General features: G+C 37.9%; 2 protein-coding genes across 2 annotated transcripts; both read left to right on the top strand.

Annotated features, from left to right (window-relative positions):
- The first annotated feature begins 36490 nt into the window (after positions 1–36490).
- LOC139042606 (rRNA 2'-O-methyltransferase fibrillarin-like) lies at positions 36491–39025 on the top strand. Its single transcript, XM_070501760.1, has 3 exons — positions 36491–36504; positions 38435–38752; positions 38845–39025. The coding sequence occupies exons 1-3, from the start codon at positions 36491–36493 to the stop codon at positions 39023–39025; spliced, it is 513 nt and encodes a 170-aa protein (XP_070357861.1).
- A 302-nt stretch (positions 39026–39327) lies between these two features.
- Positions 39328–43950, top strand: PABPC1L2A (poly(A) binding protein cytoplasmic 1 like 2A). The gene has a single exon (XM_014850083.3). The coding sequence runs from the start codon at positions 39342–39344 to the stop codon at positions 39942–39944; it is 603 nt and encodes a 200-aa protein (XP_014705569.3). The 5' UTR covers positions 39328–39341; the 3' UTR covers positions 39945–43950.
- Positions 43951–72089: the final 28139 nt, after the last annotated feature.

Genomic DNA, 72089 nt, shown 5'->3' with positions numbered 1-72089 from the left:
TCCCTCATTCTCTCCCTTACTGCTTTACTTTGTTTTTAATTGTATAAGTCCTTATGTATTTTGGTTATTAACCCCTTCTCAGATGTATGGTTTGCAAATATTTTCTTCCATTAAGTAGGTTGCATTTTCACTCTCTTGATTGTTTCCTTTGCAGTGCAGAAGTTTGTTTGTTTGATGTAATCCCTTGTTGATTTTTGCTTTTGCCTGTGCTTATGGTGTCATATCTTGTGGCCAAAAAATCACTGCTAAGACCAATATCAAAAGCTTTTCTCTTATGTTTTCTTCTAGGAGTTTGACAGTTTCAGGTCTTATGTTTTAGTCCTTAATCCCTTTTGAGTTGTATTTTGTGTATCATGTAAGGAAGGGTTCAATATCATTTTTCTCCACGTGGATATCAGTTTTCCCAACACTGTTGAATAGACAATCCTTTCCCCATTGTGTATTCTTGGCTCTTTTGTCAAGGATCAGTTGACTATATATGAGTGGGTTTATTTCTGGGCTTTCTATTCTGTTGCATTGGTCTATATGTCTGTTTTTATTCCAGTAATACTGTTTTGATTACTGTAGTTTTGTAATATAGTTTGAAATCAGGAAGTGTGATGCCTCCAGCTTTGTTCTTCTTCCTCAAGATTGCCTTGGCTGTTTGGGATCTTTTGTGGTTCCATGTGAATCATAAACGAAAAACCTGGCAACAAAGAAAAGCTCAGAACCAGATGGCTTCACTTACACACCATGATCAAGTGGGATTTATCCCTGGGATGCAAGGAGGATTCAACATTTGTAAATCGATTAACATGGTACACCACATTAACAGAATGAAGGATAAAAATCACATGATCATCTCAATGGATGCAGAAAATGCACTTGACAAATTCAACATCCATTCATGATAAAAAAAAAAACTCTTAATAAAGTGGGTATAGGGGGAATGTACTTCGACATGATGAAGGCCACATATGACAAGGCCCACAGCTAACATAACACAGGTTTTCAACAGGGAAAAACTTTCAGTTTTTCCTCTGAGATCTGGTACAAGGAAAGGCTGCCCCTTCTCACCACTCCTATTTAACGTAGTGCGAGAAATTCTAGCCGTAGCATTTAGACAAGAGTAAGAAAGAAAAGGTATCCAAATTGGAAAGGAAGAAGTAAAATGATATATGTTTCAAATATGATCTTATGTAGAAAACTCTAAAGACCACAAAAAACCTGTTAAAACTAATAAATTCAGCAAAGTTACAGGATACAAAATCAACATACAAAAATCAGTTGTGTTACTATACACTAACAATAAACTTTCCGAAAAGGAAATTAAATAAATAATTTAATTTACAATAACATCAAAAGGAATAGCATACTTAGAAATAAACTTAACCAAGGAGGAGAAAGATTTGTACACTGAAAAGTATAAAACATTGCTGAAATAAATTAAAGAAGGCACAAATAAATGGAAAGACATCCTGTATTCATGAATTAGAAGACAATATTATTAAAATGTCCATACTACCCAAAAGAATTTACAGATTCATTATAATCCCCACTAAAATTTTAATGGCATTTTTTACAGAACTTTCTACCTGTAGCTTTATTTTAAAGTTGGGCAATATCAATTATCCAACTTTTCTTTTTCACCATTGTATTAGCTGTTTTGTCATTCCATATCAACATTAGAATAAGTTTATCAATATCCACAAAATAACTTGCTGGAATTTTCATTGGGATTGCAGAGCTCTCATGCATGGAATTAGTGCCCTTATGAAAGTGCCTGAGAAAACTCCCTTGCCCCTTCCACAAAGTGAGTTTACAGTGAAAAGACGTCTACCTATGAATCAGGAAGCAGGTTCTCACCAGACACCAAATCTGCTGGTGCCATGATCTTGGACTTCCAGCCTCCAGAACTGTGAGAAATAAATGTATGGTGTTTATAAGCCACCCAGTTTATGGTACTTTTGTTGTAGCAGCCCCAAAAGACTAAGACAGTGTATTTATACAATTCATATTTAAAGTGATAATTGATATGGTTGGAATAATATGTACTGTATGTGTAACTGCTTTCTGTTCACTCTCCTTGTTCTTTTGTCTTCCACTCATCTTTCACCTTCTCTTGTCTTTTTTTTTTTTTTAATTTTATTTTTTCCTTTTTCTCCCCAAAGCCCCCCGGTCCACAGTTGTATATTCTTCGTTGTGGGTCTTTCCAGTTGTGGGATGCTGCCTCAGCGTGGTTTGATGAGCAGTGCCATGTCCGCACCCAGGATTCGAACCAACGAAACACTGGGCCACCTGCAGCGGAGCGCGCGAACTTAACCACTCGGCCACAGGGCCAGCCCCTCGCCTTCTCTTGTCTTAATTGAGCATTTTATGATTCTATATTGTCTTCTTTCAACATATCTATTATAATTCTTTTTTAAAAATCTTTAGTGATTGCTCTAGTGTTTACAATACACATTTACAACTAATTTAAATCCACTTTCAAATAACACTCCTGTTTCATAGATAGTTCAGGTACTGTATAAAAGAGTGTTCCAATTTCTCCCTCCCATCCTTCATTACATTGCTCTGATTTATTTCACTTATCCATAAGCTATAATTACCCAATACATTTTGCTATTATTATTTTAAACAAACTGTTATTTGTTAAATCAACAAATGGTTCTCTTTCAGCTTCATTTATTCCTTCTCTAATATGTTTTCTTTCGTTTTGTAAGACAAGTTACTGACCTGTATCATTTTCATTCTCTCAGGAGAACATCTTCTGGGTTTTATTGCAAGGCAGGTTTAATGGTGACAAATTCCCTCAGTTTTTGTTTTTCTGATAAAGTCTTTATTTCTCCTTCATTTGTGAATGATAATTTTACTAGACACAAAGTTCTAGGTTTGTGGGTTTTTGGTGTTTTTTCCTTTCAACAATTTAAATATTTCACTCCACTCTCTTCTTGTTTTAATGGTTTTTGAAGAGAAGTTCCAGTGTAATTCTTATCCTTTTTCAACTATATGTAAAGTGTTTTATCCTCTGGCTTCTTTCAAGATTTTTTCATTGTCTTTAATTTCCTTCAGTTTGAATATAATATGTCCTGCTGTGGATTTTTTTGATGTTTATTCTGCTTGGGGTTCTCTGGGCTTCCTAGATCTGTGTTTTGCTGTCTGACATTAAATTTGGAAAATTCTCTGACATTATTCAAATATTTCGTCTCTTCGTTTTTCTCTTTCTTCTTCTTCTGGTTTCTCTACTGTAAAGTTATTCACCCCTCCCTTTTTGAATCTGTATTCTTAGGAAGAAAGTCCCTATGAGCAGTCCACACATAAGAGATGGGGAATTATAGTCCACTTGCTGGAGGAGGGAATAGCTACATACATTATTTGGAATTTTTCTGTGTGGTAGATTTGTCTGTTTTCCCTATTTATTTATTTATGTAAGTATAGACTCATGGATGATTTTACTTTAGGCTATAATCCAAAACTATGTTGTTTGTTTTCTGCCTCACGTTGTTCCAGCTTTGGCCATCAGAACTCATTCAGTTGGCTCCTGTCTCCCACTGATGTGACATCATTATTTTGTTTTTGAGCACTTCCTTTCTTTCTGGCACTACTAAATGCTCCATGGTTAATCTTGTATATTCTCTGCCCCTTCCCTAGAATCAGCCGATTTTCCAGAAATCTTGTTTCCTTTTATTGGAAAATGATATTAGAAACCAAGATCTGAGTTCTAGGTTTGCTTGTTCCAACTGTGGTAATTTTTATTCTAGGTCCTCTCAGTAGACAAAGGTAGGAAATGTATGTGTGTAAACTACACTGTGTATGCACACGTCTATCCATCTATCTGTCTGTCTATCTATCTCTTTTTTCAGATCTTTTGCCTATTTTTAAATTGGGTTACTTTTTTTCTTATTGTGAATTTTAAGAGTCTTTTGTACATTCTGGTTACATGACTTTTATTAGATGCACAATTTGCAAATATTTTCTCCAGTATGTGGCTCGTCTTTTAACTCTCTAAATGGTATCTTTCATATAGCAAAAATTTTTAATTTTAATAAAGTTCACTTTATCAACTTTTTCTTTCATGGATCTTGCTACTGGTGTTGTATCTAAAACCTCATCATCAAACCCAAAGTCATGTAGATTTTCTTCTATGTTTTCTTCCTGTGAGTCTTATAGTTTTGCTTTTTACATTTAAGTCTATAATCCATTTTGAGTTATTATTTCGTGTAAGGTGTCAGGTCTATTTCTAGGCAACATCCCTTAACTACAATAAAACCAAAGTCTCACCTGTCCCTTTACTAAAACCATTCTATATCAGCTATATGTTGACCCTCCTCTCCCCAGAAAGTCCCAATATATTAGTAATAAATGTCCTCATACCCTCTTGGTACATGTGTGCCTTTATCAGTCTCAACATGTAAACTAATTTTAGATGACTACGGGTTGGTTCCACCCTCTGTGCAGCAACCACAACAAAATTGGCGCTATGAGTAGCATTGTCTAGGTGATGACTACCACCACTTTCTTACTTTGGCTTGCTAACTGACTGTCTTGTCTGCTAGTGAGCAAGCACTTTGAGTTATGCTGCACAGTGTTTCACTTGCTAAATCCCAACATGACTCGATTAGTGATTTAACCTGTCTAAGTCAGAAGTTTTGATAATTCATGTTTGGGGCAAGAGTATGGGATTTAGGTCCTCCTTAAAGTGGTTCTGATTGTGTGGCTTAGAACAGATATATCTATGTGTCTTAGATGGAATTATGTCTCAAATCCATCATAAATCATGACTGACATAGGTTTCAGGGGAACAACTCTTATCCTGTGACTATTGGCTGTGTTTCTCAACCAGGTATTGATCCTCATTTATAGAACACTCAGTACAAAGGCTAATTCCTGTGAAAAATACTGACCCATTGGGTGATTGCACATATGAGGAAGAGTAGTCATCATGTGGGGGTGCTGAAGCCCACACTCTTAAAAGCAAACAGCTAAGACCCTACAATCCCTTAAATGCTGCTATCACTGATATCCACGCCCTTTCACAGCAAAAATTCTGATCCTCAGGATTACAGGGCAGAAACACCCATAGCACCCTGTGACCAGACCCTATGAAAGTAGGTGTAAATGTTTTATCCCTGCCCCTCTTAAAGGGCAAAGGGACACCACCATCCTGTTGGACAGTAAAGTGAACCAACAGAGATACTTGTTTATATTGTGTACTGTGACTTATCATCATATTAAAAGGTTAATTCAAGCCCAACTTAATCTTGAGGTTTTAAGACCCAATAAAACAACATTTTCCATGAGGAGGCCCCTGACCCTGATGATACTGAATTGAGAATCTCTGGAGAAAGAAGTGTATAAATATGGTCAAGGAAGAGATGACCCTCCTTAAAGTATATCCAGTAAATATTTAAAAAAAAATCTTTGTTTAAGGGGGAAGAAACAAAAACTAAAACAAAGATCCATGATTTGACCCAATTGGTTATCCAAAATTTACTAAAAGAGTGTATGCAATATATAGATAAAAAGGATGCTGATTGCCTTTTTGTGCCTCTAGAATATAGGTTTTAAATTAACTTTAACATATAATGAGATGAACTGATGAGCAAATTTTCACGACCTTATGGATACTGGAGTTTAAGTTACAGCTATACATGAGAAACCCACTAAATTTAAACAAGGTCCCACCTATACTCTTGAGATTCCAAATATAAATACAAGACAAACAGGTATGCCTCATCTTAACAACTGAAACTATTGCCTTGCTTAAATTTTCTATAGTCATAGTACCCATTGACTTAAGACATCCCATAGTGGGCACGGATTCTCTGACTCAAGGAATAATAAAATTAAGTCTTTGCCACTTAGAATAAGCTTGAGCATATGGGGGTCCCGTGTCCCTTCCCCCCGGGTTAAAATAGTTAATATGTCCCAACGTAGATTAAGACAAGGCATATAGCAATTAAGAACCACTAAATAAGACTTACTTTTTTAAAAGTTATTTTATTGAGGTCACATTGGTTTATAACATAGTGTAAATTTCAGGGGTACATCATTATATTTTAGCTTCTGTATAGACTGAATTGTGTTCACCACCAGAAGTCTAAAAAAAAGAAAAAGACATGTAAAGAAGAGGACATTATTGCTACTCTCTTCCTCCTTAATATCCCAATTTGGCCAACTCCCAAAATGGGTGAAAAAAAAATAAAGAATGTCACTGAACAGTAGATTACCACAACCTTAACGCTATGGTACTCCTGATTAAAGGTGCCCTTATCCAATAGTATTATTAAAATTACTGACTTTTTCAAATCAAAAACTGGAAAACATCTTGCTTTTGTACATTTTATTAATATGTTCTGTTCAGTGCTTATTTCAATAGCCTCTTAGTCACAGTTTCCCGACCTTTTCAAAGATACAATACATATTTGCTCAAGTATCCATGAGGAAACCCAAGAGCCCTGCCATCCCACACAATATTTTCAGGCAAGATATTAACCTTATCCAGATTTCTCCAGGAGCACAGATATGATAGATTTTTTTTTTTAAAGATTGGCACCTGGGCTAACAACTGTTACCAATCTTTTTTTTTTCTGCTTTATCTCCCCAACTCCCCTCCCCGCCGCACACAGTTGTATATCTTAGTTGCAGGGCCTTCTAGTTGTGGGATGTGGGACACCACCTCAACATGGCCTGATGAGCGGTGCCATGTCCATGCCCAGGATCCGAACCCTGGGCCGCCGCAGCGGAGCACGCAAACTTAACCACTTGGCCACAGAACCGGCCCCAATATGATAGATTATTGATGTCACCTTTCTCTGAGGAAATTCATTTGATACACATATTCAAAATGTACCAACATTCATAAAGAAGCCCACAGAAAAGGGTGGGCCTCTGCCCCACATAAAATATAAGGCCCTACCACTTCAGTAAAATGTCTTTACAATGTTTAGATAGTTGGGGGCTACTCTAACCCTGAAACTATCAAGAAAACAACTACTGACACACAGTGTTAAAACAAGTCCGAAATCTTTTAGGCCTTCTTGGTTTCTGGAGGCAGCATATTCCTCATGTACAAATTTTACTTAAGCCCATTTCTGCTGTTAATCACAAGTAAACCCACCTTGATGAATGGGGCACCCTATGATAAAAGGCCCTAGACTGTATCCAAATTGTAATACAACAAGAACTCTCATTAGTGCCCACAGAGACTCTCACTGTAGAGGCTTTAGCAATCTCCTGTCATGCCTCTTGGAGTCTCTGGACCACCTTTGATGGTCCTAAGTTGCCCATGGGCTTCTGATGCAAAACACCCCTGATATCTTTGTCCCTATACTACACACCATTACAGTAATAACTGCTGGCTTCATATAGAGCCCTTCCAGAAAATGTGGCTCTCACAGGCCTGCACCTGTGACTCTCTGGACTTAGCTGCCCATTATACCTTGATTCATGGAGACAAGACTTGTGGCTTGGCACAACCACAGAGTCACCTTTGTTGAAGTGATACTTAGATGAAAGAGCCAAACCTGGACCCTCTAACATATCATACCTACAGGAGGAGGTACTTTCTGCTATCCTCAGTACTTTGCCAGAGGCAATGGTGTTTGAGGAGGTCATTCCTCTCTCAGACCCATTAGCTACCTGGGACACCTTTGGGAAAAATTTAGTGATTAGAAAAGGAGGTCTATATGCTTTACAGATGGCATCACTACCATCACATGTGATGGTGCTTGCTGGATAGCTGCTATTGTTCATCCCATTAGTGGGACATCACTGATCAAGAACAGGAACCAAGGGTCAGCACAACGGGCCTAACTTCAGGCAATCATCTTAGCACTAGAAGATGCCTTGGCCAACAATAGACCACACCTGCTCTTTATTAGGTGACTCTTCAGCCATTGCCAATTATTGGGCTATCTGGTTTGAGCAATGACAACAACAAAAATTTCTTGTCCAAAGTTTCCCACTTTGGGGTAAAGAACTCTGAAAATTTCTTGTGTCACAGATAACAAAAACATAATTCGGGGTCACATATTTTTCTGCATATATGTATTAGTCTTCCCAGATTTCTGTAGCAAAATATAACAGACTGGATGGGTTAAACAACAGAAAATTATTTTTACAGTTCTGGAGGCTTCAAATCCAAGATCAAGATGCCATTAATGTTGGTTTCTGAGGAAGATTCTCTCTTTGGTTTGCAAACGTTCTTTTCACTGTGTCACCACATGGTCTTTTTTTGTTTATTAACATATCTATTACCTCCTGTAGTTACCTGTTTTGTGTGTGTGGTGAGTGAGAACAGTAATCAAGAGATAGAAACAAGCCAAGTGTCTGTTGACACATGAATGGATAAACAAAATGTCATATATCTATATTTTTATATATATATACACACACACACACACATAATTGAACATTATTCAGCCTTAAAGAAAAGATCACATGACCTTTCCTCTGTGTGTGCATTCTTATGGTGTGTTTTCCTCTTCTTATAAGGACACAAGACCTATGAGATTAGGGCCCCACCTGTATGACCGCTTTTAACTTTAAATACCGTATCCTTAAAGGCCCTATCTCCAAATACAGTCACATTGCTGATTAGGCTTCAACATAAGAATTTTAGAGGGACGTAATTAAGTCCCTAACAATATACTAAGGCCATTATACAAGGTTACACCAAAATCTCATCCCCTTTGAAGTTCCAGACATCATCGCTAAAGACCAAGATACGCAATTCACTTCTCAAAATACAAATGCCAGGTTCTTAAACAAGGCATCAAAAAACACTTTCATCTTTCTTATTGGCTTCAGGCCATAACTCACGTAGAATGCCATAAACAAACTCAAATTCAATTAAATAGCACATGACACATTTCAGTCAGCAGTAAAATATCAAAGATGAATTGTAATAAGAAATATGACTACATTTTTGATTTTTGACTGCTGAGAACTTTCAGGTGCAAACCTCCCCATTCACCTCTTGCCTCACATCTAGACAAGTAGATAGGAAAGCACGATTGCTCTGTGCCTTGGTGCCTATGGGGAAGTTCAAACCATGCAAACTCTTGGCCCCTGTGTGGAAACCCTCATTTGACCCCACTCCCTGAATATAATAAAAGCAATAATTGCTTCTCCCTTTACTGAAGCCATTCTGGACCAAATTGGGTATCTGCCCTGCTCTCCTCAGAAAGGCCCATTGTATGAGTAATAAACCTATTTAGACCTGCATAGCGTGTTGATTATGTAATCAATGTTGACATTCAAACCAATTTTAGGCGACAAGAGGTTGATCCTGCTCTCTAGGGACAACCTCAAAACACTCAGTAAGTTAGATCTACATAAATAAAAAATGAACACCAGTGAAGGAAAAAATGAAGGAAGAGTAAAATCTTTAATTTTTCTCATTTCTAATCTTAAAGAAAACTTTTCTTAAAAATAGTTATAATAGAAACAATGTATTGGGTCAAAGTATGCGGATAAATACAATGAATGACAACAATATCACAATGTTTATTATACTTATTTATTTATATATTTATTAAAAACCCTAATGCAACCACTAAACTTTTTTTAAGAAGTATAAATGAGACACCAAGAGGAGATAAAATGGAATCATATAAAATAGTTAATTAAAAGTACATAAGGAAGAGAAAAAATAAAGAACAAATGCAACGAATAAAAAACAGATACAACATGGTTGATTTTATCCCAACAAAGTCAATAATCACTTTAAATTTGAATGGTCTAAACAAACTATTTAAAAGACAGAGATTATTAACTTGAACACAAAAGAATAAGACTCAACTACATCCTGTTTCAAAGAAATCCATTTTCCATACAAGGACAAAGATAGGTTAAAAGTAAAGAGATGGAATAAAAGGCATCCAAATTGGGAAGGAGGGAGTAAAATTATTTCTGTCTGCAGATGATATGATTTTATATGTAGAAAACCCTAAAGATTCCAACAAAGAAACCTGTTACAACTAATAAACGAAATCAGCAAAGTAGTAGACTACAAAGTTGACACACAAAAAATCAGTTACATTTCTATAACAATGAACAGTCTGAAAACGAAAGTATGAAAACAATTCCATTTACAATAATATCCAAAAGAAAAAATACTTTGGAATTAACCAAGGGAATGAAAGACTTGTACAATGATGAATACAAAACATTCCTGAAAGAAATTAAAGACATAAATAAATGAAAGGATGTTCTATGTTCATGGATTAGAAGACAATGTTGTTAAGATGTCAGTACTACCCAAAGGGATATACAGATTAAATAGCAATCCTTAACAAAATCTCAATGATGTTTTTTGCAGAAATAGAAAAATCCATCCTAAAATTCATATGGAATCTTGCGGGACCCTGAATAGCCAAAAGAAAAAAAAAAAGAAAATCTTGAAAAAGAAGAACAAAGCTTCCAAGTCTTGGCTCTTGTGAATAATGCTGCAATGAACATAGGGGTACATATATATCTGTTCTGATTAGTGTTTTCATGTACTTTGGATAGATACTCAGAAGTGGAATAGCTGGATAGTATGGTGGTTCTAGATTTAATTTTTTGAGAAATCTCCATATTGTTTCCATAGTGGCTGCAGCAGTTTGCATTCCCACCAGCAGTGTGTGAGGGTTCCCTTTTCTCCACATCCTCTCCAACACTTGTGATTTCTTATCTTGTTAATTATAGCCATTCTGACAGATGTGAAGTGACATCTCATTGGAGTTTTGATTTGCACTTCTCTAATAATTAGTGATGTTGAAAATCTTTTCATGTGCCTGTTGGCCATTGTACATCTTCTTTGGAAAAATGTCCATGTCCTCTGCCCATTTTGTGATCAGGCTGTCCATTTTGTTGTTGTTGAGTTGTATGAGTTTTTGGATATTTTGGAAATTAGCCTCTTATCACATACATGATTTGCAAATATTTTCTCCCATCTGGTGAGTTGTCTTTTTGTTTTGCAAGTGCCCATCAATGGATGAATGGACAAAGAAGATGTAGTATATATATACACAATAGAATACTACTCAGCCATTGAAAAAGACAAAATCATGCCATTTGTGACAACATGGATGGGCCTTGAAGGTATTATGCTAAGCAAAATAAGCCAAATGAAGAAAGACAAATACTGTATGATTTCATTCATATGTGGAAGATAAACAAACAAACACATAGATACAGCAAATAGATTGGTGGTTACAGAGGGGGAGGGCAAAAGGGATAAGGAGCACATGTGTACGGTGAGGGATGGCAACTAGACTTTTGGCAGTAGATACAATGTAGTGTATACAAAAGTTGAAATATAATGATGTACACCTGAAATTTATACAATGTTATAAACTAATTTTACTTCAATAAAAAGAACAGGAAAAATAGAACAAATCTAGAGGACTCACACTTCCTGATTCCGAAACTTACTACAAAGCTACAGTAATCAAAACAGCATGTGATACTGGTTTAAAGACAAATATATAGACCAATGGAATAGAATAAAGAGCGCAGAAACACACCCTTACATATATGACCAGATGATTTTTGACAAGGGTATGAAGAGTATTCAATGAGGCAAAGGACAATCTTCAGCAAATGATGCTAGGAAAACTGGCTATCCACATGCAAAAGAATTCAACTGGACCTTTACCTAACACCATATACAAAAATTAACTCAAACTGGATAAAAGATTTAAAGGTAAGACCTAAAATTATAAAACTCTTAGAAGAAAACATAGAGCAAAGCTTTACAACATTGGATTTGGCAATGATTTCTTGGATATAAGACCAAAGGAACAAGAAACAAAACAAAAAATCGACAAATTGGATTTCATGAAATTTTTTTGAAAAATTGTGCATCAAAGGAAAAGATCAACAGAGTAAAAAGGCAACCTACAGAATGGTAGAATGTGTTTGCAAATCATATATCTTATAAGGGAATAATATCCAGAATATATGGAGAATTCCTAAAACTAAACAACAACAAAAAAAACCTGATTCAAAATTGGGCAAAAGACTTGAGTAGACATTTTTTCCAAAGAAGATATATGAATAGCCAATATGCACATGAAAAGATAGTTAACGTCACTAATCAAAAGGGAAGTGGAAATCAAAACTACAATGAGAAACCGCCACACACCCATTAGGATGGCTACTATAAAAAACAAAACAAAATAGAAAACAAGTGTTGGTGAAGATATAGAAAAATTGGAACCCTTGTACACTGTTGGTGGGAATGTAAAATGGTACAAACGCTATGAAAAATAGTGTGGCAGTTCCTCAAAAAATTAAAAATAGAATTACCATATGATCCAGCAATTCCACTTCTGGGTATATATCCCCAAAGAATTGAAAGCAGGCTCTTGAAGAGATGTTTGTACATCTATGTTCACAGCAGTATTATTCACAATATCTAAAAAGTGGAAGCAATCTAAATGTCTATTGATGGATGAATGGATAAGCAAAATGTGGTATACACATACATTGAAATATTATTTAGTAGCCTTAAAAAGGAGGAGATTCTGACATATGCTACAACATGTATGAACCTTGAAAACATTATGCTGTCACAAAAACACAATAATTGTATGATTCCACTTATATTAAGTACCTAGAGTAGTCAATATTATAGAGATAAAAGTAAGAAGTAGAATGATAGTTTCTAGGGGCTAGGGGAAGGGGAGAATGGGGAATTATTGTTTAACGGATATAGAGTTTCAGTTTTATAAGATGAAAACAGTTGTGGAGGTGAATAGTGGTGACGATTGCACAACATTATGAATGTATTTAATACCACTAAACTGTACACTTAAAAATAATTAAGATGGTAAGTTATATGTTATGTGTATTTCACCGCAATTTAAAAAATGGGAAAAAAATAAAACATGACAAAAGATACTTCATGCTATTACTACTCCAAAGGAAGCAGTAATAGTTATATTAATTTCAAACAAAACAAAGTTCAGAACCAGGAAGATTACCAGGGAGAAAGAGGAACATTGCATAATGATAAAGGAGTAATTCTCCAAGAAGACATGAAAATCCTAAATGTGTATTCATCTAACAAGAGAGTATCAAAAAACATGAGGCAAAATTTCATAGGACCAAAAAAAGAACTAGAGAAACATACTATTATAGCCAGAGACCTCAGCATCCCTCTGCTAGTAACTGATAAATCAAGGAAGTAGGAAAATCAAGAATATTAGAGATACGAAGAGCAATATCAATCAACTTGATCTATTTAACATCTATGGAGTACTTCATCCAGCAACAGCAGAATACATAACCTTTTTCCATGTACATGGAACACTCAGCAAGATAGATCACATTCTTGACCACCAAACACACTTCCAGAAATTTTAAAGGATAGAAATCATACAATGCATATTCTCGAGCTGCAACAGAATTAAACTAGAAATCAAAAACAGAAAGATAGTGGGAAAACCCCTAATATCATAAATTAAATAAGACACTTCTAAATAACTCATAAATCCAAGAAGAATCCCAGGAGAAATTTTTTAACAGTTTGAACTAAAAGAAAATGAAAACGCATCTGATCAAAATTTGCATAGTGCATCAAAACCGGTTAGAGGGGAATTTATAACATTAAATATATTAGAAAAGAAGAAAGATCTAAAATGAATAACCTAAGCTTCCCTGTTAATAAACTAGAAAAATAAGAGCTAATTAAACCTAAAACAAACAGAAGAAACTAAATAATTTAAAAATGATACAGAAATCAATGAAATTAAATACAGGATATAATAGAGACAATCCACAAAACCAAAAGCTGGTTCTTTGAAACAATCAATGAAACTGACAAATTTCTAGCCAGACTAACCATGAAAAAAAGAGAGAGCACAAACTACCAATGTCAGGAATAAGAGGGGTCATTACTATTGATTCTATAGACATTAAAATGATAACAAGGATGCTATGAACAACTCTAAACTGACAAATTTGATATTTTAGATGAAATAGACCAATTCCTTGAAAGGTACTACTATGAAAATTCATTCAAGGAGATATAGATAACCTGATTAGTCCTATATCTATGAAATAAATTGAATAAATAATTTAGAACTTTTTTTAAAAAAGAAAGAAAATATCTGGCCTAGATGATTCTATTAATTATAACAAATATTTAAGGATGAAATAACACTAATTCTACACAATTTCTTTCAGAAAATATATATTATTTTGATATGGTATCAAATCTCAAATTTTTCATCAGCATAGTTAGTAAAAATGAAGAAAAGCTACAGGTCTGACTACATGGAGAAACTTATCAACAACGTGCATATCCAAGTGATCTAGAGATTCTCTCAGATATATTCTTATGCCAGATATACACTTTGTATCTGTTGCGTTGCTCTTACTATATTGTATTAACTTATCTGGTTCTATATCTGCCTCAGTAAGATTCTTGAAAGCAGAGTCCCTTGTCTCATGTGTCTTTGTCTCACAGCATTTCACGCAGTATGTAATTCTGGGTATACACTTGATGTTTAACAAACTATTGTGGAATGCACAAGTAGGTAGTGTGCTGTAGATCATTTAAAGTATTGGATGATCTTCTGGATTACACGCAAGTAATTCTGCTCCTTCAGCCTCACCAAATAAATAGACGGCAGAACTTCGGAAAGCAACAATACAAGAGGGGTAGTTGAATATGTCATCTTAATCTCACAAAACTGATGGATTTAAAGAATGCTTAATAAAGTCTGTACATGAGATTGTGAGGAGTGATGGAAGTGTTCCAAGGAAATATGATGATAGCCAAGCACACAATAGAGGGTGCCCGGTAAGATTTTCCCTGTGATCATTCTGACACCCTGCCACCAGAGGGAAAAAAAGCAAAAACAATGAATGTACTAAAGGCAGATAGAGGTGAAAAGACATAAGACATTCCATGCAATGGAGAAAGGAAAGTCTCTTCAATAAATGGTGTTGGGAAACTGGATAGCCACATGCAAAAGAATGAAAGTACACCATTATCTTGCACCATACACAAAAATTAACTCAAAATGGATTAAAGATTTGAATGTAAGACCTGAAACCATACAACTCCTAGAAGAAAATACAGGCAGTACACTCTTTGACATTGGTTTTAGCAACAACTTTCGAATACCATGTCTACTTGGGCAAGGGAAACAAAAGAAAAGTTAACAAATGGGACTACATCAGACTACAAAGCTTCTGCAAAGCAAAGGAAACCATGAACAAAATGGAAAGACAACCCATCAACTGGGAGAAGATATTGGCAAATTATTTATCAGACAAGAGGTTGATTTACAAAATTTATAAAGAACTCATACCACTCAACAACAACAACAAAAAACAAAACAACCTGATCAAAAAATGTGGGGGGCGGCCCCGTGGCCAATTGGTTAAGTTCATGCGCTCTGCTTCGGTGGCCTAGGGTTTCCCCAGTTCGAATGCTGGGGGCGGACATGGCACTGCTCATCGGGCCGCGCTGAGGCGGTATCCCACATGCCACAACTAGAAGGACCCACAGCTAGAAATATACAGCTATGTACCAGGAGACTTTGGTGAGAAAAAGGAAAAATAGAAAAAAATTTAAAAAAAAATGGGCAGAGGAAATGAACAGACATTTTTCCAAGGAAGATATACCGATGGTCAACAGACACATGAAAAGATGCTCAACATCACTAATTATTAGGGAAATACAAATCAAAACTACAATGAGATATCACCTTACACCAGTCAGAGTGGCTATAATTACTAAGACAAAAAACAATAAGTGTTGGAGAGGTTGTGGAGAAAAGGGAACACTCATACACTGCTGGTGGGAATGCAAAGTCGTGCAGCCACTATGGAGAACAGTATGGAAATTTCTCAAAAAAATAAAAACGGAAATACCATATAATCAAGCTATCTCACTACTGGGTATTTATCCAAAGAACTTGAAATCAATGATCCAAAGAGATTTATGCAACCCTATGTTCATTGAAGCACAATTCACAATAGCCAGGTTGTGGAAATAACCCAAGTGCCCTTCTACAGATGAATGGGTAAAGAAGATGGGGTATATATATATATATATATATATATATATATATACAATGGAATACTACTCAGCCATAAAAAAGACAAAATGGTCCCATTTGCAACAACATGGATGGACCTGGAGGCTGGGATGTTAAGTGAAATAAGCCAGACAGAGAAAGACAAATACTGCATGATTTCAGTCATGTGTGGAAGATAAATACATGGATAAAGAAAACAGATTAGTGGTACCAGAGGGGAAAGGGGTTGAGGGGTGGGTGAAAGGGACAAAGGGTCACATATGTATGGTGATGGATAAAAATTAGACTACTGGATGTGAACACGATGAAGTGTATTCAGGAATTGAGAAACGATAATGTACACCCGAAATCACACAATGTTATAAACCATTGTAATCCCAATAAAATTACTTTAAAAAAATTTCTTGAACAATGGGACTCATTCAGATGAAGTGGTGATAAAAAAAAATCCCAGAATCCTACTAGAATTAACCAAATATAAAAAGTTAAGTGGCAAAGTCTTTCGTTTATATTTTCCTTTAACAAATGTTTACTGGATGCCTCCTCTGTGCCAATTACAGAATAAGTATATCTAAGATGTAAATTTAACTGAATTGGCTCGAGGGCATATTAGACACTGTAGGAATAAAGTAAATAGTGAATTTGAGGACGTATAAAAATCCAAAGTGCAGCAAACTTACTCTGTCTTTGAAAAAAATCCAGAATATTTGTGGGAATAAAAAATATCCGTCACCTAACAAGGTAAAATTCACAATGTGTGGCATACAACCAAAACAGTCATGCAAACATACAAGAAAATATTCCCCTATAATGAAGAGGGAAATCAATCAATTGAAAGTGAACCCAAACTGACAAACGTAATAAAATTAGTAAATAAGAACACAAACTTTTGTTATAAATGTATTCCACTTATTCAAAATTTTAATTTAATTATGGAAGGCATGGAAAAAGACCATAATTTGACTTCAAGAGATGAAAACTGCAACATGTGAGATGAAAAATAAAATGGACAGAATGAACAGATTAGACCTTGCAGGAGAAAAGAATAGTGAGCTCAAAGATATAGCAATATAAACTACACAAAATGGCTATTTGTGACAACATGGATGGACCTTAAGGGTATTATGCTAAGTGAAATAAGTCAGCGGGATAAAATCAAATACTGTATGATCTTATTCATAGGTAGAAGATAAAAACAATGACAAACAAACACACAGAGACAGAGGTTGGATTGGCATTTACCAGAGGGGAAGGGGGGAGGGAGGAGGGCAAAGGGGGTGATCAGGCACACGTGTGTGGTGATGGATTGTAGTCTTTGGGTGGTGAACATGATGTAATCTACACAGAAATCGAAATATAATGATGTACACCTGAAATTTATATAATGTTATAACCCAATGTTAATTAATTAAAATAAATAAAACAGAGAGAAATAAGAAGTAGAAAAACAGAGCAAGTTTTCTGGAAGCTGCAGGACAACTTCAAGTTTTCTAATACATGTATAATTAGGATCCCTAAAGGAGAGGACATAAAAATAACCTAAAAAACAATGGCCAAAAAATGCCCCAAACTTGTTGAAAATTATGTACTCACAAACATAGGAGGCGCAACAGACTCCAGTTACAAGAAACATGAAGAAGACATCAGTACCCATCAAAATCAAATTGCTCTCTCTATAGATATACAGAGAAATCTTATAAGCAGTCAAAGAAAAAAATCATTTTACGTTCAGAGAAACACAGATAAGAATGACAGTAGATTACTTGTCAAACAATACAAGTGAAAACAGAGAGAAGCAACACCTTAAAGCAATGAAAAAAAATGTTCATACTTGAAATCTATACTGAGCAATAAGATCTTTCAGAAAGAAGGAAGGCGAAATAAGGGCTTTTTCAATATTTACACTTTCAAAGAATTCATCACCAGAAGACTATAACACTAGAAAATGTCACCAATGAGATAGGAATAAAATCATAGTTCTGTCTAGTAGGTGGCTACAGTAGTGTTGTTGAAGAGGCCAAGTAAACATGGTGGCAACACGGCCAAAATATAGTCTGGCATCTGTCCCAATTCCAGGTGGGATCCTCTCAATAGCCTGTAGTATCCTAGGCCCAGGTTGCTACGCAAAGTCGGCATAGCTAGGCCATGGGAAACCAGAAAGTCAAACAAAAACATGTGTGCTATGGGGGTGCTAGAACCTGATGCACTGGGAAGCCACTGACTAGATGAGCATAGTGTGGACTGGTTGTTTTCCCATTCCAGGTCTATGTGTATAGGCAGATTCTGCTTTCCTTAGTGGAGGAAGCTCCTGGACAAGGACAATTTTAATCATCCTTGGCTCTTTCTGCTATGATCTCTACTGGGTGAGTGTGCTCATCATTGATATGAATTAAATACCCTTAGTACCCAGAAAATTTTGGCAAACCCTGTGACTTAAGGCATATCATCATCATCATAATCATCATCATCATCATGGTGCCAGAATAGCTCTAAAAAATAGCCAGAGAGTCATCTAATAATGAGTGGATCACAACTAACAATTCATCCTTGCTCTAGTTTGCATCTCCATTGAAATGGGGCAAGAACAAAAAAGAGACAGATGAAAGGAGTGGAGAGTCAGGGAAGAATACCTCGTTTAATGTGATCTTCATAAATCCTGACATGCCGAGTGTCACCACAGAGGGAAACCAAGATGATTGAGGTGTTTTCAGTGCATTTTAATATGGAGTAAGCAGCCCCAAATCCAAGAATTTAGTATAATGAGGGTCTTTGAAAGAGAAAGATCCATTTAGAACATCATTTTTTTTTTCTTATTTCAGTAAGTCTTGTTCAAGCAATCCATTGTGACATTCTAAGAATGGCTGCCTTGGGCCAGCAGAGAAAGTGAAAGTTCCATTGAATGCCTTGTTGTGTATTTTGAGAATTAAAGTGAGTGCATTCGACACTGTCAATAGTGTCTGAAACTTGAAAGGGAGTAAGGAGCATTTTAGTGAGGCTCTGTTAGATTCAACAGTAGAATGTCTAGTGAGATGGGTAAGATGCCAGTATGTATTCACCACCATCAAGACATAATGAGTGGCAACAGTAAGAGGGGCAGTGGCCCAATAAAATCTATTTGTCAGCAACTATTAGTGGAAGGATTCCTACAGAGTGGCACTCCAATAATTATAATATTGTTAATGTCATGTCTTCCTGCAGAGAGTGAACTAGTTTGTCACCATGGGGGCCACAGTAGAGGAGAGGGGTAACCCTCTGCATTCAGCCTGAGTCAAAGGCAGAGGATCCTCTATGACTTGTTTAATGGGCCCATTGGGTCAAAAGTAAGAGAATGGGATCTGCACAGTAATCTGAGGAAGTTTGTCACTAGTCTCTCAAATTTGTGCTAACCTACCAGCTTGGAGATTAGATTGGGCATCAGTAGAAGAACCCTTGGTGTGGGCAGAGATATCCATCACCTTAATATGTATCTCTTATATCGGAAAAGCAAGGAATTTTCAATATTATTTACCTCAAAACGGGTAGCCTTGAATGACAAATTGTTGTTGTTGCCAGTGGCCAGACCAAATGGCTAGACCATTGGCAATGACCCAGGAGTCTGAAAATGTGTAATTGGGGCCAGTTGTTGGTCAGGTTATCCTTCAAAACTAATATAACTTCCTGGAGTTTGGTCAATTGTGTCGATTTTGAGCATCATCCTTTGTCAGGATGTCCTGGTTAAGAGATAAAAAGCAACATACCTCCAAGAATCTCTATCATATTTGATGATGACACTGACATCATAAAATATATGTGCTTTTTTTTTTTACTGTTCACTCAGTTGATCACAAGGGGATCCTCAGGTAACCAAGGGAGTATGAAAGAAAGGTGACCCCTTCTAGCACTGTGGCATCTGGCAAGGGACTAAGGACAGGCGAGATCACCTCATCCTAAAAGTGAGACAGGCTAGAGGGCCATATTTGGCTCTATCCTGTATGCACTATTTCCATTTCAGCAAGGAGGGCTTGGTTACAATGCAAAGCTTGTGGGGTGCTACTTCCATGAGCCAGGGTATAATGGGCAGCTGGGTGCAGAGAGTTATAAGTTCAAGTCCTGTGAGAGCCTCCATTTCTGGGAGAACTCAGTATGTGAGCAGATGTTGCTCTAATGATATGTAATGTGGGGCCTAAATGGGCAGTCTATTGCACCAGAAGCCCATAGAGGCCATCCTGGGTGGTCCATAGACTCCAAGAAGCATAAGAGATGGTTGCCAGAGCTTCCACCATAAGGGAATCTCCAGAAAGCACTAAATGAATGGCCTGTTAGAAGGTCCCTTGTACTGATTCTAGAGCATTCTTGTTTAAAGGGCCCCACTCAAAGTGGGCCAATTTTTGGGAGATTGTATAAATAGGCTGTAATAGTGGTTGCAGATGGGGAATACCTTGCCTCCAGGAGCCAAGGAGATCAACAGATGTTGGGCTTTCTTGAAACCTATTAAAAATGACAAAGTTAGGAGTTGCTTTTTAACTACATCAGGATTGGAGCAGCCCTCAACAATCTAGATGATGTCTAAGAATTTAACTGAGAGTTCTCTCATCAGTAAATGCAATGGCGAGTGTTTCTATGTCCTCTATAAGAGTCTCTAGTGATTCTCCTTGCAGGAGGATGGCATCATTGTAGTTCCAAACCTGGGTGCCTGGAGACAATTAGATCAGGTTAAGATATTGTTCACAGAGGTTATATGCTATGACTTGGCTATTGAAGTACCCCATGGACAACTGAATAAAGGCGTATTGTGTTATAACAAAGGTGAATGTGAACTAAGGCTTAGAAACTGTTAAAATAGGCATTGAAAATAGAATATATTAGCCAAATCTATAACAGCAAATATCTGCTGGTGGAAGATTGGATGGTCTAGGTCATATAAATTATGGTAGATGTAGGGACCTTAATCAGTGAGATGGTGGCATTAAGTTTGCTTTAATCCACTGTGAGGCATCATTCATGCTTTTCAGGCTTATGAATAGGCAAAATTAGCCTATGAAACAGAAACAGTGGGGATAATTTATCTCTTCACTTCACAGATCTTGTACAATGGGTCCCAATCTTTGAAAGCCCTATTTCAATTTATATTGGGCCATATTAACAATTGTAAGGAGTTGGGGTAGATCTACAAGGTCCCATTTGGTAAGGCTAACAGTATGGCCTTAACTTTTATTTTATTCCAGTAGGTCACTGAACTAGTTAGACAATCCATCCCATTAAGGGGAAATCCAAGGGGGGTGGGAGCTGTGACCACTGAAAAATTAATCAAATTATTGTGCAAATGGTTGATGTAAGATACACTTGTTTGCTTTCCATCTTATGTCTGGTAATGCCCCAGAGAACATAGAAAGTTCTTCCTTTAAATTTAGTGGGGCTTCTGGGGATCACTGCAATTTGGGAATCAGTATCAACCAAGGCCATAAAAGGTATTGTGTGACAACCAATGGACTAGCAAGGAAGATTTCCCTCAGGAAGTCATTGGAGGCCTGGGGTTGTGCTTCATATCAAGGGATGAGGCAGTTGTCCCTGCAACTTAGCGATGAGTTTAAGGGAGAAGGAGATGGGATGTTTTGTATACTGTATCATAGAACAGCTGGAGCTCCTCAAAGATATTACCCCAAATCAGATAGAAGTGGAAGCCCAGGTCACAGAGTCACTAATACCAGGTCTTTTGATGAGGGCTCTGCAGTGGTGGGGTGTAGCCCTGGAAACTAGGAAATGGAGGCTTACCTCAGTAGTAGTGTTACCTTGGGAAGTGAAGACCTATGTCTCAGGGCCCTCTTCATGAGCAGTCAATTGATTCTAAGTCATCTAAGGCCACTTTATTAATTAAAAGTAGCGAGGAAGCCCTATAATTTGGGGCTGCTCCCGTTACGAATAACTGTTAGATGTTAGTTTCAAAAGGAGCCTGCTCAGGATTGGTTTTGTTTTCCTGCCCCACTGGTGTGCTCAGAATAGTGATATACTGATTGAACTATACCAATTTTCCTTAGTAATTACCCCCTCAAAGCACTCCAATTCATGAAGGATTCACTCATTTTTTAAATCTCAATAACAGAGCAGGCCACTTTACATGCTATGAATACCTAGAGGAGCAAGGAAAAGGCCACTAGCTCTATGTTAGTCAGGTGGGTGGACATTGTGTATCTATTTCTATAAGCCTAGAGGTTGCCATAATAAATTATTAATTTGAGGAACCCAAGATTTGCTAGTCAATTGGCTTCTTTTGGCAGGAGACAGCATTATGTGGGCAGAGGAACCAATAAGCACCATTTTCATCTGCCATTTGCTTAAATCTTTTAATAAATTTTAAAGTTCCAATTGAATCAAACCTAGACCTCTGTTTCAGTTTCCTCTCCCTTATATTTTTTATTTTTGGGTAGTTATAACATATGCTTCAGGGGAATCTTCTCTACTTAACTCATGTTGGTAAGCTTCTGTGTTAGTTTCCTGAGGCTGCTGTAACAAATTACCACAAACTTAGTGGTTTAACACAATAGAGATTAATTTTCTCACAGTTATGGAGGCAGGAAATATGAAATCAGTTTCACTGGGGCTACATCAAAGTATCTACAGGGTTGTGCTCCTTCCAGAGGCTCTAGAAGACAATCTCTTCTTGTTTATTCCAGCTTCTGGTGGCTGCTGGCATTCCTTGGCTTGTGGCACATCACTCCAATCTCTGCTTCTGTGATCACATTACCTTCTCTTCTTCTGTCTGAAATCTCCCTAGGATCCCTCTTACAAGGCCTCTTGTGATTGTAGTTAGGGCCCACTCAGGTAATCCAGCACAGTATCCAAATCTCAAGATCCTTAACTTAATTGCGTCAGCAAAGTCTTTGCCATATAAGGTAACATTCAAAGGTTTAGCAATAGGACCTGTAGATCTTGGGAGGCCATAATTCAGTTATCACAGCTTTCTCCTCCAGGGAGTCCCAATTAATATCATCAGAATTAGGAGAATCCGCCATGGTTGCTTCCGTATAAGTTTTAGTGGCATTGGGCCTATGCTAACAGCAGAATACAGAGTAGCCCTTTGACTTGTTGATATGCTTCAGCACTTAAGAGGACCCACATTCTCTGTCTGTTTTACAGCTAACCAGTAGGATCATTGTGTCCTCTTGCTTATTAGGAGGTTTGGGGACAAGGCATTTGGGGCCACTCTTCATAAACATTTGTGTCACAGGATACCATGGGTTTTCTCTTGCAGCCTACAACCCTGAGGATCAAGATGTGTGAGAAAAAAGTAAGGGCGGCAGTATCATCAGAGTGATTTAAGGGTTCTAGACGGCTGTCTGCTTTTACAAATGTAGAGCTCAGCATGGCTGCTCTTTTCACTCTTTTCTGTCTTTTTAAATATCTTTTTTTTCTCTAACCTCTGCTTTTTTCATGAGCAACCACCTGATGGGCCTATATATTGCACAGGATATAAGTCTTTTCCCTACACTTTCTATAGAACAGAGGCCAAGACCTTCTTAGAGAAACACAACCAACTGATCCCAGGGTTAGAGTCTTTCCCCTGAGCCTAGCATCAGTCACATCTTATGCATCAAAGACACACACAGACAGGGAATTTAAAACAACTATGATGAATATATTAAGAGTTATAATGGAAAAAACATGAAAGAACAGATGGTTATTGTAAGCAGAAATATGGTAAACCATCAAAGTGAGTGCTGAAAATTAAATGTTAACAGATATGAAGAATACCTTTGATGTACACTGAACACAACTGATAAAATAGTCAGTGAGCTTAAGACATGTCTATAAAAACTTTCCAAACTGAAATACAAAGAGAAAAATATGAAAAAATAACATATCATCAGAATATTGTAGGATAAGATCAAAAGATGCAACACAAGCACAACTGGAACACCAGAATAAGAAGAAAGAGAAAACAGAGCAGAAGATGTAATAATAGCTGAGCATATTCCAGAATTAGTGACAGACACCGAAACATGGATCCAGGAAGCTCAGATAACACCAATCAGGAGACATACAAAAAATCTATAATATCATATTCAGGCTTCAGAAAAACCAGACAATGGATAAAATCTTGAAAGAAGCCAAGGGAGGGAGGGAAATGCCATAGTATAGAGGAACAATGATGAGAATCACATTGGACTTCTGGTCAGAAACCATGAAAACAAGAAGAGAGTGGATGAAATAGTTAAAATGTTCGGAGAAAAAAATCACCAATTGAGCAATCTATATCCAGAGAAATTACTCCTCAAAAGTTCTTCAAAAAAAAAATTATTCTTCAAAATAAAGACTCCCTCAGACAAACCAAAATTGAGGAAATTCATTGCCAACAGACCTGGTGTGCACAAAATGTTGAAAGAAGTTCCTCAGAGGGAAAATGATAAAGGTCAAAAACTCAATTCTATGTAATGAAAGGAAGAATGTAGAAGAAGGAAGCAATGAAAGTAGAATAAAATTATTTATTGTTCTTATACTTAGCTCATCTTGAAAACAACTGCTTGTTTAAATTAATAATAGTAACAATGTATTCAATAATTATAGCACACTGATAAGTGAAATTGATGACAGCATTGCCATTAGGAACAGGAGGGAGGAATTAGGAATCCTTTCTTATAAGGTACCTGCCCTACACATGAAGCAGTGCAGTGTTAATTGAAGATTGACTTTGATTTGGTATAAATATATACTGCAAACTCTAGGGTAACACTTAAAAAGCTTTTTAAAAGCATAATTTGCATACTAAAGGAGGAGGTAAAATGGAATCATATAAAATGCTCAACTGAATCCAGAGAAAGCTGAAAAAAGGGGAGGAAACAACAAAATACAAGTGCAATGAATAGAAAACCGTTACGAATATAGTAGATATTTATCCAACTATGTCAATAACCACTTTAAACGTGAATGGGCTAAATGCACCAATTCAAAGACATACTGTCAGACTGGATAAAAATAGCAATACCCAAATATATGTTGTCTACAAGAAACACACTTTACATATAAAGAAAAGAAGAAAAGTCTCAAATCAGAGACCTCAGACTCCATTTTAACAAAGCAGGGGAGATTCAAGCCAAAGTAAGTAAGAAAACAGGAAAACAATGGAGAAAATCAATGAAACAAAAGGTATTTCCTATGAGAAGATCAATGAAACTGATAAACCTTTAGGTTAACTGTTGAGGGAAAAGAGAGAGAAGACACAAATTACCAATGTCACAATGAGGCAGGTGACATCATGACACAGCCTGTTAAATGATATCGTTAAAATGATAATAAGGAAATATTGTGAACAAGTCTATGCCAATAAATTCAGCAATTTAGATGAAATAGACAAATTTCTTAAGATACACAAACTGCCAAAGTTCATTCAATAAGAAAGAAATAACCTGAAGAGTATTATACCTACTAAGGAAATTGAATTTATAAATAAAAATATGAAGAAAACTCTATGTAGCTCCACTGGTGAAATGTACCAAATGCTCAAGGAAGAAATAATACCAACTTAACATAAAATCCTTTCAGATAACTTCATTTTAATTTTAATTTAATTTTTATATTCATTCTATGATGCCAGCATCACTCTGACACCAAAACCAGAAAAAGACATTACAAGAAAGGAAAAGTATAGACCAACATCACTCATGAGCAAGATAGACAATTGCTAAACAATATTTTAGCAAATCAAATCTAACAATATATTATAATCTTAGTGCATTATGACCAAATGAGGTTTATCCCAAGAATACAAGGTTCACCTGACTTTCAAAAATCAGACAATGCAATTCACCATGTTAACAAACTAAAACCAGAAAACCATATCATCATCTCAACAAAGCATTTACAAAATACAACACCATTTCATAATAAAAACTCTCACCAAACTGGGAAGAGAAGGGAATTTACTCAACCAGATAGTGGGCACTTAACGAATATCTGACATCTAACCTCATACTTAATGGTGAAAGACTGAATGGTTCCCCTCTAAGATATGGCACAAGACATGGATGTCCACACTCACCACTTCTATGAAGGTTTTAGCAAGGGAAAAAAGGCAAGAAAAAGAAATAAAATGCACCCAGATTGGAAAGAACGAAGTAAAATGATCTCTCTTTGAAGATGCCATGGTCTTATATATAGAAAATCTTAAGGAATCCACACAAAAAGCAGCTAGACTAACAAATCAGTTTAGCCAGGTTGCAGGATACAATACAACGTCAAAATACAAAACTCAGTTGTATTTGTATATACTTGTAACAAGCAGTGAGAAATTGAAATAAATTTATAACTGCATCCGAAAATATAAAATACTGAAGGATAATACTTTCAAGATACGTATCTTGAAACTGCTGTTGAGAGAAATTAAAGGAGACTTAAATAAATGAAGAGATATTCCATGCTCATTGGTCAGAAGATGCAATATAGTTCACATGCCAGCTTTCCCCTAATTGACCTGTAGAAATACAATCCCATTTGAAATTCCAGAAAAGATTTTGTAGAAATAGACCAGAATATTCTAAATTTCATTTGAGATTACAAGGGACCTAGAACAACCAATATAACCTTAAAAAAAGAAAAACAAAGTTGGAGAGTTAATACTATCTTATTTCCAGACTTACTATAAACAAGCAGTTATCAAGACACCGTGATATTGGCATAAAGATAGACAAATGGACCATTGGACAGCATAGATAATGCAGAGGTAAACCTACGCATATAAGGACAATTAATTTTTAACATAGACACAAAGACAATTCACTGTAGAATGGATAGTCTTTTCAAGAGGTGGTGCTAGGGGGCATATTCCTACCCCCCAAATACGACCATTGATCAGTGCTTCTTACTATATATGGGCAAAAATGGATTCAAAATAGATTATAGACCTAAATGTAAGCTAAAATTCTAGAAGAAAACATATAGAAACCTGTTCTGACTTTGCATTGGGCCAAGTCTTCTTAGATACAACATTCATCTGATTTAGGGCTGTTATCCAGAATATCTACAGCAGAAACAACTTTCAAAACTCAATATTAAGAATACAAACAACCAAGCTGAAAGTGGACAAAAGGTTAGAACAAATACTTCACCAAAGAAGATACGTGGATGAGAAATAAGCACTTGAACACATGTGCAACATCCCTGGTCTTTCGGGAAATGAAATGAAAAGCTGCAGTTTGATACCACTTCACATGTATTAGAATGGCTAAAATTAAAAAAGACTCTGCATAGCAAGTGTGGGCTAGGATTTGAAGGACCTGGAACTGTCATATAGCACTGATGTGAATGTAAAATGTACAACCGCTTTGGAAAACTGTTTTTGCGTTTTATAAAAGGTTAAATACACACCTAACATATGACTCAGCCTTTCCATTCCTAGGTATTTAACCAAGTCAAATGAAAGCATACATACACACAAAACTTGTACAAGGATGTTCATAGCAGCTTTATTTTATTTTATTTTTTCTGTGCAAGAAGTCATTGTTCACTAAGATAACAATTTCTCTTTTTAAAAGATAAGAATTTCTCTAAGGCTGAAAGTTCAACATTTTGCTTTCTTTTTCTTTTGAGAACACTACAGATCTGTTGTCTTAAAGTTGTTGCAAATGCTGCACAACATTGTTCAGATGAATGTTTAAGTCATAATATGATGGATCGTATGAAAATGTCTTTAGGAAAAGTTGAGCAAGCTTACTTTGGATGTTTTACATTAGCCAACACAATTTTCAAAGCAGCTTTATTTTTAATAGCCAAAAATAGAAACATCCCAAATGTCCATCAGCAGGTGAAGAAGTAAATAAAGTGTTGTATATCTACACAACGAAATACTAGTCTGCAATAAATAATAATGAAGTATTGATGCGTGCTAAAATGTGGATGAATCTCAAAATAATTATTCTAATTGAAAGAAGCTAGATCCAAAAAAGTTCATATCATACTGTGTGTGTGTGTGTGTGACAATCATCAGTCATGCACAATTCTAGAAAATGCAACGCAATCTAATAGTGAGAGGAAGCAGATCAATGTTTGTTCCTGGTGATGGGGAGGAAAGAGCCAGGGAGAATTGGGGGGAAAGGCTTGCAAGAGATATGTGGAAATGTTTCTTAATTGTGGAGATAATTTCACGGTTCATATGTCAAAACACATCAAATTGTCTACTCTAAATATGTGCATTTTGTTGTATGTCAGTTATACCTCAATAAAGCTTTTAAAAGATCAAACAAAAAAGAAAAGAGTCTCATTGACTTCTGGGACAATGTCAAGTCACCAAACCTACATGTAATTGGTGTCGCTGAAGGAAAATAAGGAAGAGAAAGACAGAAAAATATTTGAGGATATGATGGTAGAAAATGTTCCAAATATGAGGCAAACCCATAAACGCACAAGCTCGGAGAAGGTATATGAATTCCAAACAGCAAACAGAATGAAAGGCTCACCAAGGCCCACCATAAACTAATTGCTCTAAGAACAAAAATAAAGAGAAATTCTTAAAAGCGGACTGAGAAAAAAACAACATTAAAGAAAGGGGAGCAAAGGTAAGAGTGACTTCTGTCTTCTTGTCTGCAAAAATAAAAAATAAAACACCTGAAACAATCAAGGCATTGTTGCATAAATTCCAGTTACTCCCTTGCGCAGATTTTAACAAAACAGAATTAATTTGATTTGCATGTGTTAACCTGTTCTATGAACATAGAAAGTCACAGAAAAATGTAAAGTGTATGATACTATTGACAAAATAATTTAAAAAAGCTACTCAGGAAAATTTCAACCTAGTTTTGTAGGTTTCCATGAGCTTGAGAAAAGTGTAAAAAAATAACCCAGATAATAATGTTCTCTGTAACCTTCACAGTCTTGGATTGGTGGGGGTTGCGATAACAAGGGGATTGATTGTCAACCATTACTCACACATCTGTGCACTGTTCCTCCCATTTTAACAGCATGGGCTAATTTGGTAATATTTATAGATTCTGATCAACCAAAAGAGAGAAGCTTAGTGTAGAATAAGATAGTGGTCACCAGGAGCAACTCTGGAGCAAGACTGCCTGTCTTTGAATCAAATTCTAGGCTCTGCCACTTAGACTATGTGAGACCTTAGCAGCTTACTTAAATACTTGATACCAAAGTTTTCCTAGGTGTAAAATGGAGATTAAAACAGCACCTATTTCATGAATTGTTATGGGATTAAATGGTTTACTGATCAATTGCGTGACAAGCATATAAGTGTGTGTGTGTGCGTGTGTGTGTGTGTATTTGTGTGTGTGTCTGAAAGAGAGAGAGCGAGAAAGTGAATTTGATGCATCAATGAAATATAAATCAAACTCAAGTGCGGCAGACATTTCAAACTTAATGGAATAAAGAAAGAGAGAGGATTAATCTCCTTCTAGTGCCCAGCCTACACTCAGTGAAGAAATGTGGCCCTGTGGTCAACACTATTAGAGATTCAATAAAAGATAAAAGGCTTGTATTGCTTTTCAAAGCAGAAAGGATTCGATGATGTTTCCAGAAGTGGATGGAAATGATTATGAATCTGGTTAGAAGAAGATGTAGAAAGGAGGAAGAGAAGTTGAAGGAAGAGAAGGATAGGCCTGGTAACATCCTCATTTTATAGAAAATCAAGGTAATCTGACTAAGGTATATGCAAGAAACTGAGGGTTAAGCATATTACTTAAAGTTACTAGGGTCAGCAATAGAGGAACTAAAAACCAAAAGAAAGTATAAAAACCAAGAGAAAGAAAGTGAGGGCAGATTGAAGTGAAGAGACTGTGAGCGAGTTAAATTCTCCTCTCTAAGTAGAATGTGGTCACTTGAGAATGATGTCTGAAGTTGATGAATTACTGAAATACCAGATTAAGCACTTTCTTTAGATGTAAGGAAGGTAACTGCCAGAACAACGCAAACAGGAATTATTAAAATGGTCTACCCTGTGGAGCACAACTGAGGAGTGGGAAGTGATGGGGTCTCGGACCTTTGCTTTTCATCATAGGCTCCTTTGTACCTTCTGATCATCACGATTTTACTTACCATGTCCATAACTTTCTTTCAGTAAGAACAATTTTTTTTTAGAAGATGGTGTGCATGGGAGGAGGTCCCCAAGTTAATCACCATGACTTTAGTAAAACTTTACCATATGGAAGGAGATTTTATTTTACATTTATTATACAGAGTGAAAACTTAAATTGCTCAACAACTCATAGTACAGTAGATCGACCACTCACACAACCATAATCCATGAATGGGCGACAGCATAGTCATGAATGTTGATAGTAGTGTTCCAGAGACATCCCGGAGCCATCAAACTGCATTCAGTATCCTACAGCAAGGAAGTTGAAGGAATGTGTCACCTTACAGTAATTATCTCCAAAATGACACCAAAAAGGGTGCTCGACGGGATGAATGGCAGTTGAGTGAAAATTCACTCCCAACTCCGTACTCAGTTTCGTTGAGATAGTATTACGAAATCTTCTTGAGTACAGAAAGTGGCATGCTTTCATGTGTTGACTTGCAAGATCTTTGGACCTCAGGGGAAATAAATAAATGGATTATAAAAAGGTCCTAAGGTTGGGAGAATTAAGGAAAACCTGTATGAGGGTGTAAGCTAAGTGAGTTCAGGCCGGAGAATCAGGCAGCTGCCTAGAGTAAAATCCTGCCATTACCTGGGATGTAACCCAGAGGATCAGACTCCCTCTGAACCGATACTTTGCTCCTGGTTGGAGAGAAAATGTCAGGCTTCCTTGGGCACAAGAAAGGAAAGACACTGGGCCTTCAAAAACCAGCTGAACAGAGGGAAATGATATTAATAAAGAGTCTCTTGTGTTGGGCATTGAATGCATGCCACACACTGTGAAAAACACTTACCATAGTTATCGCTTCTTTTCATCCTTACAAATATCCCTTTGTACAGATGAGGACTCCAGAGCTAAAGAAACAAAAAAGGTAAAGCAACTTGACCGAGGTAAACACAGCTAGTGAGTCATGGCCTGGGGCATATCTATAGGTATATTTTTATAAGATCACGTCTGTACATTGCCTAAGATTATGACAAAGAAGGGTGCGAGTTAAAATTTTAAGCATACGTTCGAAGGAGACTTGGTTCCCAGAGAGAAAAGTATCCGAAATGCTATGTAAAAACCATCAGTCGAGACAGCCATTTGTTCTTGAGTCCTAAGCAGGGTTGGGGCCAAACTACTTGTTATAAAGGAAATTCCTGAGAACCTTAATTAGAGTTTCTGAAATTCACACTCAAAGCACACACTGAGGTTCAGACTGGTTAAATATTTTGCTCTGGAATTCTGCTTGCAAGTCCCTTTGATTCTAAGGCTCATCTTCTTTGAGGAATTTAGGCCCAGGAATTTAGGAATACACAAGAACGGCTAGGAGTATAGGCGTCCTCATTTCTCACGAGCATCCTGAACCAAAATATCATCAGTTATGTTCCCTTTTGTAGACCCTGTCTGCTTCTGAGAGACAAAGAGCAAAGGGTCCAAGAAATTATCTTAACCTCAAGGACGGGGTGAGAGGAAAGAGACAAAGAGAGAAAAAGAAGTTAGAGAAAGAAACTGAGGACTTGTTTGTCTCCTGCCTTTAAGCACACCCAGAAGTGATCTAGGTATGTGCCCTATTGTGGCGGAGGGAGAAAAGAGGGTAATGGGACTAGGGAAGGCTCCAGATGGGGACGGTAGCTGTATCTTGTATTGTTTTACTGCCCTAAAAACTAAACATCTAAAACAAAAATAGGACAAATGTTATTTTTTTCATTTTGAGTGATGTGTACTTGGGTGCGTGTTCTGTGACATGGTGTAATTTTCTGTATGTTCAAAAACCTGTTCATGATTTTAAAAGGATAGAGTAAGACTGTTTCAGGTAGGTGGAAGCCCTGAGGAAGGATGCAGCTTGAGTCCTGAAGTAGGCAGAGAATTCTGAAAAGGCCCACAATAGTCAGGATATAAAAAGGTGAGAATGAAGAAGTTGGCAAGGGCCAGGTCACACAGCTCATTATATTTAAGTCATGTTGAGGAGTTTGCACTTTAGTCAAAGTGAAATGGGGTGCCCTCTGTGGGTTTTCAGTAGGGTTGGCAAAAGGCACCATTCATTTTTCAGAAAGATCAGTCTGCCTACTGGATGGCGAAGGAAGACCAGGTGGAAGCGGGCAACCAGTTAGGAGGCTATGGCAGTAACCCATGAGAGAAGCAATGGTGGACTCCAGTGGAGTTGGAGAGATTCAAGCGGTGTCTGGAAGGTAGAGGTGATAGGAACTGCGAAGGATGAGATAGTGGCCAGAGGAAGATGTGGGAATGGGAGAGGGAGGAAACACGGGTGCCTCTTGATTGCTATTTCACTTGAATAGCCAGATAGATGGTGGTGCTATTCATCTCTTCATCGAAAAGGGGAAGACGTCTGTGGGAGGAGCAAAGTTAGTGAGTAGGGGGTGGCAGGTGAAAGAAGCTCAGGAGTTTCATTTTTGCCAGTTAAGGATGAAATGCCTGTGAGACATCCGTGTGGAGATGCCAAATAGGCAGAAAACAAGTATGAGATCACAACCTCATGTCTCTTTTTCCCCTGACAAGAATGGGACCATACACCGTTCCCTTCTCTACCATCTGCTTTTCTCACTTAATAACAGCATATTTTGGAGGTCCCTCTAAATCACCCCATATAGACTTAACTCATGCTTGTTAATGGTTGCACAAATAATCCATGGAATGTGACAAATAAAAATGGCAAGCAATAGGATACATTGGAGTATATGAGGAAACCATTTGGTATAAACCTAATTCGACCTGGCTTTGTTTTTCCAAAAAGGCCTGACTGTGGCCATTGAGCATGCATTGTATATCTGCTTAGACATTTTGAAATAAAGGTGCAACTTCCCTCCCCCTCCCAACGTTGGCATCTCCTTAAAGATTAAGCATCTTTCTTTAGGCTGGGAACTGATTGCAGTGCTCACCTGTGACCGCCCAGCTCGAGGCAACGGACCTGCCACCCTGTGGGGTTCACTGAGACCGCAGGCCTATCTGCTGTTTCCATCAGTCGCTGTGCTGACAGATCAGCCTGGTGACTATTGTAAAAGGGACATTTCAATCATATGTGAAACATACTCTTTGAGGGCATATAACCACCCTGTATACCCCTACTTCTTTGGAGTGCTCTATTCCTTTGTGGAAAGACTCTCCCTGGTTATAATCTTCAGATTTAAGCTGAGAATAAACTCACCCAAATTTTCATTTATAGATTGGTTATGGATTATTTTCGTCGACAAACGGCTACACCACTTTGTGTTCAGTCATTCCCCAACTGATGAGGGCTTGCTTTGTGTCCTAGTTTGCCCGAAATGAATCCTTCTGTGACAAACATGATCGTGTGTATGTCCTGATGTCCTGGGGCTCTTATTTCTATAGGCCCGATTCCCCTGCCTTCCCTTCCCCACATATCTCTCTCCCTTGACACTCTTCACTCTATAAGAATCCAAAGGACCGTTTGCTAAACGTGTTGTATTTATTCAAGACAACTTCATAATCACTGCTATTATTCGTTAAGTAACAGGTGCACATCCAAACACTTTGCAGTTCTTCCTAAACAAAAGCCTAAGGCTGCTTTTTTGTTGGCCTGTATCTCAACATTCTTTTCATTCGGGGGGATTTGGAGGGCAGTGTGACTTGACAAAACCAATTTCCCTACAGTTCCCAAATACAGTTATGCTTTCATTCTCTATTCCCCTGAGCGTCCTTCCTACAGCCACGTCAATGAGAAATTCATGGGAAGAGACTTCTTTATGTAGATCCCTGTTATCAGTGTTTTGACTTGTTTTTGCAAAAAGAGGTGATCTGTCCCTCTCCCCATTGGTACCTCCCTCTTCCCCTGCATCCCCTACCTTCTTTCAATCTCTTCTACTTTTTTCCTCTGCTCTCTGAACTGCATCCCCACTCCTTTCTATTTCTCCCTCCTGATAGTAAGAAGGAGGTGGGCCACATGAAATGGAAGAGCAGTGCTGGCTCCAAACCCTCTTTGAATGTCTCTATATCTGAACTCATCTCTTTTTAAAGCTCCACTCAGACATGAACAGAAAGAGAAGTCTAAACCGTAGCACACAAAGTCTTTGTTGTCCCATTTTAAACAAAGTCCCATGCCCATGCAGCCAGGAGCACTGAAAGCGGGACCTGAGTGAGGACACTGAGGCTGGACCATGCAAGGCCTTGGAGAGAAGTCAGGTTTGGGGCTGGCCCGTTCACTGCCCGGTCCTTCTCACTCTCTTCTGCTGGCTTGTCATCCTCAACCCAACTTCTACATGTTGGCATGTCTCAGGGAATAGCCCTGCGCCACCTTCTCCTGACTATACTCTCTCTAGGTAATCCTGCCCAGTCTCATGGCTTTAAATACTATCTGTGTCCTGTTGTCTCAATAGATAATTCTGTTTTTCAAGCCCACATGGATGACATACAGATTTCAGATACTTAACACGTGCAAATAGGAGCTCTTGACACACACGCCCCCAAGCCTCTTTCTCCCTTCTACAAATCTACCACACTCACTCCCTGTACTGCCTTTGACCATACATAACACCTCCATGGTCAAGACTTGCAAGAAAATACTCTCATGGTAATCATTCACTTCTTAATTTTGTTCACCAACTGCCTTCAATCCATCAGCAAGTGATGTCTCTTCTCTTTCCAAAGTATCATGTGAACCCATTCACTATTCCCAAAATTCGTGCTGCTAGTGTGGGCCAAGCCCTTGTCATCTCTCAACTGGACTACTGCAAGAGGGTCTGCATTGGTTTCCAAACTTCCTTTGTGCCCTGCCCACTTGCAGTATTTTGTGCAGAGAGCAGCCAGAGAGAAATTATTGGATGTAATTAGATCATGGCACTCCCTTGATTCAGTCTTCTCTCTGACTCCCCAGAGCACTTTGAGTAAAACCCAAACTCTTCGTCATGCCTCCTTCTCCCCACTGGACCTTCCGCTGTTCCCTCCATCCCCTCTCTCAGTGGGTTCCAGCCTTCTGGTGCCCCTCTTTTCTGCCACAAGGCCAAGGGAATTGCAGTTCTCCCTGCTGGGCAGGTTCTCCCACTGGTTCCTAGCAGGACGGGCCACTTTGCATTGCCTTCAGAAGGGCCGTCCTTGGATTCTAGGTAATACGTACCAAGTCATCTGGTTTATTTCCCCGAGAGCATTTGTAGCAACCTTTAAGTGTGTTTACATTCTCTGACATGTTTACTGTCTGTCTTCCCCACTAGAAAACAAGCTCCCAGAGTGCAGGGTCCCCCTGCCTGGAAGAATGCCTGCTACACAGTAGGCTCTCCATAAATACTTGTGGAATCATTGAGTGAATGAAATGAATAACACTTCCTCCCACAAGAAAGGGACCTCTCCCTCCCTCCACTGACACTCCACAGGGCTCTTCATTTTTGCCTCCGTCACAGCGCCTAGTAGTCAGAACACTTTTGATTGCAGATGGCAGAAACTGACCAGGAACTGACTAAAGAAAGGACGGGGGACACTACGGGGGCCTCTGTGAGAAAGAACTTGAGATGCATGCCCCAACTGCTCTCCTTGTCACTTTAGTAGCCCTGTTCCTGTTGCTGGAGCTTCAGGGACCTAGGGATTGTCTTCAGGTTTGGTGGGTTTGGGGATTCGCTGGCTACAGCATGACTTCCCTGAATCTCTTTTTCCTGCCACTTCACTGATTTCTGTCGGCTCTATGGGCTGGAAGTCAATGCCATAGAAAGAGATCTTGTTGAGTCCTGGTCCTTGAATTGGTCCCCCTTGTCATTTATGTCTCCTAACAATGGGCTAAGTTCTTCTCATCATCCCCACATCCCCTATCCCCCAGAAACCATGGCCTCTGCCTCCTCGGGTCCCTCTTGGATGGCCACCTGGAATGGTGAGGCACAGCTCATCTGCCTCCTGCCTACAAGCAACCTAGACCCCCCGGAGATGTCTCCTAACAGCGGTGACAGTGATCACCTTGGTCGGGCATCAGCTGTACAGCAGGCTTCTCCCGTCTCTGTTCTGCTCCTTTGCTGACACGAGCCCTGTCTAGGGGCAGAGGGCTGGATTTTGCAAGCTGGCGAGGTACATGTCTGCGTGTCTGCTTCTCAGTGGTCTTGGGATGCTTTCCAGCCAGGGAATGGGAAGTTCCCATTGCCTCGCACCCCATGGTGACTGGGTGAGTTCCGCAGGTTCAGGGTCGTTCTGTCATGTGCAACTGCCCAGGTCCACCAGCCAATGCTGCCACCACAGAAAACAGCTTTATTTACCCAAAGAAAGTGGATGGGCAGGAGTGAGGAGGAGAAGAGAATATATACTGGGTAGATGAAATTCCATGGCCACCATAGTCCAATCACATTAGCACCTATAACCCTCTGCTGGCATATCTGCTTGTTATTTGTGTGGGCAGCTTGAGCTTTAGTGGAGTGAAACATCCTGAGAGAAGGGGCTATGGTTTGATTATGTTTTATACCTGACCCCACAGTCCACAGTTCAATGCCCGGCTCACGGTAAGTGTGAAACCCCTATTTATGGAAGGAAAGGACGGACAGAGGGAAGGGCTGTTCTGACTCTCCTGGAACTGGTCACATCTGTTGTCTTCTTTTTGTTCTATCAGCTCTGTCTCAGTTGTGTGCGTGTGTGTTTCGGGGGGGGGCACAAGTGCATTTATATGTGTATTGTTGTTTTCCCCCGAGTTATAATGAGATATAATTGACATATAACCTTGTATAAGTGTACGGTGTACAACATAATGATTTGGCATGTGTACGTATTGTGAAACGATTACCACAATAAATGTAGTTTAACATCCATCACCTCACATAGTTACACATTTTTTCCTCTTGTGATGAGAACTTTTAAGATCCACTCTCTTAGCTACTTTCTGTATTGATATTTAATTTGTACTCTTTCTAAAGATCTGATCATACCGATTCCCTCCCTGAAAGTACCGAGTGGTGCTGGTGAGCTTGGGTATAGAGTCCAAGCACCTTAGCTTGCTTTTCAGGGCCCCACACCTTCCAGCCCCATCTCCTGCCATATGCTCTTGGAGACCATGAGCTCTGTGGACGCCAGGTTATTAGGCATGACCAGAAGTGACCACACATCAAAGCCTTGGACACAGACTGATCTGTCTGTCTGGATTGCCTTCTCTCCTGCCTCAACAAGGTGGACTGCCAACTCATCTTCCAGAGCTCACCTTGGGGGTTTCCTCTTCTGTGCAGCCTCACTTGATTCCTGCCAGGAAGTTAGTGGCTGCGTCCTCCTTTCTGGGGGAAGCGGGACTCTGGCCTCTGTTACACTCTACTCTAATGGTTGCTCACTTGTCTATCCCCTCAGAATTTGGTCCTGGGTGGCCTCTCTGCTCCCACAACACCCACTGCTCACCTTTTCTCACCCTGCCCCACGCCTCCAGTCCATCAAGACTCACTGCTCACTTATTGCATTGCCTGTCCCTTAGCCCCCAGTGCCAAGTACTTGATAAGGCTTCCATAAATATTAGCTGGTCAGCTGGGACCAGGCACCTCATTCTAGAGAGATTTCGGGTTTGGGTTTTGTTTTGAACATGGATGTGCATTTCTTGGTTCATGCTGGGAACCTCAGCATCTTGAGGGCAGAGCCAAGAACAAACAAGCACCTGGCTCTGGACCAGGCCCTGTGCCCAGCGCTTGGTTGGGTTTTCCTCACGGTATCATTAAGGACAGCACTAAGGACAGGGTGCTCTTGATTCTCCCACTTCCAGGCTGCATATCTTGAGGCTGCATGGGAGGGAGGAGTCGGGGCGCTGAAGAACCCCAGGTCCCTAGTCCTCCCATAGTCTGGAATAAGGGCAGGGTTTCCAGCCCAGACTGTCTGTTCCCAAGGACAAGCTCAAAACTAGTCCATGTCCTCCTGCCTCGCAGACCCCGGTGTCCCTAGGGACCGGCACCGGCTCCATGAATATTTGTGGCATGGCATTATGAATGAATGAATACGTGTTCTTGTGTTCTTTATTCCCTCTTTTGCCAGCGTTGCAGAGGAGGGGAAGAGCTGGAAAAAAGGGGGAGATCTCTGAGAAAATGGGTCAGCAGGCCGCAGAAGGAGTTTGCCCCTCTCGTCCCAGCTCGCGCACAGAATAGTTGTTGTTTCCTTGGTGGCAGTGATGTTGGAGGGTGTGTGCACGCGTTGACGTAGGGAGAATCCCTGAATGTGGGAAAACCATTTTTCTTGGCTTTGTTTAGGCCAGGCAAGCGTATTCTCAATGCCACTCACCGTCTCTTGTACTTGACTGAATTATTTAAATGTTCTATGGAGAGAGGAGGGATAAAACCAAACTCCCTAAATCTAATCCATATTCCCTCAGTCCACAGTGGAGCCCTTTCCTTGGCTTCCTCTTCATAAATATCTGGGCGGCCCGAGACGCTGAGAACTGACACCCTTGCCCCCCACCCCCCACCCCAGTGTCCCGCTCCCGCCTCCTCCCGCCGCCCACAGCCCCGCAGCAGCCACAGGGGGAACCAAAGAGATAGAAGCCTTCCCAGCTGCCCGGACCACAGACGCCAACACCCCCCGCCCCCCATCACACACCGCCTGCCCGCCCGCCCGCGCCCCGCACGCTAGCCCACGACCCGGCGGCGGCGGCGGCGGCGGCGGCGGCGGCGGCGGCAGGCTGCAGTCTGCAGGTTGCAGGCTGCAAGCTGCGGCGACTGGCATCGGCGCGCTCCTGGCAGCGCTCGCCATCCCAGGTGACTTGGACTCGCCATTATCTCCTGACCCCGGGTCCCCGGCCTCAGCTCTGGCTCGCGTCCCCGGCCCGGGTTCCGGCGGCCACCTGCCCTCTTGCCCTCTCCCGCCTTTCCGCCCCCCACCAGCTCGCGGGAAGAGAGGTCGCGGCAGCGACCTGGCGGCACCCGCGACCGTGGCGACAGCGGCGACAGTGGCGGCGGCGGTGGCGGCAGCGGCGGCGGCGGCGGCAGAGGCTGCGGCGGCGACCGTGGCAGAGGCGGTGGCGGAGGCCTCCGTGGCGGAGGCGGAAGCAGAGTTGGAGGCTGAGGTGGAGGCCGAGGCCTCAGTAGAGGAGGCAGTGGCGGAGGCCACCCTGGGGGAGGCAGCGACCCCCCTGACGGGGGAGGAGGCGGAGGCCGCCTTGGCGGCAGCGGCCGTGTCGGTGGCAGAGGCCAGTGCGGCCGAAGCCGCCGCCGCCGCAGAGGCTGCGGCGCCCCCCTTGGGGGAGGCGGATGCGGATGCGGAGGTGGCAGCGGCGGTGGCAGCGGCGGCGGCGGCGGCAGCGGCAGCGGCGGCAGCGGCTGTCGCCGCGGATGCAGATGCAGATGCGAGTGTGGGCTCCGAGAGGAACCCGGACTTTCCTATGGCCTCGCTGTACGTGGGCGACCTGCACCCTGAGGTGACAGAGGCAATGCTGTACGAGAAGTTCAGCCCGGCCGGGCCCATCCTCTCCATCCGCATTTGCAGGGACAAGATCACCCGCCGTTCCTTGGGCTACGCGTATGTCAACTACCAGCAACCGGTGGACGCCAAGCGGGCCCTGGAGACCCTGAACTTTGATGTCATCAAGGGCAGGCCGGTGCGCATCATGTGGTCCCAGCGGGACCCCTCGCTCCGCAAGAGCGGGGTGGGCAACGTCTTCATCAAGAACCTGGGTAAGACCATCGACAACAAGGCGCTGTACAACATCTTCTCGGCGTTCGGCAACATCCTCTCCTGCAAAGTGGCCTGCGACGAAAAGGGGCCCAAGGGCTACGGGTTCGTGCACTTCCAGAAGCAGGAGTCTGCGGAGCGGGCCATCGATGCGATGAATGGCATGTTCCTGAACTACCGCAAAATTTTCGTGGGAAGATTCAAGTCGCATAAAGAACGAGAGGCCGAAAGGGGAGCCTGGGCCAGGCAGTCCACTAGTGCTGACGTCAAGGATTTCGAGGAAGACACCGATGAGGAGGCTACCTTTCGATGAAGACATCCCAGGAGTGAGCCAGCCAGCAGAGCCAAACCTTGGCTCCCACCCGGTTTACAGCCCCACCTTTACCCCCCAACCCACCAGCAGTGTATTGTATTGGGAGCGCAGGTCTCTCTCTCTCAATCTCTCCCTCCCTTCATCTCTCTCTCTCTTTCTCTGTCTCTCCCTCCCTCCCTCTCCCCCTCTCTCCCTCTCTCTCTCCCTCTCTTTCTCTCTCCCCTTGCTCCTTCTTCCTCCTCTTCTCCTCCCCTCCCCTCTCTTTCCTTCCTTCCCTCTCCTGGCACACCCACCAAGGGGGTTGTGAATAATCTTGCTAATCTGTGCCACTTGATAGGTTGAAGGCTGCCTCTTCTCCTTGTGGTTTGGTTTAAAAAGCACTTTCTTTCTCTCTTTGTTTACTGCACAGGTGATACAATTTCATGGTAGAAACGTCAGAAAGGAGAAGGAAATCAGATGAGGGAAAGCCAAGAGAGTAATTGCTCCCCGTGATCCTACTACCCAGAGACAACCACTTTTACCTTTTTGCTGTGCTGTTTTTCCAGGCCCTCTTCTCTCTCTCTCTCTCTCTTTCTCTCCACCCCCCCCTCCTCACCCTCACCCTACCTTCCCTTTTAAAACACTGTTATAGAGTGGTTCATGTATGTGGTGTTTCTTAACCTGCCTTTTCAGAAACTAAAACCAAACAAAAGTCAACCTTTCTGACTTCTTTCCATATTATTCAACAGGCTTCCGACACGTCATCTTCAGTGCCTGCAGAGTGTGTCTATGGACGTTAACATTTCTGTAATCATTCCTGCATTGTTGGCACATTCAGGTGGTGCCTAGTTCTTCCTCTGTGTCTAAACCCAACACTGTGTACTCTGATGAGTGAATCCTTCCATGTCAAGCCAAATCTTTGCTAGCATACCGGATGGTCTTCTTAATTGTGGACTTGCAGGATCCACATATGGACATTTTAAAGACTTTTCCTGTATGTTGACAAATGGTCCCTTCATAAGCATTGTACCGATTTGCATTCATGCCAGCCAGCGCAGCTTAGTAAAAAGAGTATGCCCATTTCCCCTGCATAGTCTCCTGGTCACTGTAATTGATGTGTGAGGGTGTGTGTCGGGGGGGAGGGTGTTTGTGTGTGACTTGGCCAACTTGATGGGCTGCAAATGGTATTTCGCTGTTCTTGCTGTTGTGTTGCTGGATTTAAATATTGTTTATCACCTCTCTCCCCTGTGCCCACCTCCTGCCCTTTTCCTCATTGCCGGAAAAATGATTCAGGTTCATTGCAGGAAAAAAATCACAAAGCAGAAAAGTTAACAGAAGAGAATTAATGTCACCAGTAATCAATCCTCATGACCACTGATATCTTCCTGAAACATTTTCATTCTTACCTGTGTAATATTTTCCAAGAACTACCTGAGACATTTTTGGCTGTACCTCTGTAGTAATTTTCTTATGCATATGTCATATATGTATATAATTATGTACATACTGTTTTTATATCTGCTTTTTCATACATAAATGTGTGTGTATTTGTATATTTATACACACACATACTCTTGAACTTCATTTCATGTCATTAAAGATACTTTTAAAATATTTTCTTTGAGTGTTAATGTTCCATTTAATTGATGATTCAATAGACAGATAAATAGATATACTTACGTATATATCCATGTGTATAGCTCTGTGTTTTTGTGTATGTGTGTATATATATTTTAACTATTTCCTCATTGTTGAACATCTTGATTGTTGCTATTTTTCTTTATCCAAGCTGCCAAGTACGTCATAGTGTGCAAATCTTGCTGACCTACAAGATCATTTCCTGAACTAACATTGCTAAAAGAAAAATTAAATGGTCAAAGGATATGGGCAGTTTTGTGGGGGAGTGCATTATTAAATAGCCATCTATAAAGATAGCATAAGCTTAACTTTGTAAGGTGCACCAGTATTGTAAGAGGACCTGGATATCTGTATTCTTTTTTGTGCTTGGTATTGCAGTCATTTCTGCATTTTTACCAATATTTTGTCAGGGAAATTTCTATTTCTTTTTTGTTTTTATTTATTTTAAACATTTTTTCAAATTGCTCATGTACATAATAGAAAATATTTTTTAAAATTGCTAATGTAATAAAAGAAAGTCAAAATCCTAATACCACTATTTGACAAAATACTTTTTAAATAAATAGATATCTACATACCTTTATATTTATAATACAACAAGCATTGTTTCATTGGAGGGTATTTTCACTATAACAGTTCTCTGGGACCATATTTTTAAATCATGAATATTCTTTAATTCTGTTATGTAATATTCTATCACAGGGATGAGCTATAATTTCTGCAACCAAACTGCCTTGGGGTATGTTTAAAATGGTTCTGATTTTTTACTTGTAAGATTAATTTTATGATGAACGCCTTTGTAACTGAATGTCTTGGAATATTTTATTGCTTTCCATTCATTACTATTGGAATTGTGGAATGATATGGACATATGAAATATTTTTTTGTTCTGTAGTCAAATGTTTCTCCCTTAAAGTTTATATCGACTAGTAGTGTAGAAGAGTGCACATATCCCTGCCCACTTAAATTGGTCAAAATATTTTTTTAAGTTTTGTAAAATTGAAATTGTACATTTTCTTTTATTACTTCATTTTACAAGTATATTTTAAAAAATGAGAACAAGCACATTAAAATATAGATAAGAACCACTTCAGACATATTATTTTCTATACCTTTACAAGCTTTCACTATCCAGAAGCATTTTAAAACAATTATAGAATCATACTGAATATATTTTATGTCATAATTTGCTTTTCAATGTGTTGTGAACATACCTAAAACATCTATGGCTATTCAGTTTTCTTCTAAAACTCACCCTCATTGTATAGGACTGGAATTTTTTCAAGAGTGTCCTCATTTCGGATACTAAAGTAGTTCCTACGTTTTCCCCATTAAACCCCACTCTGGTGAATAATTTTGCCATTGAATTTTTTTCCCCAGGGAAAAGCATTTAATATTCCTTTGCCTAGCACAGGCTGTGAGTTAATATTTAATAAAAGGGTCAGAAATGTTGATTTCAAAAGGAAAAGGAGCATCTCTAAGGAACCATTTAGAATTAAGACATTTTTACAAGCTCAATAAAGGTAAGAAAACAAAGTCCCTGCCTTGGTAGAAGAAACAAGCTTATTTACACTGTTAAAGGCTATTATACATACTCTCCTTTTAGGTCAAAGTATCTTTGACAATTTGGCAAAGACTAAAGGACAAAAAAAAAAGCCTTGTTTTTCTAGGATTTATGCTGTAGGATATGGATTGCTGTAATTTATTCATAGAAATTGTTTTTTTTTAAATTTGTTTTTAGATTTGTGTATTGCATTATATAAAGGGTTCAGAAATAACACCCCGTGCACCAGGGTGGATAGATATTGGTAGCCTATGTTCAGCACAAGGAGGGATCTGGCCTCAGCTTTGATCTAATCGGCATAAGATCCATCTCATCTCCACTGGGAAAATAAGCTAAATGTAATGGGGTGTGGGAGAGAGGAGAGAGAGAGAGACCGACCAGAGCTAAATAACTAGAAGCAGAAACCCTTATCAGAGTAGTAATGTAGTAATACCTGGAAAAAGTCATTTAACAGCTATCACTGTAGGAATCCAACTAACTATAAATTCAGTGAAGATTCTCTTTAACAATATGTAATAAGAGCAATTTCAGCTTAAGAGGAAAAAAGTATTATACTATTACTAGCAATATTATCCCTGTAATTAAGGACTGAGTGTATAAAACATGAACACAATTAAAATAAAAACTATCATTTTTTGAGCACTGACGTAAAAAAATTATATAATGTTTAAAAATCCTTGCAGAAGTAAGTATTATTTTCTCTCAATCCTCACATCTAATTAAACATAAAATCCTGTTGATTTTATCCCCATAATCTTGCCAGAATGTGCCCCTTTCTCTCCATTCCCACTGCCATGTTTCTAGTTCAGGCCTCCATCATCTCTAACTCAGAATATTATATCTTCTACCTGAACTCTGTCTCCAGTCTTGATCACTCCTAATTCATCCCCTAAATTGCAGCTAGGAAAAAACATCTAAAACTTTGTATCTTTTCATGAAATACCCATGCTTAAAACTTGTCAGTGGTATTCTTTTACGTTCACTGTGAAATAGACAATCTGGCATGGAATCCAGGACCTTTCATTATTGAGTACTTGATTACCTTTCCAGTCTTATTTCCAACCTCCTAGTCCATCCCAGACCCACTGTTCCACATGCCATCTATGCCAAGTCACCTGCAGTTCTCTCAAAGCCCTAAGCTCTTTCTCCTCTGAACCCTTGCCTATTTCTAGCCTATGTTTACCTCTACAATTTGCCTGGTTAATTTCTGCTTACTATTTTGAAAAAAAACTTAGGTTTCTCGCCCTCTAGGATGACTTACGCAAGTGGTTTCCAGTTTGGATCTATTTCCTCTAGAGAGTCTTATAATTCTATCCTGTTCAATTTCTTATAACACTTACAAATTACACGTATTACAATGGTCTTGTAATATATGTCATTGAGGCCATGGACATAACTGAATGATTATGAATGAGAGGGGTGCTGAGCATCCAAAGATGTATTAAAAGTGCACACAAAGATAATTTTCCAGATGAAGGCAATCTCTATCTGAATTAACTTTTCATAACAGCATTTGAAAACATAATTTGAATACCATACAGTCCATCCATTTAAAATGTACAATTCAATGTTTTTTAGTATATTTACAGAATTGTGCAATCATCGCCACAATCAATTTTAGAACATTTTCATCACCCTTAAAGAAACCCCATTCCCATTAGCAATCACTCATTTCTCCCCAACCCACGCAACCCTACACAACCACTAATATATTTTCAGTCTCTGTAGATTTGCCAGTGATAAACATTTATATGAAGGGACTCATAAAATGTGTGGTCTTTTGTTACTGGCTTTTTAAACGTCGCATATTTTCAAGATCCATCCATATTGTAGCATTATCACTACTTCATTATTTTTTATTGTCAAATAATATCCCATTGTATGGATATAGCACAATTGATTAAACAATCAGTTGATGGACAATTTGTTTGTTTCCACTTTTTGGCTATTATAAAAAATGCTATTATAAATAAGTTTCTGTGTTTTCAATTCTCTTGAGTATATACTGAGAAGTGAAATTGCTGATCATATCGTAACTATGTTTAACCTTTTGTGGAATTTCAAGAGTGTTTCCTACAGTGGCTGTGCCATTATATATTCTGACTAGCAGTGTATAAAAATTCCAATTCCTTTACATCCTTGCCAACACTTCTTATTACCTCTTTTTAATTATAGCCATCCTTGAAGGTATAAAGTGGTATTTGTGATGTTTCTATTCATTTCCCTGATGACTAATGAAGTTGAACATCTCTTTATGTGTTTAATTGGTCATTTTTCTATCTTTGGAGAAATGTCTATTCAGATTCTTTGTGTGTTTTTACAAAATTGAGTTATTTGTCTTATTATCTTGTTGAAAGTGTTCTGTATATATTCTAGATACAAGTCCCTCATCAAATATATGATTTGCAAATATTTTCTCCAATTCTGTGAATTGTCTTTGAGCTTTCTTGGTGGTATCTTTTGAAGCACAATGTTTTCAATATCAATGAAGTCCAATTTATTTATTTTTCTTTTTTCCCTTTTGCTTTCCATGTTGAATCTAAGATTTTAATTAACTCAAGTTCAGATTTGCTCCTATAATTTCTAAGATTTTAATAGTTTTAGTTCTTATATTTAGGTTTGTGATACATTTTGAATTAATTTTTGCATATGGCGTGAAAAAAGGGTCCACCTTCATTATTTTGCATGTAGACATACAGTTGTCCCTTTACCAACTGTTGAAAATCCTATTCTTTTCCTATTGAATTGGAACTTTTGCCTGAAACTGTTTGACCAAAAATGTAAGAGTGTATTTCTGGACTTTTAATTCTATTCTATTGATTAATATATTTGTCTTTATGCTGGTACTACACTGTCTTGATTATTGTAGCTTCGTGGTAAGTATTGGAATCAGGAAGTGTGAGCCCTAGTCACATGCAAAAGAATGAAAGTAGACCATTTCCTTACTCCATAGACAAAAATCAACTCAAAATGGATTAAAGACTTGGATGTAAGACCCGAAACCATGAAACTTCTAGAAGAAAACATAGGCAGTACGCTCTTTGACATCAGTCTTAGCAGCATATTTTTAAGTACCGTGTCTGACCGGGAAAGGGAAACAAAAGAAAAAATGAACAAATGGGACTACATCAAATTAAAAAGCTTCTGCACAGCAAAAGAAATCGTCAACAAAACGAAAAGACAACCTAACAATTGGGGGAAAATATTTGCAAACCATATATCAGATAGAGTGTTAATATCCAAAATATACAAAGAACTAATACAGCTCAACAACAAAAAACCAACAACCCAATTGAAAAATGGGCAAAAGATCTGAACAGAGACTTCTCCAAAGAAGATATACGGATGGCCAACAGGCATGTGAAAAGATGCTCAGCATCATTAGCTATTAGGGAAATGCAAATCAAAACTACAATGAGGTATCACCTCACTCCCATCAGAATGGCTGTAATTAACAAGAAAGGAAACAACAAATGTTGGAGAGATGGGGACCCTTGTACACTGCTGGTGGGAGTGCAAACTGGTGCAGCCACTATGGAAAGCAGTATGGAGTATCCTCAGAAAATTAAGAATAGATCTACCATATGATCCAGCTATCCCACTGCTGGGTATTTATCCAAAGATCTTGATAACGCAAAGGCATAAAGATGCCTGCACCCCTATGTTCACTGCAGCATTATACACAATAGCCAAGACTTGGAAGCAACCTAGGTGCCCATCAAGGGCCGAATGGATAAAGAAGATGTGGTATTTATACACAATGGAATACTACTCAGCCATAAGAAATGATGAAATCCGGCCATTTGTGACAACATCGATGAAACTTGAGGGTATTATGAGTGAAATAAGTCAGAGAGAGAAAGTCAAATACCACATGATCTCACTCATAAGAGGAAGATAAAAACAATGACAAACAAACACATAGCAATGGAGAATGGATTGGTGGTTACCATGGGAGTGGGGGGGAGGGCAAAAGGGGTGATTAGGCTCACATGTGAGGGGATGGACAATAATTAGTTTTTGGGTGGTGAACATGATGTAATCTACACAGAATTCAAAATATATTATGATATACATCCGAAAGCTATATAATGTTATAATCCAATGTTACTGCAATTAAAAAAAGTTAAATTTAAAAAAAAAAGAAACGCAGTTAGTAACATAAAAAAAATAAAGAAGTGTGAGTCCTTCATCTTTGTTCTTCATTTCAACATTGTTTAGGCTATTCTGGGTCCTTTGCAATTCAATGTGAATTTTCGAATCAATTTGTCAGTTCCTACAAAGAAACCAGCTGGGGCTTTAATAGGGATTACGTGAAATATATAGATCAATTTGTGTAGTATTGCTATCATAACAATACTAAGTTTTTCAATTCATGGACATAGGATGTCTTTCAATTTCTGTAGGTTTTCTTTAATTTCTTTCAACAGTGGTTTGTAATTTTCAGAGTAGCAGTTTGCACTTATTTGTTAAATTTCTTCTTAAGTATTTAACTCTTTTCCATGATACTGTAAATAGAATTGTTTTCTTACTTTCATTTTTGGTTTGCTCATTGCTATCATATAGAAATACAACAGATTTCTGTATATTGATCTTGTATTCTGCAACTTTGCTGAACTCATCTATTGGTTCTAATATATTTTAGTAGATTCCTTAGGATTTTCTATATAAAAAATTATGTCATCTGTGACAGAGATAGTTTTATTCTTTCTTTCCAATCTTGCTGCCTTTTATTTTATTCCCAAATGTCTTAGCTAGAACCTCCAAATATAATGTTAAATGGAAGTGGCAAGAGTGGATATCCATGTCTTATTCCTGATGTTAGGGGGGAAAGCATTCACTCTTTCACCATTAAGCATGATGCTAGCTGTGAGTTTTTGTAGATGCCCTTTTTCAGATTGAGGAAGTTAGTCCCATCTATTTCTAATTTGTTGAGTGTTTACCATGAAAGGGTGTTGAATTTTATCAATTTTTTTTTCTGGATCTTTAGAGATGATCTCGTCTTTTCCATCCTTCATTTTATTCATCTAGTGTATTACATTAAGTAATTCTCGTATATAAAATCAATTTTGTATTTCTTGAATAAATCTCACTTGTATATTGTATAGTCCTCTTTATACTTTTTTTTTTGAGAAAGATTAGCCCTGAGCTAACATCTGCCACCAATCCTCCTCTCTTTTTTTTTCCTGAGGAAGACTGGCCCTGAGCTAATATCCGTGCCCATCTTCCTCTAGTTTATATGTGGGACGCCTGCCACAGCATGGCTTGCCAAGCAGTGCCATGTCCACGCCCGGGATCCAACAAACCCCAGGCTGTCTAAGTGGAACGTGCACACTTAACCACTACACCACTGGGCTAGCCCTTCTTTATATGTTTTTGAATTCAGTTGCTGGTATTTTTTCCTCAACAAATGTTGAGAATATGAATATGTCTACATTCATAAAGCATATGTTTTGTAGTTTTCTTTTCTTGTGATGTCCTGTTTGGTTTTGTTATCAGGATAATACTGGCCTAATAAAATGAGTTGGAAAGTGTTTTTTCCTTTCCTATTTTCTGGAAGATATTTTGATGAAATGGTATACATGTTTCTTTAAATATTTGGTTGAATTGACCAGTGAAACCATTTGTGCCTAGACCGATCTTTGTAGAACTTTTAAAAGATGTTTTAATTCAATCTCTTTAGTTACTATAGGTCCTTTCAGATTTGCTATATCTTTTTGAGTCAGTCTCAGTGGTGTCTTTCTAGAAATTTTTCTGTTTCATGTATGGGATTTAATTTGTTGACATAAAATTGTTCGTAGTTTTTCCTTATAAACCTTTTTATTTCTGTAAAGTTGGTAGTGATATCCTTTTTTTTTTAAATTATTATTATTATTTTTTTTATTAAAGATTTTATTTTTTTTCTTTTTCTCCCCAAAGCCCCCCAGTACATAGTTGTATATTCTTTGTTGTGGGTCCTTCCAGTTGTGGCATGTGGGACGCTGCCTCAGCGTGGTTTGATGAGCAGTGCCATGTCCGCGCCCAGGATTTGAACCAACGAAACACTGGGCCGCCTGCAGCGGAGCGCGCGAACTTAACCACTCGGCCACGGGGCCAGCCCCGGTAGTGATATCCTTTTCTTCATTCCTGATTGTATTAATTTGACTCTTCTCCCTTTTTTCTTGGTCAGTCTAGCTAAATGTATGTCAATACTGTTGATTTTTTCAAAGAACCAACTTTAGGTTTTCTGTATTGTTTTCTTGCTTACTATTTCACTAATTTCTCTTTTAATCCTTAGGATTTCCTTCCTTCTGCATCTTTTATTATTAGTTTGCTCTTCTTTTTCTAGTTTCTGAAGGTGGAAATTTAGGTTATTGAATTGAGATCTTTCCTTTTACTTAATACAGGCATTTACAGCCTATATTTCCATTTCCCTCTAAATACTGCTTTAGCTGCATCTCATAAGTTTTGGTATGTTGTATTTTCATTTTTCTTCATCTCAAAGTATTTTATAATTTCCCTTGTGATTTATAGTTTCACTCACAATTATTTAGAAGTGTGTTGTTTAATTTCCACTTATTTGTGGAAATCCAAAATTTCCTTCTGCTATTGATTTCTAATTTTATTTCATGGTGTTTGGGAAACATACATTGTATGATTTCAATTATTTTAAATTTATTCGGGATTGTTTAATACCCTAAAATATAGTCTATCCCAGAGAATGTTCCATATGCAGTTAAGAATGTTTATTCTACTACTGTTAGTAGAGTTTTCTCTAGATGTCTGTTAGGTCTAGTTGGTTTATAATATTCAAGTTTCCTATTTCAATGTTGATCTCTGTCTAGTAGTTCTATTCATTACTGAAAATGACTCATTGAAGTTTCTCACTATTATTGTCGAATTGTATATTTCTCTCTTTATTTCCGTTAGTTTTGGCTTCATTTATTTTAGAGCTCTGTTTTTAGGTGCATATGTGCTTCTTCCTGAGAGATCAAAACTCTTATCATTATAAAATATCCTTCATCTCTAGCAACATTTCTTACTTTGAAGTCCACTTTGTGTGATATTAGTGTAGCCACTTCACCCTTCTTATGCTTTCTTTAAATCCATTTGTATCTTTAAATCTAAAATGTGATTCCTGTAGACAACATATACTTGCATCTTGGGTTTTTTGTTGTTGTTGTTGTTTGGGGTTTTTTTGGAGGAAGATTAGCCCTGAGCTAACATCTACCACCAATCCTCCTCTTTTTTGCTGAGGAAAACTGGCCCTGAGGTAACATCCATGCCCATCTTCCTCTACTTTATATATGGGACGCCTACCACAGCATGGCTTGACAAGCAGTGCGTAGGTCCACACCCGGGATCTGAACTGGTGAACCTGGGGCCGCTGAAGCCGAACATGCAAACTTAACCGCTGTGCCATGGGGCCGGCTCCTGCATCTTGTTTTTTTTATCCAGTCTGACTATCTCTGTCTTTTGATTAGATTGTTCAATCCATTCATGTTTAGTGTTATTATTGGTAAAGTTGGATTTACATCGGCCATTTTACTTTTTGTTTTCAATATATTTTATGTCTCTTTTATCTTCTATTCCTCCTTTAGTGCTGTCCTTTGTATTATGTGAATATTTTCTAGTGTAACATTTTAACTCGTTTAATGATTTTTTTCACTGTACTTTTGAGTAATTTTCTTACTGTTTGCTCTGTGGCTTACCATGTACATCTTAACTTCTCAGAAACTTCTTCAGATTATTACTAACTTAATTCCTGTGAAATATAGAAATGTTACTCCTTTATAGTTTTATTCTCTCTTCCTTCTTTTGATGCTATTATTCTTATACACATTACATCTATAGGCCAATATCACTGATGAACATAGACGCAAAAATCCTCAACAAAAGACTAGCAAATTGAATACAACAATATATTAAAAGGACCATACACCATGATCAAGTGGGATTTCTTACAGGGATGCCAGGATGGTTTAACATCTGCAAATCACACAATGTGAGATGCCACATTAAAAAAAATGAGGAATAAAAATCACATGATCTCCTCAATAGATGCAGAGAAAGCATTCAACAGGATAGAGCATCCATTTATGATAAAAACTCTGAATAAGATGGGTATAGAAGGAAAGTACCCTAACATGGTGAAGGTCATATATGACAAGAACACCATCAGCATCATACTCAATGCTGAAAAACTGAAAGCTATCCCTCTAAGAACAGGAACCAGACAAGGATGCCCACTTTTGCCACTCTTATTTAACACAGTGTTCGAAGTCCTAGCCAGAAAAATCAGGCAAAAAAAAAAAAAGAAAGAAAATGTATCCAAATTGAAAACGTAGAAGTAAAACTGTCACTATTTGCAGATGACATGATTTTATGTATAGAAAACTCTAAAGAATCCACCAAAGACCTACTAAAAATAATAAACAAAGAAAGTAAAGTGCAGGGTACAAAATCAACACAGAAAAATTGGTTGTGTTTCTTACACTAATAATGAAATAGCAGAAAGAGAAATTAAGGATACAGTCCCATTTACAATTGCAATGAAAAGAATAAAATGCCTAGGGATACTTCTAACCAAAGAGGTGAAAGATCTGTACACCAAAAACAATAAAACATTGTTACAAGAAATCAAAGAAGACACAAAGAAATGGAAAGATATTCCGTGCTCTTGGATTGGAAGAATTAGCACAGTTAAAGTGCCCATACTTCCTAAAGCAATCTACAGGTTCGATACAATCCTTATCAAAGTCCCAATGATGTTTTTCATGGAAACAGAACAAAGAATCCTAAAATTTATCTGGAACAACAAAAGACCCTGAATAACCAAAACAACCCTGAGGAAAAAGAACGAAGTTGGAGGTATCACACTCCTTGATTTCAAAATATATTACAAAGGTGTAGTAATCAAAACAACATGGTACTGGCAGAAATACAGACACACAGATCAATGGAAGAGAGCCAAGATTCCAGAAATAAATCCACACATCTATGGTCAGCTAGCTTTTGACAAAGAAGCAAAGAACATACAGTGGAGAAAGGACAGTCTCTTCAAAAAACGGTGCTAGGAAAGCTGAACAGCTACACGTAAAGAATTAATGTAGATTGTTATCTCACACAATACACAAAAATTGACTTAAAACGGGTTAAAGACTTGAATGTAAGTCATGATACCATAAAATTCCTGGAAGAAAACATAGGCAGTATGCTCTTTGACATCCATCTTAATAGTATCTTTCTGAATACCATGTCTCTGCAGGCAAGGGAAATAAAAGGAAAAATAAACAAATGGGACTACATCAGACTAAAAATTTTCTGTATAGCAAAGGAATCCTTCAACACAACAAAAAGACAACCCACCAACTTGGAGAAAATATTTGCAATTCATAAATTCGACAAGGAGTTAATATTCAAAATACATATAGAACTCATACAACTCAACAACAAAATAAACAAACAGACCAATAAAAAAATGGGCAGAGGATATGAACAGACATTTTTCCAAAGAAGATATACAGATGGCCAACAAACACACGAAAAGATATTCAACATTGCTAATTGTTAGGGAAATGCAAATCAAAGCCACAATGAGATATCACTTCACATTTGTCAGAATTGTTATAATTAACAAGAAATAAAAGTGTTGGAGACGATGTGGAGAAAAGGGAACCCTAATACACTGCTGGTGGGAGTGCAAACTGATGCAGCCACTATGGAAAACAGTAAGAAATATAATGAAATTAACTCGTTGTTCCTAACTGCACTGGAGAAAGTGGAGAAAGAAAAGGATAAACCAGGGCTTCAAATTGCCAGTTTAAACTCTGCATAAATGACCTAAAAGCTTTTACATATATGCTGACAGTAACTCCTATCTCCTGTAGCCTCAGGGCCAAGATTTCTGAAAATCAAACCCAGAGTCTAATTCTGAGAGTGACTGCATTTCAATATAAATTGAAATCACAATGTCCCCTGGTGTCTTCTATTAAAATGAGACATTGATTTGGAAAGAAAAGGATCCTGAAAATTCAGTCACATATAGGCAGTTCTTGGTGAAGCTGGAGACATCAAACCCTTAAATTCTGCTCTCTTTTCTTTGCCAGTAGAAGCAGCTTTTCCACCTTTGCCTAAGGAAGGTGGCTTTCCTTTACCTGAATAATTTGTAAGAGCTTCTTCTGAGATAGTTACCTTGCAAAGTACGGGTTATTCTCCTCAGTACTTACCCTTGCCATTCCTCTTTGCTTCAAGATCTATAACTAGTCTCAAGTACGAGGACGCTCCAAAGAGTGAAATACAAAGTGGGACCTTTGAGGACCTGCATTACATGCCAAAGGAACTACATGATTTTTCCAATTCTTACAGACAGAACCCTGTGAAATAAGAGTTGGAATGGATCTTAAGGTCATGGTATTACAGTGGAAGGAATACAAAGTTAAATAAGAAAACATTTAATGATACGGGCCCATAAAGCAGAGATTCTGAATTAAATGTTTGGGCTTAAAAGGTTAGAAAGGTCTCTAATAACTTGTTTGGTTGGTAGGCTGAAACATGGTTCCAAAGGTGCCTACACTAAATGAACTTGAAATGCCAGAACTTCCTTGGCCTACTATAGAGGAAGGTATCCAAATGCTTAGGAGGATTGGAATGTTAGAGTGGATTAATCATGTAAGATCTGCTCACCCACCCTTGAAGGGTTCAGATATGGAGGGTCATTTACACCATTACTGAAAAATAAATTTATGAGTGAAATCCTAGTATCCTTGAAGATCTCCGTGGTCACTTTTCTCTACAGGTCAGAAATTGTATTTGAAACAGCTTTCATTGAATTAAAATCCCTAAATGCAATGAGGATAAATGGGACACCAGGATAGCAGGGCCAAGTGGTGGTACTTTGTTGCCAAATACAAAGTGAGTGTAGTTAGCGTAAAAGGCACTGGAGCCAAAACAGTAATCACAATATCATGGTCCACAAAGACCTATGGTGTTGGCTAGTTGATGATGAGGCCCCCAAAAGAGAAATAGATGGGTAGTCTACTAAATTTTTACTTAATTTGCATAAATGGAAGAGTTCTAAGTCAAGTTAACAGAAGTCTAACATGAATCACCAAAACAAGAATCACGGGTCTATCAATTCCAAGACTTGAACTAGTTTACAGATTCAGAATCTCTGGAGTGAAGGGGAGACCAGGTCCTTGAATAAGGAACCAGCTACACTGCATAAAATTTATACCGTTAATCTTTCTCCAAGCCTTCCCCAAAAGGACCTATAGCCTTTTACCATGGTGACTGTGCATTGGGGAAAAATAATCAGATTTTCTAATTGTTACTGGACATTGACACTAATTCTAGGAGACCCAAAATGTCACTGTGTTCCACCAGTCAGAGTAGGGGCTTATGGAGGTCAGGTGATCAATGGAGCTTTAGCTTAGATCCCTTACACGGTGGGTCCAGTGTATGTCCAAACCAATCTCGTGATTATTTCCTCAATTCTGAAATAAACACACTTAGGAACTGCAGAATCCTCATATTGGTCCCCTTATCTATGGGGTGAGGACTTTTATGTTAAGAAAAGGCCAAACACCAAACGGAAGCCACTAGAACTGCTTATACCTAGCAAAATTGTAAACTAAAAGCAATACCACATTCCTGGAAGGACTTTAGAGAATAATACCACAATCAGGTATTTGAAAAATTCAGGGGCAGTGACTTCCAACCTATCCCTATTCAACTTGACTATTTGGCTTGTGCAGAAAACAGATCTTAGAGAATGGTAGTGGATTATCATAAACTTAACCAGGTGGTGACTCCAATTGCAGCTACTGTTCCAGATGTGGTTTCATTGCTTGAGTAAATTGACATATCCCCTAGTACCTGGTATAGAGCTATTGATATGGCAAATGCTTTTTTCTCAACACTTACTAGAAAAGACTACTAGAAGCAGTTTACCCTTACATGACAAAGCCAGGAATAAACCTTCATTGTGTTACCTCAGGTGTATATCAACTCTCCAGCCTTATGTCATGATTTGTCTGTAAGGACTTTGATAGCCTTTTTCTTCCAGAAGACATCACACCTGTCCTTTGCATTGATGATGTTCTGCTGATTGGCCCTAGTGATCAAGAAGTAGAAACTACTGTAGACTTATTCATAAGACATTTACGTGTCAGAGAGTAGAAAATAAACCCAACAAAAATTCAGAGACCTTCATCTCAGTGCAATTTCTAGGGGTCCAGTTGTGTGGGGCATGTTGAGATATCCCTTGTAAGATCAAGGGTAAGTTGTTGCACCTAGATCCTCCCACATCCAACAAAAGAGACACGGGGCCTGGTTTGCCTCTGCATTTCAGAGGCGACATAGTCCTCATTTGAGTATGCTACTCTGGCCCACTTACTCAATGACCTGTAAACCTGCTAGTTTTGAGTGAGGTCCAGAAAATGAGAAGACTCTGAAACAGGTCCAAGCTGCCATGATAACTACTTCATCACTTGAGCTATAAGATTTAACAGAACCAATGGTGCTTGCGGTGTCATGGCAGATAGGGATGCTGTTTGGAAACTTGACATACCCCTAAATGTGAATAACATCACAGACTGTTAGGATGTTGGAGCAAAGCTCTGCCATCCTCTGCAGAAAACAATTCTCAATTTAAGAAACAGCTTTTAGATTGCTGCAGGACTTTATTAGAGAGCGAACAGTTAACCATAGATCACTAAGTTACCCTATCACCTGAGCTTCCCATATCACAAGACCAAAAGCTTTCCATACCACATGACCAAAAGCTGTTGAGAAATAGCTTTTAGCTTGATGCTGGACCTTATTAGAGATTGAACAATTAACTATCGGCTATTAAGTTACCATATCACCTGAGCTTTACCATATCACATGACCTGGGTGTTGTCTGACCCACCAAGCCATAAAGTTGAGTGTACACAGCAGCACTTCATCATCAAATGGAAGTGGTGTATGAGATAGGGATTGAGTAGTCCCTGAAAGCACAAGTAAGTTACATGAAGAAGAAGATCAAAAGCTCTTTGCCTTCACTCCTGCTACGTTACCTTCTTTCTCCCAGCTCACACCTATGGCCTTATGGGTAGCTCCTTATGATCAGTTTACTGAGAACACTTGGACCTATATTACAGATGGTTCTGTATGTTATGCAGGCACCATTCAAAAGTGGAGAGCTGCAGTACTACAGTTGATTTCTGGGATATCCCTGAAGAACAGTGGTGAAGGGAAATTCTCCCAGTAGAAAAAACTTCTAGCAATATGCTTAGTTGTTCATTTTGCTTCAAAAAAGAAATAGAGGTTCAAGTCTATATTTATTCATGGGCAGTTTATATGGCTGGGTGGTCAAGTATCAGAAGGAACGTGAGAAAATTGGTGACAAACAAGTCTGGGGAAGAGGTATGTGGGTAGATTTCACTGAATGGGCAAAAAGTGTAAAAATGCTTGTGTCCTATGCAAATCCTCACCAAAGGATGACTTTAGCAAAGGAGGATTTTAAAAATAAAGTGGATAGGAAGACCCATTCTGTGGATACCAGCCAACATTTTTCTCCAGCCACCCTTATCAAGGCCTGATGGGCTCACGAACAAAGTGGCCATGGTGGCAGGGATAGAGGTTATGCATGGGCTAAGCAACATGAACTTGCACTCATCAAGGCCAACGTGGCTATGGCCACTGTTGAGTGTCCAATCAGCCAATCAGTGCAAAGATCAATGCTGAGTCCTGATACGGCACCATTCTCCAGGGTAGTCAGCCAGCAACTTGGTGGCACTTTGAATACATTGGACCACTTCCATCATGGAAAAAGCAGTGCTTTATTTCTTTCTTACTGTAATAGACACTTACTCTGGATACAAATGTGCCTTCCCTACATGCAATTCTCCTGCCAAAACTACCATTTATTGACTTACAGAATGCCTTGTGCACCAACATAGTATTCCACACAGAATTGCTTCTGATAAAGAAGCTCACTTCACAGCAAATGACATAAAACAACGAGCCTGTGCTCAGGGAATTCACTGGTCTTACTATGTTCTCCATCATTCTGAAGCAACTGGTTTTACAGAATGATGTAATTCATGGAATGACCTTTTGAAGACACAAGTACAGCGCCAACTAGATGGCAATACTTTGTGGAACTGAGGCAATGTCTTCCAGGATGCTGTGTGGACTCTAAATCAACATTCAACATAAAGTGATGTTTCTCCCATAGCCAGGATTCAGGGTCCAGGAATCAAAGGGTGGAACTGCGAGTTGTACCACTCACTATTACCCCTAGTGATCCACTATCAAAATGTTTGTTTCTCATTTCTGTGACTTTAGGCTCTGTTGTCTAGAAGTCTTAGTTCAAAATGGAGGAATGCTTCCACCAGGAGATACAACAGTGATTTCATTGAACTGGAAGTTGATACTGCCATCTTACCACTTTCAGCTCTTTGTGCCTCTGAATCAATAGGCAAAAAAGGAGGTTACTGTACTGGCTCAGGTGATTGATGGCGGTTGCCCAGGGGAAATTGGGTAATACTATAGTATTACAGTATATAGTAATACAGCTAAGTAAGAGTATGTCTAGAATACAGGAGATGCCTTAGGACATCTCTTAGCACTACCATGATCTATATGATTAGGGGCAATGCTAACTACAACAACCCAATTCAGGAAGGAGTTCTATTGTTCCAGGCTCTTTAGGAATAAAGGTTTAGTTGCCCCCAAAGGAAAAGAACCATGACTAGCTAAAGTGGTTTCTGAAGGTCAAGGGAATATAGAATGGATAGTGGGAGACGGTAGTTATAAATACCAGCTGTAACTGTGTAACCAGTTGCAGAAATGAGGACTAAGGTAGTTAGGAATATTTATTTTTTAATGTATGAATATGTTTGTATGTATATGAACCAAATGTTTTTGTTTACTTCTATTATTCCCTTATCATCTTTAAGATAAGATGTATTTATAATAGCTAACCGTATATCACTGTATTTAAGTTTATAGGAAATTAGAGAAAAGTGAACAACATTCAAGGACTTTGCATTCTCTTCTGCGGAAAGAGTTAGCATATTTTCAATTGTACACAGGATACTCGTATCATGGTAAGTGGAAATATGACTGTATTATTGTATTTATGTGGAGATTAGGTATGGTTTATGGAGATGTGTATGGTTGCCAAACTGATAAAGAGTGGAGTGTGATGGTCAGTTTTATGTATTATCTTGGCCAAGCTACAGTCCTAGTTGTTTAAACACTAATCTAGGTGTAATGTGAAAGTTTTTGTAAATGTGATTAAAGTCTATAATCAGTTGAATTTAAGTAAGGGAGATTATCCTACATAATCTAGATGGGCATGTTCCTCTGAGTTTAAAGGATTTATGAGCATTTTCTGAGGCTTCTTTGAAGAAGAATAAATTCCACTTGTGGACAGCAGCATCAGCTTGTGTGTGAGAGTTCCACCCTGTCTTTCCTGAGGATCTGCTCTACATACTTAGGATTTGCCTAGCTACCCCAACAATTGCATAACTCTATTCCCTGAAATAAATATCTCTTTATAGATAGATAGACAGACAGATAAGTAGAATAAACCCTGAATGACACTAGATATCTTTGCAATTATCTTACATGGAGTTTGTTGAGATTCTTTGATGTGTAGATTCATGATTTTCATCATATTTGGGTAGTTTTCATTATTTCTTTGAATAATTTTTTCTGTCTTATTATCTCTTTCCTTTCCTTCTGATATTCCCATTATGCATTTGTTGGTGTGCAAAATGGTTTCCAACATTTGTGTAAATCCTTGATCATTTCTTTTATTTTTACTCTGTGTTCCTTGTATTGCATAATCTCTATCAATCTATCTTAAAGTTCACTGATCCTTTCTTCTGGCATCTCAAATCTACTGTTCAATTGTTGTAGTTATTACAGTCTTCAACTCAATAGTTCCATTTGGTTCATTTTTAAGAATTTCTGTCTCCTTATTAATATTCTCTATTTGATGTGGCATTACCATCATACCATACTTTCCTCGACATCTTTAAGCATGGTTTCCTTTAGAATTTGAACGTATTTATAATAGTTGCTCTCAAGTCTTTGTTTACTAAGTCCTGTTTCTCTGTAAGTCTTGCAAATTTTTGTTGAAAATGGGACGTTTTAGATAATATATTGTAGCAACACTGTATACTAATATTCCCTTTCTGGGGCTTTTTTAATGGTTATTTGTCTACTTGTTTAATGAATTAGCTTGAGTATTTTATTGAAGTCAGTTTCCATCAGAGTGTTAAGCCTCTGATGCTGCCTGAGGCATGCACACAAACTCCCTGGGAGAACAGTGCTTTCAACAGAGCTCATTTTCACTTTTCCGTTTTCTCATTTCTTTGTTAACCTGTCTTTCTCTGCTTCCTCTGTCTTTCTCTTTCTCTGCTACTATCACACCTAGCTGTTAGATCTCCACTAATCACCAACTGATTGATATATTACACTTGAAAATGCCCTCTTGCATAAATTGCTCTAGAATCCTGATCCAATTTGATATGGGTCCATGTTTTATATTAAGAATTTATTTCTAGAGCAGTTTTGGGTTTACAGTAAAATTAAGAGGAAGGTACAGAGATTTCCCATATACCTTTGCCCCCATACAAGCATAGCCTCTCCCATTATTAACATCACTCACCGGCACAGCACACTTTTTCCAAGGATGAACCTACATTGAGACATCATAATTGCCCAAAGTCTATAGTTTGCCTAAGGATTAATTCTTGGTGTTGTACAGTCTAAGGGTTTGGACAAATGTGTAAAAGCACATATACATCATTTTAATATCATACAGAGTATTTTCACTGCCTTACAAATCCTCTGACGTCTGCTTATTCATCTCCTCCCCCACCTCCCAGCAGCAATCACTAATCATTTGTCTCCATAGTTTTGCCTTTTCCAGAATGTCATATAGGTGGAATGATACAGTTTGTAGCCTTCTCATATTGGATTCTTTCACTTAGTAATATGCATTTAAAGTTCCTCCATATCCTTTCATGGATTGATAGCTCATTTCTTCTTAGTGCCGAATAGTATTCCATTGTCTGGATGTATCACAGTGTATCCATTTACCTACTAAAGAACATCTTGGTTGCTTCCAAGTTTTGGCAATTATGAATAAAGCTGCTCTAAACATCCATGTGCAGATCTTTGTGTAGACATAAGTCTTCAACTTTAGATAAATATCAAGGCATGTGATTGCTGGATCATATGGTAAGAATATGTTTAGTTTTGTGAGAAACTGCTGAACTGTCTTCCAAATGGCCCAAAGCTGTATCATTTTGCATTCCCACTCACAATGAATAAAAGTTCCTGTTGTTTCACATCCTCATCTGCATTTGGTGTTCTCAGTGCTCTGGATTTTGGCCATTCTAATAGGTGTGTAGTGGTATCTTACTGTTGTGTTAATTTACATTTCCCTGATGACGTGTGATGTGGGGCATCTTTTTGTATGCTTATTTACTATTAGTATATCCTCTTTGGTGAGGTGTCTGTTAACATCTTTGGCCCATTTTTAAATGGGTTGTTTGCTTTCTTGCTGTTGAATTTTAAGATTTCTTTGTATATTTTGGATAACGGGTTTTTATTAGATGTGTCTTTTACAAATATTTTCTCCCAGTCTGTGGCTTGTCTTATAATTCTCTTGATATTGTCTTTCACAGAGCAGAGTTTTTAATTTAATGAAGTCCTGCTTATCAATTATTTCTTTCATGGATTGTGTCTTTCTTGTACCTAAAAAGGCATTGTCCTACCCATGGTCATCCAGGTTTTCTTCTATGTTATCTTCTAGGAGTTTTATAGGTTTGTGTTTTAAATTTAGGTCAATGATCCATTTTGAGTTAATTTTTATGAATGGCCTCAGGACTATCTCCAGATTCCATTTTTTGCATATAGATGTCTAGTTTTTCCAGCACCATTTGTTGAACAGACTATTTTTCTCTATTGTATTGTCTTTGCTCCTTTGTCAAAGATCAGTTGACTATATTTATTTGGGTGTATTTCTGGGTGTTCTGTTTTATTCCATTGATCTATTTGTCTGTTCTTTCACCAGTATCACACTATCTTCATTACTGTAGCTTTATATTATGTCTTGAAGTCAAGTAGCATCAGTCCTTCAACTTTGTTCTTCTCCTTCAATATTGTGTTGGCTATTCCGGGTCTTTTGCCTTTCCATATAAGCTTTAGAATCAGGTTGTCAATATCCATAGAATAACTTGCTGAGATTGTCAAAGGAAGTTTTCTTGGACCACTAGAGTTTTCAAGATAAGTAAATGAGATAGAACCAGGGATAATCTTTCTCTTTTCCAGTAAATGAACCAGCATTTCTTTTTTGAGGTACAAATATGGGTAAGGAAGTTGTGGATTTTGAATTTTAAATAATCCTTTTCTTTGATAATTGACTTGATAATCTTTGGTTTCCAAGCCCATGCTTCCTACATACATTGTCGCCAGAAAGGTAAATCAGCTTTTAAAAGCATTTTTTCTCTTTGTTTCCATGCCATATGTTCAAATGTATAAAATTACATTAATTTATTCAAACTTCTCCTGAGTCTAGATGCATCACCTTCTCTTTTACCCCATGTCTTTTATCCCCATTTCTGTTACTCAACCCAACATACATTTATTATGTATTCCTTCATGTTACTTTCTATGCCTTTCTTTCATCTATTATGTCCATGTACAATATTAATATAGATATATGCTAAAACATTTAGTATATGGCAACAGATTGTACAATTCACTATAAAAGTTACTTTCCATTTAATATTCTATTTTAAGATCTACTCATATTAATCAATTATATCACATTCATTCACTTAGGGTCTGGCCCCGTGACACAGTGGTTAAGTGCACATGTTCCGCTTCAGCGGCCTGGGGTTTGCCAGTTCAGACCCCGGGTGTGGACGTGGCACCGCTTGGCAAGCCATGCTGTGGTAGGCGTCCCACATATAAAGTAGAGGAAGATGGGCACGGATGTTAGCTCTGGGCCAGTCTTCCTCAGCAAAAAGAGGAGGATTGGCGGCAGATGTTAGCTCAGGGAAAATCTTCCTCAAAAAAAAAATTCACTTAAACTCTTTGTGATGTTTACTTATATAAATATACCATATTTCATTTATTCATTCCTTTATTGTTGGGCATCTTAGATTTTTTCTAACTTTTTACTATTAATATGACACAGCAATGAACACTTTTACATGTATTTCCTTTGAGGAGTGGCTACAGTTAGAATATCTTTATCCTAGAATTTGTTTTCAAACTTACTATATGTATTGTCATAATGCTATTTTAAATTGGTGTACCAATTTGCATTTCTATCAGATGGTCATGAGAGTTTCTCCTTCTCCTAGCCTCATCTACATTATATAGGTGTAATATATAAGTATATCATTTATACCCATATATTATTTATACCTATATATAAATTATAAAATATTATATTATTTTAATTTATAATCTTGATAATCATATAGATAAAATGGTATCTTTTTTCAGATCTAAATGTTGTCAAGAAGATCTTATTCTTCCTTTAATTTTTAGTCAATAACAAAATTTACCATGTCCGTTTTAAGATATTGTTAGTTTTAGTCCATGGAGATTATTTGTACCAGTAATGTTTAATGCAAATATTATATTTACTTATTAGTTAATCCATATGAAAATTGTAAGAAATTTAATAGAGAGAAAGAAAGGGGAAGAGGTCAAAGAAAGGAGAGAGGAAGAGTGAAAGGAAGAGAGATAATAGGTGAATGGAAAAAGCAAGAAAGAATGAGGAAAAGTGAGATAAAAAACATATAAAGAAAGATTGAGACAGGTCAACAAATATGAATAGTCAAACAGTATGATCAAAATGGTGGGGTAGGACAGTATTAAATACAATTTAATAATGCTGTCTCTTCAAACTTAATCATGATAATGCTTTCCCTTCACAAGATAAGTTCCTAAAAATCCTCCAGAACATTCCTGTATTTCTTACTTTTGATCTTCCTACATATTGATCCACATCAGAGAAACAATGAAGTTACCACATCAATAAAGGATCTGTCTACATGATCATGCAATAACCAGTTAAAATACATAACATTTAATATTGTTTGCTCTAAATGCTAAATAGTTAGCCTTAGATTGTTCATGAATGTAACTGGAGTAAGTAGATAGATCTAAATATAGGTATAAATATATAGATATAGATATACAAACATTTAAGTTCTACTCTCTTAGCAACTTTCAATTATACGATACAGTGTTAGCAACTATAGTCACCATATCATACATTACATCCTCAGAACTTATTCATGTTATAGTTGAAAGTTTGTACCTTTTTACCAACCTCTCCCTATTTTCCCCACCCCCCGCCCCTGGCAACAATTTTCTACTCTTTGTTTCTATGAATTTCACTTTCTTTTTTAAGAGTCCGTAGATAAGTGAACCATGCAGTATTTTTCATCCTCTGCCTGGCTTATTTCACTCAGGATAATGCCCTCAAGTTCCATCCGTGTTATCACAAATGACAGGATTTCCTTCTTTCTCATTGCTGAATAGTATTCCATTGTGTGTGTGTGTTTGTGTATCACATTTTCTTTATCCATTCATCCACTGACGAACACTTAGGTTGTTTCCATATCTTGGCTATTGTGGATAATGCAACAATGAACATGGGAGTGCAGATATCTCTTAGAGATTGTGATTTCATTTCTTTGGATATATTTCTAGAAGTGGAATAGCAGGATCATATGGTAGTCCTATTTTTAATTTTTTGAGGAATCTCCATACTGTTTTCCATAGTGGCTGTACCAATTTACATCGTCACCAACAGTATACAAAGGTTCCCTTTCCTCCACATCCTTGCCAACATTTACCTCTTCTCTTTTTAATTATCGCCATTCTAACTTGTATGAGGTGATATCTCATTGTTATTTCGATTTTCATTTCCTGATGATTAGTCATGTTGAGTATCTTTTCACGTACCTGTTGGTCATTTGTATGTCTTCTTTGAAAAAATGTCTATCCAGTTCTCTGTCCATTTTTTTTTTTTTGAGGAAGATTAGCCCTGAGTTAACATCTGCTGCCAATCCTCCTCTTTTTGCTGAGGAAGGCTGGCCCTGAGCTAACATCAGTGCCCATCTTCTTATACTTTATACATGGGACGCCTGCCACAGCATGGCATGCCAAGTGGTGCCATGTCTGCACCCAGGATCTGAACCAGCGAATGCCTGGCCATCAAAGCAGAATGTGCGAACTTAACTGCTGCACCACCGGGCTGGCCCTGTCTCTCCATTTTTTAATTCGACTGTTTATTGTTATCAAGTTGCATGAGTTCTTTATATATTTTGGATTTTATATATTATAAAATATACATTTTATAATATATAAATATTTAACCTATGTATATTTATACAAAATATAATACATAAATATATATATAAATTTATGTAAATACTATATAATAGTATAAAATATAAAATTATATAATACATAAATATATATGTTATATAAATTATAAATATATGAATATTTATAAATATATAAAGGAGCTTTATATATTATACCCCCTCATAATATATATGATTTGTAAATATTTTTTCCCATTCTGTAAGATGCCTTTTCACTTTCCTGATGATTTCCTTTGCTGTGCAGGAGCTTTTCAGTTTGACATAGTCTCAGTTGTTTATTTTAATTTTGTTGGTTGGGTTTATGGAATCAAATCCAAAACATCATTGCCACGACTGATGTAAAGGAGCTTACTATCTATGTTTTCTTCTGGAAGTTTTATAGTTTCACGTCTTAATTTTTTTTTTAATTCATTTCAAGTTAATTTTTGGGAATGGTGTAAGACAGTGGTCCAGTTTTATTCTTTTACATGTGGCTATTTAGTTTTCCCAACCCCATTTATTGAAAAGAGTATCCCTTCCACGTTGTATATTTTTGACTCCTTTGTCATAAACTAATTGATCATATATGCATAGGTTTATTTCTGGGCTCTTTATTCTCTTCCACTGATCTGTGTGTCTGGTTGTATGCCAATACCATACTGTTTTGATTACTATAGCTTTGCAAGAAAGTTTGAAATCAGGAAGTGTAATGCTTCCAGCTTTGTTCATTTTTCTCAAGGTTGCTTTGGCTATTGAGGTTCTTTTATGACTCCACACAAACTTTAGGGTCTTTCTTTCTATTGCTGTTAAAATTGCCATTGGAATTTTGATGGGGATTGCATTGAATCTGTGGATTGATTTGACTAGAATGGACGTTTTAACAATGTTAATTCTTCTAATCCCTGAGCATGGAATATCTTTCCTTTATCTGTGTTTCTTTTATCAATGTCTTATATTTTCATTGTACAGATATTTCATTGCCTTGGTTAAATTTATTCCTAAGTATTTTATTCTTTTTAAGGCAAATGTAAATGGAATTGCTTTCTTAATTTCTCTTGCTGATCATTCATTATCAGTGTATAGAAATGCAAGATATTTTGTATATTTATTTTGTATTTTGCAACTTTACTAAATCCATTGATTAGTTCTAATAGATTTTTGTAGAATCTTTAGGGTTTTCTATGCATAATATCATGTCATTTGCAAGTAGAGACAATTTTATTTCTTTCTTTCTTATTCAGATGCCTTTTATTTCCTTTTCTTGGCTAATTACTTTGGCTAGGACTTCCAGTCCCATGTTGAATAAAAATCGCAAGAGTCGGGATCCTTGTCTTGTTCCTGATCTTAGAGTAAAAGCTTTCAGCTGATTCTGGTCCAAGATGGCAACATAGGAGCCCCCTGAATTCACTTATGGAACAAATCCACAGTTACTCATGAAGCAATTCCCTCTGAAAGAAGTCCAGAAACTAGCTGAGCGATTAGTACACATCAGGCAAACAAGAAATTAATCATTTCAGCCACATAAACATGGTTAGGAAAGGCTGAGACACTCTTATCATAAACCCCATCTCCTTCATAGTGCCATACTATTGGGAAGAGACTCCCACCTCACAGCTGCTCACTGAGGAACAAAGATTTGGGTCCCACATCTAGCACCCCCAACCTTTAAGATTCCCACCTGAGGGACAGGTCCCGAAAACATCTAGCTCTGAAAGCCAATGAGGCGTGTATCCTCAAGACCCACAAGACTATAGGAAACACAGAAACAGCTCTTAAAGGGTTTGTGAGGACTACTTGTGGCTATCTCATCAGGTCTCAGCACAGAGGGAGCAGGCAAAAAATGCCCATCTCCAAGTCTTCCCCTGAAAGATGCCTATTTGCATACTTTAAAAGCCACTGCCTGAGAGTCAGGCTTCTAATTTAACCTGCATCTAGATGCTAACTGCAATCCTCCCCAGAAACTGGAGGAGCCAGCAGGCACTACCTCTGCTTTCTCACTTGAGCCACTCCCAAATCACCAATATCTCCCTGGAAGGATTTTGTACACACATCTGGCACCAAAGGCTTTGTGGCTGCTGTCAAGTGATAGACCCATAGGTTGCTGTGTTCTGATAGCCAACGGGGTTTGCATTCATAATTCTCACAGGACTGTAGCAAACAAAGAAACAAGTCTTGACTGACTATTTCCCCCAGGACTCAGCACAGAGCAAACAGAAATGCCCATCTCTCAGTCTTTCCCTGAAAGACCGTATTTATATACTTTAAAAACTGCTGCCTGAGAGTCATGCTCCTAATTTAGTATGCATCTAGGGACAGACTTATTCTTTCTGGAGGCCAGGGAAGCCTGTATACATCTTCCCTTCACTCTCCCTTTAGTGTGCTCCAAATTGCCACTATTTTCCTGGAATAAACTTGTACACACATCTGGTTCCCCAGCTTTTGAGGCTGACAGCCAAAGGATGGACCCCTGGATCTCTTGGCTCTGATAGCCAACAGGCTTGAATTCATGAATGACACAGGACTGTAGCAAACAAAGCAATTATTAATGGGTGCAGGAGCACTGCTATACTCCATGGCTATATAGCTGGGCCCAGTGAAGAGAGGGTGGGCAAAAAAGCCCATCTCCAAGGTTTCTCCCTGTAGGGGCCCTAACTACATACTTTCCCAGCTACTGCCTGAGGGTTGAACTCCAATCAGCCTGCATTTGGTGCTGACTGCAATTATCCCCTTTGGGACACTGACAGTTCTTGGCTCACCCTCAACTACTGGGAGTCACTAAGAACAAAAGAGGCAGCCTGAACAATCACAAAGGTTTGAGCTCAGACTGGGCTGATCAATAAGGCTCATCTCCTACATAAGATGTCAAGGCTGGGAGAGGTTGCTTTTTTAGCAAATGTACAGAAACCAACACAGAGACTCAAGGAAAATGAAGAAACAAAAAAATATGTTCTAAGCAAAAAAGAAAATCAAGATAAAATTCCAGAAACAGATCTTAATGAAATGAAGACAAGTGATTTACCTAATAAAGAGTTCAAAACAATGATCATAAAGATGCTTACCAAGGTCAGGAGAACAATGCATGAAGAAAGTTAGAATTTCAACAAAGAGATATAAAACATAAGAAAGTACCAGACAGAAATCACAGAGCTGAAGAATATAAGAAATGAATTAAAATATTCAATAGAGGGGTTCAACAGTAGAGTAGGTCAAGTGGAAGAAAGGATCAACGAACTTGAAGACAGGGCAGTAGAATTCATCCAATAAGAGGAAGCAAAAAGAAAAAAGAATGAAAAATAGTGAAGATAGCTTAAGGAACTAATTGGAAGGGATAAAGAGGATCAATATATGCATTATAGGAGTCCCAGAAGGAGAAGAGAGAGAGAAAGGGGCAGAAAGCTTAATCAAAGAAATAATGGCCAAAAACCTCCCTACCCTGGGGAAAGAAACAGACATCCAAATCAAGGAATCCCAGAGAGTTCCAAACAAGAGAATTCAGAGACACAAACTGAGATACATTATAATTAAATTATCAAAACTTAAAGACAAAGATAGTATCTTAAAAGCAGCATAAAATCATGAGTTAATACCGAAACATCCAATTACAAATCCTCTTGCTTACCTTTCTTGTCTCCTTTTGTTTTGTATTTGGCTATCCTTTCTTCCACAGTGAGAAACCTGGCTCCCTACAACATTAATATATTATATTTACTAATTTGTTCAATCCTATATTACATCTAAAATATTTTCAGATAGCTCAACTATACCATCATAATAAACAAAAATATTTAAAACTGTTCAGAATTTATTTGCACTTTTCTACCAAATCCTCACTCTATAAACCATACTACTTCCTTCTTTTGTTGCTTCAATCCTTCATTCCGTCCTGTGTTCCTTCCTTCCTTCTTTCTTTCTTTCCATCTTTCCTTTTTTTTTTACTTCAGTGTGGTTGTAGAATTCATTTGAAGCACAGTTAGATTCATTTATTGTTTGCTTTCAGTTTTATGTTTTTCCCATTCTCATTCTTTTTTTCAAGTAATTTTAGTGAGATCATACTGGTTTATAACATTGTGTAATTTTGAATGTACACTATTATTTATTAATTTCTGAATAGACTTTATCATGCTCAACCCTACTAGTCCAATTTTTATCCTTCACAATATATATATGCCCCTTTATCCCTTTTGCCCATCCCCAATGTCCTTCTCCATGAGTAACCAGTAATCTGTTCTACTTATCCATGTATTTGTTATCTTCCACATATGAGTGAAACCATGCAGTATTGATCTTTCTCTGTCTGGCTTATTTCGTTCAACATCATACCCTCAAGGTCCATCCGTGTTGCTGCAAAAGGGAGGATTTTGTCTTTTTATGGCTGAGTAGTATTCCATTATATATACATATACCACATCTTCTTTATCCATTCATCTGTAGAAGGGCACTTGGGTTGCTTGCACATCTTGACTATTGTGAATAATGCTACAATGAACATAGGGGTGCATAGATCTCTTTGGATCATTAATTTCAATTTCTTTGGATAAATACCCAGTAGTGGGATAGCTGTATTGTATGGTATTTCTATTTTTAATTTTTTGAGAAATCTCCATACTTTTTTCTGGAGTGGCTGCACCAGTTTGTATTCCCACCAGCAGTGTATGAGGGTTTTCTTTTCTCCACATCCTCTCCAACACTTATTGTTTCTTGTCTTGTTAATTATAGCCAGCCACATGTGAAAGAATGAAAGTAGACCATTATCTTACACCATACACAAAAATTAACTCAAAATGGATTAAAGATTTGAATGTAAGACCCGGAACCATAAAACTCCTCGAAGAAAATATAGGCAGTACACACTTTGACATTGGTCTTAGCAACATCTTTATAAATACCAAGTCTACTTGGCAAGGGAAACAAAAGAAAAAGTTAAGAAATGGGGTTACATCGGACTAAAAACCTTCTGCAAAGCAAAGGAAAACATGAACGAAACGAAAAGACAACTCACCAACTGGAAGAAAATATTTGCAAATCATCTATCTGATAAGGAGTTGATCTCAAAAATATATAAAGAACTTATAAACTTAACACCAGAAAGCAAACAACCCGATCAAAAAATGGGCAGAGGATATGAGCTAAAGAAGAATATACCAAAAGAGAAAGAAGATAGACAGATGGCCAATAGGCACGTGAAACAATGTTCAACATCACTAATTACCAGAGAAATGCAAATCAAAACTACAATGAGATATCACCTTACACCAATCAGAATGGCTATAATTACCAAGATAAAAAACAACAAATGGTGGAGAGAATGTAGAGAAAACGGAACCCCTTCCCATTCTTACTGATTTAATTTTATTTTTTGAATATATAGTATGATATGCTTCTAAAAGTAAAACTTCATGAAAGCTTATATTCTGAGAAGTGTCATTCTCTCCCATACTCTTTCCATCACATAACTTCTCCCTCTCAAGATATACTTTGTAGATAACCAACACCATTGTTTTCAGATTTATCATTCTTATTTTTGTAAACATAAACAGATATATATGCTTTCTTATTTTTGCTTTTTTCTTACACAAAAGGCTATACACTATATATGCTCTTTTGATTTTTGCTTTTTCACTTAATATTTCCTATAAATCATTCTATATTAGTTCATTGAAATTTTTCTCAAGCTTTTGTCCATCTTCATAGTACTGCATTCCTCTTTGTGTGTGTGCATGTGTGTGTGTGCACCATAGTTTGTTCAACCAATCTCCTCTGGTTAAATAATTCAGATAATTCCAAGTATTATTAAATCACAAATAATACTCCAAAGAATAATCTCTTCTTGTGTATTTTTATATTTTAGGAAGGGATCTTCAAGGCAAATGCCTACAAGTGAGATTGCTGGGTGTTATGGACACAATTGTGTCTCCCCTACTCCCAAATTCATGTGTTGAAGCCCTAACCCTCATAGTGATTGTGTTTCGACATAGATCCATCAAAGAAATGAACATTAAATGAGGTGATAAAGGTGAGCCCCTAATACAATATAACTTGTGTCCTTATAGAGAGAGGAAGAGACACCACAGCTTGCTTTCTAGGACACCGAAAAGGCACCATCCACAAGACGAAGAAAGAGATTTCACCAGAAACCAACCTTGCTGGCACTGTGACTCAGACTTCCAGCCTCCAGAAGTGTGAGAAAATAAATTTCTGTTGTTTAAATCACCTGATCTGTGATATTTTGTTATGGTAGTCCAAAAAAACTACTGCACTGGGTCAATGGGTAGATGAATATGTCATTTTGTTAGCTATTGCTAAATTCCTCTCTAAAGAGGTTGAAGCATTTGCATTCTCACAGTCAATGTATGAGAGTGCCTGATTCTCCACATTCTCACCCACTAAGTATAATGTCACAGCTTTGGATTTTTGCCAATCTGATGGGTGAGAAATGGTATCTCAATGTAGTTGTAATTTGCATTTCTCTTATCTTGAGTGAAATTAAACATCTTTTATTTCCCAAAGGCCACGTTTATATCCCTTCTGTTCATGCCTTTTCCCATTTTATTCTGTAAGATTTTAGTCTTCTCCCTGTAATTTTGAAAGTTCTTCATAAATTTGGGATATTAGCCCTTTATCTGCCACAACATATGTTTCAATATTTGTCCCCAGGTTCCCATTTGTATTTTGATTTTACTTATGGTGATTATTGCCATAATAAGTATTATTTTTATATTTTACGTAATCTTTGGATTTCGAGTCATAGCGAGAAAGTCTAAAGCCATTCCCTACATCCAGGTTATAAAAGAATTCAACCATGTATTCTTTTAGTATTTGTATATAATGTTTACTTTTACATTCAGCTCTTTAATCCATTTGAAGTTTATCCTTGTGAGAGATAAGAATCTAATTCCATCTTTTTCCAAGTGGTTATCCAATTGTTCCAACACCATTTACTAAAAAGACTATCATTTTCCCAGTGATTTGAGATGCCACCTTAACCATATAAAATTTTTCATATGTAGTTGGGTCTGTTTCTGAACTTTCTCCTCTATTCCACTGATCTGTCTATTCATAGGTCACTACTACAGTGCATGAATTACAGCAGCTTTATGGTATATTTAATATCTGGTGGTGCTAATCCCCCTTCAGATATCTACCTTTCATTTTACCTAACCAGCCTAGTATATTAATTTTTCTACATACACTTTAGAATCAACTTCTTTATGCCCTTAAAAACTCATTTGGATTTTTATTGCGATGACATTAAATTTATATGTTATTTCATGGAAAATTTATATGTTAATGACATTGAGATGCCCTAACCCAAAACAATGGATACTTATTCATTTGCTCAAGACTGATTCTGTGCCTCTTAGGAGTGTTTTATAGTTTTCTTCATATAGGTTTTGAATATGTCTTTGTAAGTTTATTACTAAATATTGTATTTTTTGTTGCTATTATAAATGAAATTATCTCATTTTTTATATCTTCCAAGTGGTTATTATTTTCATATATTAATATTATTAATTTTTGAATGTTACTTGTTTACTATACCTATTTGCTGACTTTTTTTTCATGTTCACTTATGTTTCAGTTAAT

The sequence above is a fragment of the Equus asinus genome, chromosome X (assembly GCF_041296235.1).
Source record: "Equus asinus isolate D_3611 breed Donkey chromosome X, EquAss-T2T_v2, whole genome shotgun sequence".
NCBI classification, from domain to species: Eukaryota; Metazoa; Chordata; class Mammalia; order Perissodactyla; family Equidae; genus Equus; species Equus asinus.
The sequence above is the reverse complement of the archived record's forward strand: the minus strand, read 5'-3'. Positions and strand labels throughout refer to the sequence as shown.

Coding starts and splice junctions, on each gene's coding strand:
- LOC139042606 (XM_070501760.1), top strand. Junction 38,753..38,844: donor CCATTATCTCCTGACCCCGG/GTCCCCGGCCTC, acceptor GCCCCCCACCAG/CTCGCGGGAAGAGAGGTCGC.
- PABPC1L2A (XM_014850083.3), top strand. CDS start 39,342: ATGGCCTCGCTGTACGTGGGCGACCTGCACCCTGAGGTGACAGAGGCA.